This window comes from Hesperophylax consimilis, chromosome 17 (assembly GCF_061612785.1).
Source record: "Hesperophylax consimilis isolate HC1 chromosome 17, BYU_Hcon_1.0, whole genome shotgun sequence".
Taxonomy (NCBI): domain Eukaryota; kingdom Metazoa; phylum Arthropoda; class Insecta; order Trichoptera; family Limnephilidae; genus Hesperophylax; species Hesperophylax consimilis.
The window spans coordinates 13,397,591-13,469,679 of record NC_142852.1 but is presented as its reverse complement, the minus strand read 5'-3'; the positions used below and the strand labels follow the sequence as shown (position 1 = coordinate 13,469,679).

General features: G+C 35.7%; 1 protein-coding gene and 2 long non-coding RNA genes across 3 annotated transcripts; all 3 read right to left on the bottom strand.

Annotated features, from left to right (window-relative positions):
* Window positions 1–14,832: 14,832 nt before the first annotated feature.
* Window positions 14,833–16,837, bottom strand: LOC149416032 (uncharacterized). The gene is made up of 4 exons (XR_016303547.1): window positions 16,742–16,837; window positions 16,260–16,362; window positions 15,229–15,378; window positions 14,833–15,105 (listed from the first exon to the last, which is right to left on the bottom strand). It is a non-coding gene; the product is annotated as an uncharacterized LOC149416032 (long non-coding RNA).
* A 12,904-nt stretch (window positions 16,838–29,741) lies between these two features.
* On the bottom strand, window positions 29,742–30,205 carry LOC149416031 (uncharacterized). The gene is made up of 3 exons (XR_016303548.1): window positions 30,106–30,205; window positions 29,876–30,017; window positions 29,742–29,774 (listed from the first exon to the last, which is right to left on the bottom strand). It is a non-coding gene; the product is annotated as an uncharacterized LOC149416031 (long non-coding RNA).
* Window positions 30,206–53,019: 22,814 nt separating this feature from the next.
* Window positions 53,020–56,572, bottom strand: LOC149416030 (uncharacterized). The gene is made up of 6 exons (XM_089642034.1): window positions 56,306–56,572; window positions 55,607–55,723; window positions 55,363–55,524; window positions 54,877–55,145; window positions 54,229–54,297; window positions 53,020–53,646 (listed from the first exon to the last, which is right to left on the bottom strand). Exons 1-6 carry the CDS (start codon window positions 56,374–56,376, stop codon window positions 53,510–53,512), a joined length of 825 nt encoding a protein of 274 aa, XP_089498160.1. The 5' UTR covers window positions 56,377–56,572; the 3' UTR covers window positions 53,020–53,509.
* Window positions 56,573–72,089: the final 15,517 nt, after the last annotated feature.

Genomic DNA, 72,089 nt, shown 5'->3' with positions numbered 1-72,089 from the left:
TAAGTGACGTTTACGTATTATCTTTTTCGCGCCAATCCGTTATCACATAATGGCAGAGTGGAGTAACGATTCAATATTGTTGTTTTTGGAACTGTATGAAGCAGAACCAGTGCTATGGAACCCAAAGCATCGTCTGCAAAAAAATAAAGTTTCATTAAACGATGCTTGGTTGAAAATCGCGGCTACTATAAATAAGCAAGTGGGTGATTTAAAAAAAAAGAATCGTTAATGGCGGCATTCCGCAAACATGCCAAGAAGAAGAAAGACTCTTTGGCTTCAGGTGCTGGCATTAATGATGTGTATCAACCCTCGTGGTTTGCGTTCTCCTACATGGAACGATTTTTACATTCAGTTTACGAACCTGAAATCACAATTCACACAGAGGGAAATGAAGTAAGTAGAATCATTTGTTGTATGTTAATTTATTAATAGCTTCAAAGAGTTACTATAATATTACAATCATGTGTACCTTGCGTATACAAAAATACACAAAATAAATATAAGTATTGTCTACGTTTGCATATTGTTCCTTTGAGAAAAGTATTCAGCAAAAGCTAACCTAGTCTGTACTGCATTGTTGGGTGGTCGACGAGCCACAGCAGGAAGAGGTACAAATCCAGTACATCCTTCTGGATCACTCCGCCATGTCCCGGGGTGAACTATTACTCCATCAACTACTGTATCAAATGATCCCTGGGGAGTGTAACTATGGCGGGAAGTCGTACTATTTCTCAAGAAATTGTGAAGCCTAACGCAGGTCATTGTAATTAAAGAAGTCTTTTCAACATCAAGTGCTATTGGTTTCCTAAAAACTCTAAAAACAGCACTCATGATTCCAAAAACATTTTCCACTTTCACCCGTGCTCGCGAAAGTTCTTCATTAAATATACGCTGTGGGGTACCAAACTCTTGGTTTCCTGGGAATGGTTTCATTACGTGTGTAGTGAGAGGAAATGCCCCATCAGCTACAAACACGTAAGGCATTTCAATATTCCCTCCAGGTAGTGGATCAGGAGTTGGAAAATTTAACGTGTTCAAACACATCTTTTGCCACAGCGTACTTTGCCTGTAAACTCCACCATCAATTATACGACCCTGGCAGCCTACATCAGCATACATAAAAAAGTAATTGCTGTCTACCAATGCTTATAACACAACACAAAAAGGTTTTTTTATAGTTGAAATATTGAGAACCGCTATTAGCAGGACTTTGTATCACAATATGCTTCCCATCCATGGCTCCTAAAAAATGCGGAAAACCAAAATTGTTTTTTACCAGCCATTGCTCAGCAGTCGCAGGCATCTGCAACAAAAAAGTAAATTAATTAAGTTTATTTTTGATTTCAGGAAAATGAAACATTATACAGCATTGATGAAGAGTTTTTGGATGACAATCCTAGCAATGTAAACCACAGCACACCAAACCCACAATGGAGCCGTCTTCGGGAGTCACGACGTCGGCGCTCACAAAATCCGCCTGAACTGCAAGACGCCCAAGTCCACATGAACTCAGCCTTAACAACTCTTAATAATGTTTTAAGTAAGAGCGTAGAACAGGACGACTGTGATTTGTTTGCAAAATTTATTGCAAACAAATTAAGAAAAATACCTGAACAGGAGAGAGAGGACATTATGCATGAAATCCACGATCTAGTGCATAACAAGATACGCTCCCGCCGTTTGCATGGCGGAGTGGTTCGAAATCCATCAATATCTCCAATAGAAGCTAGTTTCTCAAGATCGGTTGACGCAACTCCCTCTCCACCATATATTGTACCCACTCCTCTTCAGGATATGAATTATACTATTCCATCGCCACAATCTTCACCACAGTCTCCATACGCACAAACTACGCAACAAATCTTGGTTGAGCCCGGACCTTCCGGAAGTCGCATTATTCCTTCCGTGGGCAAACCAAGAATTAATTTATCTCCAAATCCAAAGCGCATAAAAATCCAACAAAGAATTCCACGTTTACCTGTAAATCAAAACTTACCAAATAGTAAACGCATAAACATCATAAAGACTGAAAAAATTCCAGTACTTCGCTATAAAGCTATATCAGACACAGATTTGAATGATATTTTAAATATACCATGTTCACCCCAGTCTTCACAGGCCGTTCCAGCACGATTCTGTATCCAATCTCAAGAAGAATGTTTATCCGACGAGGAATTATAGATTCATATCAGTATAGTATGTACATATTATATTAAGCTTAATTTTGTGTGTACTCTTCAAATGATATTGTATATTGTAACTAACTAAGCATCCCGCTGCTTCTAAGCAGGCGTAGGCAGAGAGGACGGACTGCCAAACAACTCGGTCTTGGCACACACCCCTTGCCTCGTTTACATTCATACATGCTATTCTATTATTCTGACTCTTGACATAGTCCGACTCATGTATCTGATTCACTTGGTCGTGCCATGTCTTCCTCGGGCATCCCCGATTTCTTCTACCATTCACATTTGCGTCATCTATTCTTTTTACACTACTTTCTTCGTTCATTCACTCTACGTGATACATGATTTTACCACACTTACGCCACAGGGATCTCATTTATATTGTATCTATTGTACATAAACAAATTTTATTAATGTGAAAGTCTTCGTTGATCTTAAAAAGTTAAGTTTATAGTAAATAGTTTTTATTTCTTTTGAACAGATTGGGTATCTGATTGGGTATATGGGTATCTAATTGAATACTCGCTCCGCATCGAAGGAGTACAGTCGCGTAATTTTGTAACAAGTAAATCAAATAATATAGTTTACATTAATAACTCGCCCACCTGGGCGCTCCATTCCATCCAATATGGAAACTCAAGAAATTATTAAAAACATTAAAGATTTAATAAACAAGATCACTTCAGTGAAGGACTCAAAAATAAAATTAACACTGGAACAGAACATTATATCACTGGAAGAAAAAATTCAACATGAACTAATAAACCTACGAAAAAAGATTATAGAATTACAAGAAACTAATATTAAAAACAATCATCACTACGCACAGAAACTAGAAGAAATTCATAATAATAACAAAAGGACATATGCAAATGTATTAGGTGACAATAAAAACTTCGTGAATACAAGTGCACACATCCCAGAACAGAAGCACGCCATCATAATTACATCTAAAAACACCTTAAAAATAAAAATTCAAAAAAACATTAATTTAACTAAAATAAAAGTTGGAGTAAATGGAGTAAAAAAAATCGGAGGGCAAAAATTACTGATTTCATGTCAAAAAAAAGAAGATGCAGAAAAGTTGACCGTAGAAATTAATAAGGTAATTGGAAAAGAAATATTGGCCGAAGAAATTAAAAAAAAGAAACCGTTTTTAATGTTGAAAAGACTGCAATGCCAATTGACTGAAGAGGAAATAATAGATGGGATTGTACAAAAAAATGAAGGATTAACCCTGGAAGACAAAAACAACATCAAGCTTATCAAGGAATTAAAAAACAAATACAATGAAGGAAAAGAAAACGACACCACTAACTACATTATAGAAACAACCGGTAAATTAAGAAAAACGCTACTAGAAAAAAACAAAATAAACATCAAATTCCAAAGAGTATACATAGAAGACTGTAACCCGCTTACTCAATGCTACCACTGCCTTAAGTTCGGCCACACAGCGCAAAGATGTCTCGCCAGGACGCAGCCCCCCATTTGCCCTCATTGCACAAAGGAGCACATTCTGTCTAAATGTGAAAATAAAAAACAACCTCCAACATGCAACAATTGCTGTGTTCAAAACAAAAGATTTAATATGAATTATTCTACAGAACACTGAGTTGATAGCATGAAATGTCTCTATCGGCAAAAAATGCTTCAACTAGCTAGAGAGCGCATCGACTTTGAATAATACGGTAAATTTCATTTCTTTAAACTCTAATCTAAAACTTAAAAAATGAATGATTTTTTTATGTAACGCATTAGATAAAAAAATGTATATTGAAAAAAATTTATGTCAATCTATGAAAGATTTTAACTTAATTTGCACTGAAAAAGGATTTACCCTATTTCATATAAATATTAGAAGTTTAGAACGAAACATGGATGAATTAGTTATAACATTAAAAGAATTAAAATTTTTCCCGGGCCTGATTGTCTTAACAGAGACACACTCTGCAGGCGAAATCAATTACACTATTCCAGGCTACACATACCATGCGACAATAAACAAATAAACAAAAACTCAGGTATCGGATTATTTATTTCTAACCAGTATAATGTTCTCAATATTAAAGAAATAATTAATGTTAGTAATGTTAACATATTAAATATAGAATTTAAAGACGTAAATAAATATTACAACATTATTGCTATTTATCGTACGCATACATCGATAGTACCTCAATTTATAGATGAATTAAAAAATATTTTGTTAAATTTTAGAAATAAAAATACTATTATTGTTGGAGATATGAACTTAAATATCGCAAACGACTATTCTAGTAAAGATAAAGACACATATCTAAATATGTTATCAGAACTAAATTATTTATCGTGCATAAATTCTTATACTAGAAATGTTAAAGGTCAACGCCCCTCATGCTTAGATCACATTTTTACAAATATTCCTGATATCCAAAATATAAAATCAGCTGTCATTCATACATCTATCACTGATCATTATTCATGTATTTTTAACTATAAATTAAGCAATCCAACTTTGCCATTATTTAAACAAAATAATTACTCAAAAAAAGTACTTCATATGGATACATTAAAACACCAATTAGAATCAGAAAATTGGAATAAATTATTACAATGTAATGATGTCAATATATGTTGTAAAATGTTTGAAGAAAAAATATCTAAATGCATAAATGACTCGACAAATAATAATATAATAACCAAATCCAAAGTGTCGAACTTGAAACCTATAAAACCATGGATTACTCATGGTTTAGTAGTATCTGTACGACATAAGCAAGCTCTTTACAAATTAACTACTCAACAACCAAATAATAAAAATTTACTAAATCATTTTAAAGCATATAAAAACAAACTTTCATATATTATAAAAAACACAAAACAAAAGTATTATAAACAAAAGTTGAATCAGGCTGAGAATGATAGTAAAAGAGTGTGGACAGTTGTAAATGAAATAATTGACAAGAAAAAAACAAGAATAACGACATCGCTACTGTATTTCATGACAACATGAAAACATGTTGTAAAGAAAATCCATCAAAAGCTGCAAACATATTTAACACCTTCTTTGCGAATGTAGGGGAACATCTTGCCAATCTCATTCATACTGACCCAAATATAACATCTCCAGACTGTAGTATTGATACTGACAATAATATAGCAACATTCCAAGTCACCACAGAGAACGAAATAATATCAATTATAAACGGTATGCAAGGAGGTTCTGCCCCGGATTTGATGGAATAACAGTTAATATTTTAAAAAATATTAAAAATCAAATTTCTAAACCGTTAAAACACATAATAAATGTAAGTTTCCAAAGCGGAGTGTTTCCATCAATCTACAAACAAACTACCATTACTCCAATATTTAAATCTGGTAACCCAGAAGAAGTTAGCAATAAGGAAGTTGAGTCCATTTTTTTAATTTTTTTTTATCAATGTTCGCATTCAAACTTAAATACTGGTATTTTTTTTTTTTTTTTTAAAGTTTGTTTTCATAGTTAAATTAATTCTCAAAGTTTAAATTTTATTAAGCCCGCCAAAACGAGCGGAATCCGAGCGGTAACAGGCGGGGTGTAGTGTGACGTCATTAGAACTGTGAAAACCACGTCGCTTAAGCATTATGTATGGAAAAAAATTTAATTCTTCAACAAGGAATTCCAGTAATTTTTGTACCAATGTTAACCGTCTATTATAATTGATGTTATTAAAAAAAAAAGAAAATTGATTAAGATTTCATAGTTAAATTAATATTTTAAGTTAGAATATTTGCTTTTCACGCCCGATACGGTACTTGTACGGTATCGCCGTCGGTACTTGTTGACGTTCCCCGCGCGAATTCAGGACCACCGCGCAGAAAAGTAAAGACCAAAAGTAAAATAACGGTTTACAGCCCAGTTCACTGTGAGACTTTTCTGAGCGGCCGGCGGCCTGAAGTGTATCACATGCTTTGTGACATGTATAATAATAAAAACATCTAAGTTATGCAATAAACAACATATTATTATAAAGCACTATACGAATATGTATCTTTAGAAATCCATTTCATATAATAATAATAACAAATACGTACATATATTTGACAAACCCAAATAAACCTTTGGCCTATACACCTCTCTCATCTAAATCGACCATCTCTCATGTAATAGAAAGAGATGCACCATAGGTGTTCCGTTGTACGTACAAGTCACGACACATGTGACGACAGAATTCTTTCGACCAATCGTGGAGCGTATACAGTATATTGCTATTGAATGCTTTTTCAAGAACGTTTAACTAATTGTAAGAATAATAATATAGAAATATATTTATATATTTAGAATCGATATTTTTTGATCTACATGAACATATTTTTTATAAGTCAAAATATTTTTCACTCAACTTCCTTATTACCGACCCATATCAGTAATCTCGAACATAGCAAAAAATTTTGAAAAGTAAGTTAAAAAAAGGATAAACCAATTTGTAAAATGTAATAATTTAATTAATGAAAATCAGTTCGGTTTTATGGAAGGTAGAAGCACTCAGGATGCAATTGCAAAATTAACTAGTCTTGTTCGTAATTCATTAGATAAATCATTAAAATGCATTGGAATTTTCATAGATCTTAAAAAAGCTTTTGATAGCATATCACACGACAAACTTATAAGTAAATTAAGAAACATTGGATTAAGTGGTACAGCTATAGAATGGATAAAAATCTACCTTTTCAAACGCCCTCAAGTCGTAAAAATCAACGATGTACTTAGTCAACAAAAAACAAGTCACTTCGGCATACCTCAAGGTACAGTCCTGGGACCGTTACTATTTATCATTTATGTAAATGACATATTCAATCAAAGATTAAATGGAAAAATAATATCTTATGCTGATGACACTGTCATAATAATTGAAGGTACTGATTGGAATAATGTTAATAACTTAGCAAATACTGATATTAATATACTGAAAAATTGGTTCGATAAAAACCTCCTCTCATTAAATACTGAAAAAACAAAATGTATCCCATTCTCCATCAACAAATTTAAATCAATACCAGAATTAAAAATTATAATACATCAACTTAAATGTAACAGAATTAATTGCAATCAAGAATGTTCTATACTTAGGGCGAGTTGTTTCGGAAAAAATCACGTGTGAGAAAGTCATCACAACGTCAATCCACTCAATTTTCTATAAATTGGGTTGTTTCATCGTCCGTCAAGAGAAAATTCGACGAAATATTCATGAAAATGTGATCAGCCGAAATCGGCCGGTTAACGCGATCCGCCATTTTGAAAAAGATTGACGCATGCGCGAACGTCACAATTGCGGTCTGACATATCGTATGTGCCAATTACTGGTGATAACGACCCTCACTATTTTGGCAAATAACGCAAAGAAAACCCAACGATTAAAATTTATGAAGTTAAAGGTTTTGTGGGAAGAAGTTTAGATACCTTTTCTACATAAAATATTGTCGAAATTCGTTTTTATATCGTTGGTTTCCGTGATTTAAAATGATGAAAAAACTGGTAAAAATATTGAAAATCTACAAGTTTGTTTCTTTTGTCGACCAATATATCACAAATTATGACCAACATAGTAGCCAGGTGGCCTGGAGATACCCATCTTTTTAATAGTAGCAGCATCAAAGTAAGGTTGGAATGCGGTGAGTTTGGAGATGAAGTGATTTTTGGAGATGGTGGTTATGGAATAAAGCCATATTTACTAACACCCTTAAGGAATTCCGTTTCTCGAGAACAACATTTATATAAAGAAAGTCAGATCAGGACCAGAAATGTTGTTGAAAGAACTTTTGGAGTTGTTAAAAGATGGCTTCCAGTCCTTTCTTCATAAATTAAAATGCAGGTAGGTACAAGGGATCATTGTAACAAGATCAACCACCTGTATTCATAGACCCCTTGGACGAGGTTAACGATGTACTGGTGCAAGCACCAATCTTTAACAGGGGAGATGACCACGTTCGTCAAACCCTCATTAACTCATATTTTGCCAGATTGATGGACTAATAAATAGTAAAATACTACCCAGCACAAAAAGCCCTATCTTACCTCCTTCTGTACCACTAAGCCTGTCGTCCCACGTGTCGGTAAGGAAGCCACATAAGCCGAGTGCTGTAAAACCCTGCATTGCAAGAGAGGTTCCACAGTAGACCGCCTTATAAACTGTTTTCTTACTTTACTTCTCTGTGCAGAACTCGGTTTATATTGATTCTTTACCAACCCATGGGGCAACACTTTCTGTAACATCTTCCGCCTGGAGACTCGAACACATGTGTACAATCTCTTGGTACATGAGCGAAGATAATAAAAGTCTTTTGAATTTCAAAACAATAATGTCTTTATTCAAAAATAGCTGTACCCCGCCACGTGTTGCTGTGGCTCAGTCTCTTTTACCTGTAACAGGTGTCATCTAAATAATGTAGGTATATAAAAACACACGCATATTTGAATGCAACATTGTGTCTAAATTTCAAAGCAATCAATGAAGAACTTTCAGAGATTTTCAACAAACGACCATTTACATATATTCAGAGATAGATAGTTAACATGTACTAAATAATTAATGTAACGATAAATCTTCTGTTTATTTTATACTTTAATGTTTATAAACTTAGTAAATTACTTTGTTTAATAATAGAGAATACATACTAATAGAAATGTTTTGAACTATCTCACATATACATATATTATGTAATATGCATTGGATCGTTATTGAATGTGAATAACTTAAGTGTAACTGCATACTCCTACCTAATTTCATAAAATAAATAGAGTACCAAGATGTAGTATATTCTTTTATTTGTATTTTACATAAGTGAGGAACAAAATATATCAAAATAATATAACAAATTAAAATAAAAGAGAAAATAAGTAAGGCACCTACCTACACTGTAGAAATTGAAAAAAAAAGATAAATGGACAAATAGAAAAAAAATGAATAAATCGGAAGGTTGCGGGTTCAATTTCCATCAGCGGCATTTATTTTTTCTCAGAGTTTATTTATTTTTAAATATGTATGGGTGTTTCAGACTAATATTTATTGATTATAATAATTTGTTAATATAAATTCAGTTAAAAATAAGAAAATAAAGGTTTAAAACAATATTTATGGTATTTTCCAATTATGTTCTAAATCCTGTATTAACAATTGGTTAATGTTAATTAAGTATTAATCTTAAGTGTATCGTATCATATCGTCTACAGTACCATACTTATCTACCAGGTAACTATGGTACTGTATATTATCTCCATATATAGTTAGTAATAACATAGATCATTCTAGAAATGTATTACATAGTAAATCACATCAAGGTCGCTGTAGCGACTTGATTAGCGATTGTGATTATTTATTTTTTATTAATGCCCTGAAAAAAGTAAAATTATACCAGAATACTCTCTCGTAAGAAAGAATAATTTACAGCAAAAATACATACTTATACAATGGGAAAGAAACATTTAAGAACATAATATAATGGACTAGTTAATTGTGTGCGAATGCATTCATTCATCTTGTTCTAACAATAATTAACAATAATTGAAAAACATTAGAAAGAACACAAAAGATTATACGGCCCATAAAGTAAAGGTCACACAGCATTAAAAATATGCATAAATAAAATAAATAAATAAATAAAAAATAAAAACCTGGACATGCCGTGCATAATATTGCATAAAATGCATTTTTTTAAATTTTCAGTTTTAAAAGGAAAGAAAAGAAAAATGCGGTCTTACTGGAGTACCCCGTCGTAAGTACACGATGTACATTTGTTAGTATTATCATGTAATATAATGTAGGTAATTGTGAAGCCAGAAAATACTTCATAAGAATTGTGTACATAAAAAAGAGAAAAATTATTAAAATTAATATTAGTACATTAAAGAATTCACCCAGTAGATAGTGAACAGAGGGGAATAAACTGCTTTCATCTCAGTTTAGTTTTAGCATGACTCCGATATTACTCGTTCTTGTCTCAATAATCCAATTTTTTTTTAAACCGGAAATCGGTATGTATAATAATAATAGGGGGCGTTTCTGTCAAAAGGGTTGGATTTGGATGCTTCAACAACATGAGACTACATTAACTTATCAGATTATTATCTTAAATAAAGCAACGATAGTGAAATACAAATATTTTGTACTAAAATCTACTAATAGTTTGTTTGAAAACTTGTATTAAGTCAGTCAACAAATTCGTTTACATTTAAAGGAGATGAAATTGCTCTTAGGATTGAGGTTTCTGGGGCGCTGCTATCAAAACGGTTGGATTTGGATGCATTAACAACATAAGAATACATTAGTTAATCAGATTAATTTCTTAAATAAAGCAACGATAATGTAAAATAATTACTTTACACTACACTCTACTAACATCTTATATAAAATCATTCGACAAATTCGCTTACATTTAAAAGGAGAGGAAATAGGTTTTTAGATCGTTGGTTCTGGGGCGCTGCTGTCAAAGGGGTACGAGTTGGAAGCTTAAAAAAATGTGAAAATGCATTAATTAACCAGATTATCTTAAATGAAGAACTAATATAAAACTAGGAAACATTGTAGGAGTAGTTAGTAAACTGCAGTCAACACCATAATAAACCTCAGCTGTGGCGCTAACCAAACTCCCACCTTCTTCCACCACCAGCTAGCTCCTGCAGCACCAAAGTGCTGATGTCATCGTCAAACACGCTAGGGAGTCCGTCAATCGAAGTAACCACTATGCTCCGCATAAAATTTGTGTCCACCGCCAGTCCTCTCCTGAATTTCTCTGCTACCGTCCTTGAAGCATTATTAAAAGTCAATTAATAAACATATATACCTGCATGAATTAAACAAAGCATCAGGACAACCAATTACTAAATATAACAGTTCATTTAACAGCATTATGGCGTTAAGATTAATACCAATTAAGAAATATATTCCAACCTGCCTTGCCCGACGCTTCATATTTTCAAACCGAGCTCGGAGCTGTTTGACAGCATCCATCGCCATTGAAATCGGATACAAGAGTAAACCATGTCGCCTCTCGTTGTTTGAAGATGACTGCGTCGGTCTTTTTATTGTTGAGAATATGGCTATACTTCCTCACCAACATTGCATTGTTTCCTGAAAACACATTTCATATTTATAAGTAACAAGATCGTACAAGGAATTGCTGATATAAAATTAAATATGCACTTGAAATATTATATTTAATAGGTCAAAATACACAAATCCATCTTCACGTTTCTTACGGATACTTTTTTGAACGTTATTTATAATATTCCTCCATAACACATTATTAAAGTGTGGCGGAATGCAACATAATATATAAAAATAAACAAAAAATTTGCCGCCATAATTCATTCTATGGCGGAACAATCCAGAAGGGATAAAACGCGATGCTTTTAGAGAGTTCCACCTGTCTCATTCCACAGAAACACCGGGTTATATTACAAGCGATAATTATATAGAGGTATCGCAAATGTTTTCATTATGATCGTTTATGTTGTTTAGAAGACGAAACTCTACATAATATTATCAAGCTTTACATTGGGATTTAGGAAAACAAAATGCTTACTCACGTACCTATACGGTTACAAACATGTGTATTATTTATTCATAAAGTTCATATTTATTATGGAAAAAGGGTATAATTTACAATACTTACAGTAAGTTTGGATCCATTTTAATTTTTCAACAATTGAGACAATAAACAATCACAAAATACAGGCAGTCCAACAACGCGACGGCGGGAAAAAGTTTTGACAGATTGATAATAATACGAGGTGTTGCCAGCGTAAAAATAATTCGTGTCTCGCAAAAAAATTATTCTCTGCAATAATTGCCCGATTCGGCGGGGAACACTGAAACGGATTATTCAAATATAACGGAAGCTTTTTCGGAGTTGAAACAACCCAATTTGTATTTGAATAAAATCGACGTGAAGATTTTTTTACATTTGAATAGAACTCGGGAAACTGAATAATTGTTCAGCTTTTCCGAAACAACTCGCCCTTAGTGTGCAGGTGTTTTTTCAAATCTCTCTTTTGAAAACATTAACAATTGCAGCCAGAAAACGAAAAAGTTTTTTCTTAGCTGTAAGTAAGCAAGTTTCTCTTCAGGGTACACTGTTGATAACTTGTATAGTTGCACTCGGAACAAGAAAAAATGTTTTCCTCCTCTGTGGGTCAGCATGTGATCCATCAAATGTCAAATATTTCCAATAAGAGGTGATATTTTGAATAGCCCGCTATTTCAGTATATGTTACTTTTGAAGCTGTCATCTTTTAACATTTGACAAGTAGAAACTACGCCATTAATAAAAATGGAATGATACACGCTTCAACAACGGGTCCTTGAAATGCGTGAAAATGATCTGGAATTCCATCGAAAAATCATTATTTACTCTTTATAATAATATTCATTTATTAATTTCTTACACAATTACAAATTAGGGTTTAATGCATATACGAAATTAGGTTACATAATTTTTTTACAAATGATTGTTTTCAAGTATTTATACATAAAAGAAGAAATGTGGAAATTCCAAAAAAAATTCAGGGAGGGGTGAAAGATCTCGTCAATGTGGAGAGACTCTTTCAAGAAACAGAAGAATTTCCCTTCTGAATCTCTCCTCACTGACGCCAAATATATCAATCTCGGAGGAGATTTGGTTCAGGAGCAATATACTCCTCCCTACCGGGAGAACCATTGGCAGGTTAGTTCTGCAGGCAGGAATATAGAATAATCTATGATGACGTTGTCTAAGATAGTTATCTGGAACATAGAGACTCACGCGCTCCAAAATGGTTAAGTTATCAAAATAGCCTCGCAGCAGTCTGAATAAGTGGGTGTCATCTTGAGTTATGAGGCCCGATTCCACCTCGCTGGTTTCGTCAACAAGCAAAATTGTCGCATCTGGGGCTCGGAAAACTAAAGAGTTATTTTAAAAAAGCCTCTCTATCTCTATCCTCAACGTGTGACTGTTTGGTGCGGTTTATGGTCCGGTGGAGTCATTGGAACTTACCAACAATAAAATATCAACACATATTGGAAAACCCGTTATATCGTACATAGGGGTAAGATAAGCCTTTCCTAGAAACTGAATATGTGCACTTGGAAAATTAAAAAGGTGTGTCGCCACTGTGAGTCAGCGTGTGGCTTTTTGATGTGCTTTTTGAGAACATCCATAGACGAACAAGGAACAAGAAAAAGTTTTTCTCCGCAGTGAATCAACTTGCGCTTCAGATTGCCTTTTAAAACATTAACATGTGGACTTATGGAACATAAAACAGGTTTTTCGCCACTGTGAGTCAGCAAGTGGGCCTTTAGATGGGCTTTTTGAACATGAAAAATGTTTTCCTCCACTGTGAGTCAGCATGTGGCACTTCAGATAACATGTATTTTTAAACACGTAACATCGAAGAGGTATTTGATTTTTGGTTTTCATATGGCTCTTCAATCGACCATTTCGATAACATGCATAGGTGCACACGGAACATGAAAAGGGATTTCTCTACTATGAGTCAGCATGTGGATCTTAAGTTAGCCCTTTCGAATACACGCATAGTTGCACAGGGAACATGAAAAATATTTTTCTCCACTGTGAGTCTGCAAGTGCCTCTTCAGCTGACCCTTTTGACGATACGCATAGTTGCACACGGAACACGAGAAAGGTTTTTCTCTACAGTGAGTCAGCATGTGGCCCGTTAGGTCGCTCTTTCGATAACATGCATAGTTGCACACAGAACATGAAAAAGGTATTTCTCCACTGTGAGTGAGCACCTGGATCTTTAGTTGACCCTTTCGATAGCACGCATAGTTGCACAGGGAACATGAAAAATGTTTTTCTTCCCTGTGAGTCAGCATGTGTTCCAACAAATGTCCTTTATGTTTTTCTCCAATGTGAATCAGCATGTGTCTCTTTAGTTCATCCTGTTGATGACATGCATAGTCACACTCCAAACATGAAAGTACTTTTTCTCCACTGTGAGTCAGCACGTGCCTCTTCATCTGACCCTTTTGACGACACGCATAGTTGCACACGGAATATGAAAAAGGTTTTTCTTCACTGTAAGTCAACTTGTGGCTCGTTAGGTCGTACTTTTGATAACATGCATAGTTGCACACGGAACATGAAAAAGTTTTTCTCCACTGTTAATCAGCATGTGTCTATTTAGTTTATCCTGTTGATTACATGCGTAGTCACACTCCGAACATGAAAGTGCTTTTTCTTAACTGTGAGTCTGCATGTGTGTCTTCAGGTTACCGTGTTGATTACTTGCATAGTCCCACTCCGAACATGAAAATGCTTTTTCTCCACTGTGAGTCAGCATGTGCCTCTTCAGCTGACCCTTTAGACGAAATGCATAGTTGCACACGGGACATGAAAAAGGTTTTTCTCCACTGTGAGTCAGCATGTGTCTCGTTAGGTCGCTCTTTTGATAACATGCATAGTTGCACACGGAACATGAAAAAGGTTTTTCTCCACTGTGAGTGAGCATGTGGATCTTTAGTTGATCCTTTCCATAACACGCATAGTTGCACACCAAACATGAAAAAGGTTTTTCTCCACTGTGAGTGAGCATGTGGATCTTTAGATGACCCTTTCGATAACACGCATAGTTGCACAGGGAACATGAAAAAGGTTTTTTCTCCACTGTGAGTCAGCATGTGGCTCGTTAGGTTGCTTTTTCGATAACATGCGTAGTTGCACCCGGAACATGAAAAAGGTTTTTCTCCACTGTGAGTGAGCATGTGGATCTTTAGTTGATACTTTCGATAACACGCATAGCTGCACAGGAAACATGAAAAAGGTTTTTCTCCACTGTAAATCTGCATGTGTACGTTTGAATTTCGCTTTTGAAAACTCATGGCAAAATTTGTCTTAGGAGAGAGGGAGTAATTGTGGTTTAGAGGAGTGAATCATTTTTCCACAAAATGCGTCCGAAGATCTGTCAACAAATTTGAAAAATAACATGGATGATAATGATTCAGTTAAACTTAGAGTAAATAAGCGAAGTAAGTTCGTATATACGTTAAAAAAAATAGGAAATGACCAATTTTTCAAGTTTTACCTGCTTCCTTGGTAATTCTTCCAATACGTTCCAAGCATTCCTCTTTAACATCCGGCAGGTCTATGTCAATTTTCATATAAGTAAGCCCCGCTTCATCTTGTGGGGATCCAAGGTCCGCATTAATGGTAACTGTTTCCACATTAATGCTTCCTGGAATAAAAAAGGAGAATAAATAGAAAATATCTTTGAATGGCCAGGCCTGAACCAAACGGCGTCAGGCGCGAGTTTAATTTTGGCTGCCCTTACAGTCTTAATTAGTATACACCAAGGGTGGATATCAATGTTATCAATAAAATTATGATTTTTGGTTTTTTGTAGCACGGTATTTATAAAAAATAATATCAAGGGCGATGTGTTAAGTTGAGTATTCGACGCCCGAAGCGAACTGCTCCAATTGCGTCCACATATGGCCAGCCATGTATCTTCATACCATTGATGTAAAACGAAACATTTTTTAATTAAAAAAACTATAAACTATTTTTTAGCGAATAAAGAAACCATAAAAGCTGGAATTTGGATGAAAGTTTTAAGGGTCAATATCAGATAAAAATTACCACAGACGTCCACTTGAGGGACAGATTCAACAAGAAAGACAAACCTTGCTCTGGAGCACCTTAAGTAGGGAGTTTTAAGTCAATAGGATAGTGTTTTCTAAATCAATATTTATGAATTTTTAACGTTTAAAAAATATGTGTTATTGACATCATGTTCCAATAAAATTAGGGCAAAATAGAGGAACCGACAACATAATGTGAATAGTAAAACCATGTTTAAATAGTGCTGTATTTTGGTAGTTTCCAGAAAGGGCGCATTTTAGGGTAAATACCCAATACACCTTTTAAATTATAAGAGAGGATGAAACAAGTATGTGTCCTGTTTGCACGACATTTCAAAACAGACATGGATTCCGGACATCCGTATATAAAGTTCTATATTTTACACGTATACAATGCAACTACCCTCCGCATATTGCAAGAATTCCGTCGTTACAGCTGGGAGGTCGAAATCTAAATCGGAAAATGCAATTTCACCTCCACCTTCTTCCTGGAGCCCTGGTTCCGTCTTGATGGATATAGTATTTGGCTTCAGTAGATCCATGGTCTGCTTTGGTACGGTTTGGTAATTAGTTTAACCCTGAAACAGAGCAAAGTTGTAACGGAATTCAGTTTTTAAAATTTGGCTTCTCAAGTCGTAGCAAAAATACACATTAGAAAACCTTGAAGTTATAACAAAGGTTGAGAGAAACGTCGTTTATCTTGGGAAAACTCTTTATTTATTTACCGTCTATGTCTACCGCCATTCCGTTGTAATCCATCTGTAAGTATACAACTTCAATCCATGTATTTGTTATCATTTTAATAAATGCATTTGAAATACTAATCTTATAATACATTGATGCAGAATTTACAGTATAAAACATTCTGCTGTAACAAAACGCCTAATGATTCACTAACTGAACTAAGAACGGCCGCTACCAAAATGAATAGCAATGAATTTTAGTATTATTTCTTACCAATAACCCTCAAATGCATGGTATAATAAGTTTAACAGGGCGGGATAAACAGACTGTAGAAACAGGAAGAAAAATTGTCGGAGAAGAGAGCACTTGTCAAAAAATAAACAGGTTAAGCATAGACAAGAATGAAGTCATAGACAATAATTAAATTTTCATGAACCTAGCCTTTGAAGAACCAGATAATTTCTACTTTAATTTTTCTGGGTACGATAATAGTACGATAAAGTTACATCGATTCCATTCTTCTGCAGAACGATCTTGATTCTCTTGTCAAATGGTCGGAACTGAACAACTTACCCTTCAGTATTCAGAAATGCAGTGTCGTTACATTTACAAGGTCCAAAGATACATTCCTGTTCCCCTACCACATTAATAAACATGAATTAACACGTAAAAATGAGATTCGAGACCTTGGCGTAATTTTTGAAGCAAATCTCTCTTTCGAATCCCATATATCTGATATTGTCTCCCGTGCCAACAAAATGCTTGGATTTGTTCTTCGTAATTCAAGATCATTTATCAACGGAATCGCAATCCGAAGAACGTATAAAGCACTTGTTCGCAGTATCTTGGAATATAGCTCCATTATTTGGGCCCCTTCTGAGCAAAACCATATTCTCGAAATAGAAAAAGTGCAAAAGAAATTCATGCGTTACCTATATATGAGGGAATATAAGTACTACCCTTTCCTGTATCCATCCTTATTCTTAGCAGGAATGCTCGATCTTAATACATTAGAAGCCCGCCGAAAAATATTTTTAGGAAAACATTTTTTTAAGATAATCTCTGGAACTATACATAATCCACCTATTTTGAAAGAGATTAACTTATATGTCCCAGACAAGTATACTCGTGGAAGGTCCCATACCCTTTTTTATGCTCCAAAAGCGAGAACTTCTGTCTATCAGAACGCCCCAGTCAACAGAGCGACTGAACTGCTCAACGAGTCTGCATTGACCATCGACATTTTTAACGTAACCTACAGGCAGTTTAACAATTATCTTTTGACGTATGTCACAAAGTAGTGAAACTGACCTTTTTATGTGTTTTGCTATACTTTTTGCCTAATTTGTAATCTTCTCCATAATGTATTGGTGAATAACCGTTTTACGGAGAACATGAAAAATAAATAAATAAATTAATCTTTTTCTAACAAAAAAATGCATTAATAAAATTATATTTTGTGCAAAAAAAAAAGAATCGTGGCGCCCTTCTTATCAGGACTAGGAAATTCTTTTTTCTGATAGAGAATACATGTCCAATAATTATCTTTAATTTAATATCCTTATATATATATGTATAAATTAAACCCTTAAACGAAATAAAAAATACTGAGTGTTTCATTTTCCTGTAAAGCAGAGAAATGTCAAAATTCGATGCTGTCGAAAAGCTCATCTTCATATATCATATTAAGTAATTTAAAAACGGGTTGTTTCGGAGAATTTTCATAACTCTTCAAATTTTAAAGTTAATTTTCATGTTCTGTGCTAGATTTTTTCAATTTCTGTTACTATTTCAGTTTTGTCAAGCTACTAGCCCATAAATATATAAAAACAGAATTTGTATTAGACTTTCACAGAACCTTAAAATGAACCTTGAAATTTGATCAATTGTTCAAATTCTCTATCATAATCCTTCCCTATAATTGATTTCAAATATAATTCTTTATTGATTTCAAATTTCAAGTAATCTTAAATTATTTTTAAGACAGATTGATTGTTCATCTTGGAACAAGATTCTACCTAACTTGCGCTGTCCTGAGAAAATGAGAAGTAAAGAAGGATACTTAAAGCTCGTTTTTGCAGGACAGGACTATGTCATATACATTTTTCATATTGTGATGGAATATTTCGACAATTTAAACATTTTTTTTTAAAAATAATATTTTAGGATAATGAATGGGGTAGGCTGCGAATGAGAATTATATATATTTTTGTATATTTACAATAAGGAATGTATATACTACCCAATATAGAAGATACACTCCTACACTCTCCTTACCCATCTTTATCTCGCTATCCCCCCTCCTCCTGTACTTGATGCTCACTTTTGTACATTATTCTATCAATTTAATATCGTACATGTCATTCATAATACACTACTCTTCAGTTATACTCATATATTATAACCAAATTGTACCCAACTATTACTCTACTAAATTACAATGTTAAATATTATATACCAAAACTGTAGAGGATTACGAACTAAAACTGAGATTTTTCACAATAATATTCTTTTGAATGACGATTGCTTCATTTTCGGTATATCTGAGTCTTGGCTTATTGATTCTATTTTAGATCCGGAACTGGCACCAACTGAATTTTACAGTATTTTTAGACGGGATAGGACAAATAACATTACAATTAATAGCATTAGTACCCAATCAGATTCTCGTCGAGGCGGTGGAGTCATGATCATAACTCATAACAATCTTAACGCATACCCTCGCGAAGACTTGGTCTGTAATGCTGAATGCATCTGGGTAACCATTCCCCCGTCTAACTATACTTCAAAACGTACCATCCATGTTTCTTGTCTATACTTACCACAGGGACATGGATATGAAAATGCTCTCAGTTCATTCCTTTGTTTGCTTGCTAACGTCAAAGATCAAAACCCAGATGATATTATTCTCGTAATTGGAGACTTTAATATGCCCACCATAACATGGAAACCAAAAGATAGAAATTCACACTTAACACCTGAAAATTTAAATTCAATTACTTCCTTACTTACTGACACAATCCATTACTCTGAACTGAACCAATACAATTCCATCAAAAATGCCAATAAACGTATACTAGATTTAGTTATCTGTAATGAGGAATGCCTTGTATATCAAGCATACAACCCTCTTGTCAAAGAGGATTTACACCATCCATCGCTCAAAATCATACTACAATTAGACACACTTCCAACTATCAATGCTCCTCCAAAAGAAATTTATCGGTATGATAAAGCTGATTATGATTTAATAAACCAACACCCGTCTAAAACAGACTGGTCTTTCACTCACGATAATGCTGACGTTGACGAAGCAATTTATACTTTTTATGACATTTTAAATAACACCATTAACCAGTTTGTCCCTAAACGTTTCATCAAAAAGAAAAATTTTCCTAACTGGTACTCACCTCCCCTAATCAAAATCATAAATGAGAAACAAAGACTACACAAAAAATGGAAATCAAATAATAATCCAGTAGATTACATAGAGTTTTCTATCAAACGAATACAACAAAAACACTTACAGAAACATTGTTACACCCAATATATAAATTCAGTTGAGTCTAGTATTCCAACTAACAATAAAAATCTCTGGAATTACGCTAAGAACAAAAATAGGACAAATGGCATACCACAAATCATGAACCTAAAAGACGAGTCAGGCACCGGTGCTCATCAAGTATGCCAACTGTTCTGTAAAAACTTCCAATCTACTTACGTAAGCGATGAGGGCACGGATGATCCCAGTAATATAGATAATTCTACCTGCGTTAATATTGATAACCCGAACGGGGACGTACAAATAAACAACTCATTGGTCAATAAATACTTGAATGAATTGGATGTTACAAAGGGTGCGGGCAGTGATGGTATCTCGCCATATTTTATCTCAAAATGTGCCAAAAATCTTGCATTTCCTTTAACTAACTTATTTAACATGTCTTTAAAAAAATGAATATTTCCTACAAAATTCAAAGAAGCCATTATAATCCCCATCCATAAAACTGGTTCAAAAAGTAACATTGCAAACTATCGCCGAATCTCAATACTCACAGTACTTAGTAAACTCTTTGAGCGTATTGTGTACGATCAAATTTATATAACTATTTTTTTTATTTTTTTTTTTTTTATGTGACACCTCACAAGAGTGTCCCTGCCTGTGCAGTGCACAGACAGGGGAACTATGTCACCACCCGGTTGGGTGGCGTTGTGAGGCGGAGTAAGGTAGGGGCTGTAGGAAGGGATTTGTTAATGCGGGCCTTGAAGAGGCTCGGATTATAGGAGGGAGGAAAAACAGATGCCGGTAGCTCGTTCCACATACGAGCCGACTTACATAAAAACGAGTCGTAAAAACGGCCCGTTCTCATGAAGCCAACGTCAACCGTGAACAGGTGTTCAGTTCGTGTCCGTCGAGTTTCGCGCACGTGCACCGGTGCATCAGGAATCAATGCTGCTAGCTCCTTGGAGCAGGCTCCATTGAAATACCTGTAGAACAGACACAGCATGCCTACATTGCGTCTATGCATTAGAGAAGGCAATCGGTCTGTTAACAACGGATTGTCAATCAGACGGATCGCTCTCCTTTGCACAGACTCAAGCAGGTTTATCAAGTATTTTGGGGCACCAGCCCAAAGGTGGCTCCCAAATTCAATAGTTGGGCGGACTTGAGACTTGTACAGGGTCAGCAGCTGGTCACTGTTGAAGAATCTCCTAGCCCTGTACAAGACGCCCAACTTTTTGGAGGCCTGATTTACTCGGGCTTCTATGGATCCCCGATACTTGAGCTGGTCTGATATAGTAACTCCAAGCATTTCAATGGAGTCTTTATTGGGGAGAGTGCTCCCATCAAATTGCACCAGATAGTCATTGATCTCCCTCTTTGCCGAAATCAGACACGCTTGGGTTTTTGAGACGTTGAAACTGACCAAGTTGGCCTTACCCCAGGCACGAATCATCTCTAGATGGTGGTCAATTTTTCGCTTCAAAACTTCCCGAGCTGTTCGGACATCATAGGTGGAAGGGGGCCTGTCAAAAAGATAACCCTCGTGAACGGTGCTGTCATCAGCGTAGCAGTGAATTGGTGCACATTCAACGAGATCGTTGATGTGCAATAAAAACAGCGTCGGAGACAGCACAGATCCTTGTGGCACCCCCGCATTGATTTGGTGCGGTGAGGAAGAAGAGCCGTCAACCACGGTTTGAATTGTTCTTCCCCTCAGAAAGTCCGCAATCCAACTATGCAGGGTTGGGTGGATCCCATACGATGGTAGCTTCCCGATAAGCGCCCGGTGCCAGACTCTGTCAAAGGCTTTGGAGATATCCAACCCAACGGTTTGGGTTTCACCAAAACGTTCCATGTACCGCCCCCAAATATGCGTTACATATCCGAGTAGATCGCCACACGATCGGTTTCGACGAAATCCATATTGCCGATCGCGTAGGATATTGTTATTCTCGAGATATGTGAGCAATTTGTTGTTAACCACCCTTTCTAATACCTTCGAGAGTATGGAAGTGATGGCTATGGGGCGGTAGTTAGAAGGGTCGGAACGGTCCCCCTTTTTTGGGATTGGGTGGACGATTGCCTTTTTCCAAAGATCTGGCACCTTTCCACCTTTGAGAGAGAGCCTAAATAATTTCGCGAGCACTGGAGTCATTTCTGCAGAACACCTCTTGAGGACCAAGGCAGGTATTCCGTCCGGCCCACTGGCTTTGTCGACTTTCAGCTCGTTCAAGACTCGGAGAACCTCTCTGTTCCGGATCTTCGGTTCCTCCATTTGAAAACCGCAGTGCGGAATGGAAGGGGGAGTCTCTCCGTTATCTTGAAGAGTTGAGTTTTCCGCGAAAATTTTGCCTAATAATTCAGCCTTCTCGCGGGCCGAGTTAGCCAGCCGACCATCAGGCTTGGTCAGGGTGGGAAAGTGGTTCTGCAGAAATTTCTTCCGATCGAGCTAGCGAGTGACCAGAAAGCACGGCTACCAGTGGGGCAGTCAGCCAGCTTTTTCGCAATTCTCTGGTCGTGATTGCTCTTAGCTCTATTTAGAACTCTCTTACAATCCCTTGCCCGTTTTCGGTATTCCGAAAGGTTATTCATGGAGCTAATCTTCCGGAGTGCATTAAAAGCCGTATTTTTGAGTCTGACAGCTTCAGCACAGCGATGGTCAAACCATGGTTTTGTGCCCGCTCCAGAGGATTTGACGGAGAAGGGAATGTAGCAATCCATTGCTGATGTGATTACTTCTCCTACCTCGCGTGCACAAATTGATGGGTCCTCGGAGCTAAAGCATACAGTACTCCAAGGAAAGGCGCCGAAGAAAGACCGCATGCCATCCCATTTTGCCATATTGTATTGCCATACCTTCCTCTTTACATGTTTGTCGGGTTGACGGTTCATGGAGGATGGGACAGAGGTGGTAATCAGGCAGTGGTCAGAGGATCCTAAGGGCGCTGTCACCTCCACTCTGTACCCGAGTGGCTCACTAGTGAGAAACAAATCGAGTAGGTTGGCTCGATGTGATCGGATGTCTGGTATTCCGGTCGGAGATTCGACGAGTTGGCTTAGTCCATGGATAAGAGCAAAGGATTCCGCTGATCTACCGGCAGAGTTTGTTGGGCCCGAGAACTTCAGCCATTGTTCATTATGAACATTGAAGTCCCCCAGGATTACAAACTCGGCCGATGGGTAACGGGGCAAGAGAATATCTACAGTGTCACTCAAGTATTTAAAAAACTCAACAGTGTCTGATTCGGCAAGGTTTGGTGAGCGATATAGGCACGCATAAATTCTCATCATACCGGTGAGATCCACACGTACCCATTACTCTTCGTGTTTTGCGCTCTCGATATTTGCGAGACGAGCGCAGCTGATGTCAGCACGGCTGTAAAGGCAGACACCTCCTTTTGGCCTGAAAAGGCTTTCCAGATGATATCCTGGGCAGTTCAGATAGGAGGTATCTGGGGGCTCGGCAATCTGTGTTTCCGTAAGGAAGAGGAGATGGGGATTTTGTGAGAGAAGGTGGTGGTGGATGGGAGTTAGGTTGGTGTGCAGACCGCGAATGTTAGCGAAATTCACCTTCATCCTCGGTCCACACTGAGGACTCCTACTGTTCGCTGTCGCTGAGTTTATATTAATTTGTTGTTGTGAGTTCATAGTTGTTAAGTTTGTTTTATTTGTTTGTGGGATTTAGGATGGGTTGGGAAGGATTAGGTTATAAAGGTTGGGTGGGGAGTTGGAGAGTGAAGCAACTGGATACACCAAATGTAAGGTATGTTCTTCTGACTGCGGTTCTAGGCAATGGGCAGGAGAGTCCGGCTGTGGAGGTCGCCCAGTGCGCCCCAAACGCTGGATGCTGGGTCCTCTCCGGTCACGAACCGGCACAACATCAGCGGCAGGGTTTTTTCACTGGCTGATGGGGCAGCCCACCCTTGGTCGTGAGCCCAAGGGTCGGGCCCCTGTACTATCCAGCGGCCCGGACAGCGATAACCGGTTTACTGGATCTCCCTCAACCGGCCTCTCCCAGCCCGGCCCGCCCCGCAGTAAGTAGGCCGACCCATTCATCAGTGTGATCCAGAACGCACAACCCTCCATGAGCCCGGGCACCCCTGCTAAGTCACCAAACGTAGCGAACCACTTCAGGTGACCTGTGGCAGAGGTGTTGGTAACCCAGAGTATGGTTCCCGGGGCGGCGGTACCCATTGACCACCTCCCAAAATAAATATATTGTCCGCAGCATACAAAATCAACAACATGTTTTTTTACAAAAAAGGTCAGTAATAACAAACTTAGTCAACTTTACTGAATACTTAACAAGCAATATGGATAATGGACACCAAGTTGATGTTATCTACACAGATTACTCGAAAGCTTTCGATAAAGTTAACCACTCTATCCTCGTTAAAAAATTACACCAATTAGGAATCCATGGCAACTTACTTAGGTGGCTAACTTCATATCTGCAGAAAAGACTACAGTGCGTATCAGTTGAGGGAACTAAGTCTAGTTTCTTAACTGTGCCCTCTGGCGTACTGCAGGGTTCCCATCTGGGACCATTACTGTTTAATGTATATATATTTGATATTTATAAATGTTTTTTACATGCTAACTACCTTGCATATGCAGATGACAAAAAAATTTACTTAGTAGTCAAATCTATCAATGACTGCATAAAACTTCAAGAAGACCTAAATCGTCTTTTTGCATACTGTAAATTAAACAAATTAATCATAAACATTTCTAAGTGCAACAAATTATCTTTTACGCGCAACAAAAATAAAATTTATTTTAATTATAACTTTCATGATACACATATCAATGAAATAGAATCAATCCGTGACCTTGGGGTAGTACTGGATGTAAAACTAAATTTTATCAAACACATTAACGAAGTAATCAACAAAGCCAATAAAATGTTGGGATTTATAATTCGGATATCTAAACCTTTTCGCATTATTAAAACTATGTATTCCCTTTACACCACGTATATCCGCCCCCACTTAGAATACTGCACACTAATTTGGGCACCGTTCTACCAATGCCATCTTGAGAGAATCGAAAGTGTGCAAAACAAATTTTTTAAACACATAAATTATAAATTTAAATTACTCTTTGCAAATAACACCGAATCCTTAAAATTTCACAACTTTACTCCACTTCAAACACGTAGATTAATATCTGATCAAATGTTTTTATACAAAATTCTGAATAACGGCCTGGACTCTCCTGAACTCGTAAATTATTTAACAATTCACATACCTACAAGGCCAACCAGACAAAACTATTTTTTTCATTTGCCCACGTGCAGAACCAACCTTAGAAAAAATTCTCCAATCCCCCGTATATGCGCGCAATATAACACGCAATTTAACAATATCGATATTCTTAATAATACTCTTGTGAAATACCGAAACGAAGTCAAGCGTACGACCACAAATGTTAATTAAATCAATGCACAGTTATAGAAAAGGTATAACATGAGCGTCTCCTGTCCCCATCCCATCTTCCTCTGCCTCTTGCCCTTTCCTATTCCTTCTTCCTTATAATATATTTATATGATTCTTATTTTTTATTTTTTGTTAATTCCATTTTCAGGTAATGGTTATAACCAATTACAATTTTGTATTATATCACATTAACCAACATTAGCATAAGAAACTATTTTGGCTTACCTCATATTTAACCTCTTGTATAACTTATCCTGTATAAAATTGCTGTTTGCTTCTTACAATAAATAAATAAATAAATATTGTCTATGGTCGCGCCTTTTTTTAGTTTCCTTTATCCTCGTCGAGGGTGTGTGACGTATTTTTATTTGCGCGCAAATTTTTTTCTTCACATATTTATGGTTAAATAGAGGACCAATATGCTACGTACATAAAGCCCGAGGATGTCGATGATAGTTAGTGGTTTATTTATGGGTCTGGCCTTGAAACCGACACGCCCAACTCCGTTTTCTTTTAGAAATAAATAACAGATCTCATTGGCTTAGAGTTTCACATTTCGCTCGAGGCCACGCGACACGGTCTCCGAAATTAGTTAAATTATATCATTTCGTGTCTAAAATATTGCTTGTTAAAGTTCTTTGGGATAAAAATGTAAAGCCAGTGTAGTGTTAGCGAATTACAAATATGTATTCAACTTGATGTACTACCTACGTAAGTTCACATTTAAAGTTAATTAAAAATGTGTTTAAAATTTATTATTTTTCCAAATAAACCAAATTACATGTCTAATGGGGTAATTCTTGTTGTAATTTTAAATAAAATGCATTAGCTGTTCTGTATAATTATTAAAGCTAAAATGTGTTAGTGTAGTAATGTAATCAATCATTAATTTCTCAGGTAAATTACACATATACATCTACAAACTGTTGTTTTCCAAATAAAATATTGTTACGGTGATTTAATCAACAATATCATAAAATACAAATAGTGAATAAAGTACGCTTTATTAATTATCTTTTGATTCTTGCTAACGAAAAACATATTTCTGTGCATCTTTTATAAATGATAACAGACTTCATTCATCATTGATTTCAAAATCATTTCTTTATCTACGCAGGCGATATATTAAAAAAAATTGTTGAGCATTAGTGGCAGTATTGTTACAATAATATGAGTATAATATGATTCTAGTTGGTCTACTAGGAACATGATAATTTATCAGCGATACTATTTCAGGGGATTCAAATCAGTTACTGTTCATTTTTAATAAAAAAATTAATAATTTAGTATTCGTTTTAACGATAAGAGTCGCAATTTTTCGATAGTGTAAATGCGTCCTGCACATCACTAAAAAAGACCACACAATCTTCCTTCCCATCTACTCCCGTCCTACGTCTCTTTATCCTATACCTATATCCCCCATCCCTCCCACACCCCTCATCATATCTTGTAATAAACTGACATCACTTATATTGTCGCACTTTTATAAATAATATTAGCAGAATGTTAATACTTTGAAAAGGTTGTGTTGAATACATTATTAACCTTTAACTTTCTTATTTTTCAGTGTTGGCAATACTTAAAAGCCAAAACTAAAAATAAACAGGCCAAGTTAGTTCGGTTTGCGAGGGGCACAGGTGGAAGACCGTCTCTTGAAGAAGACCTCACGGAAGACGAAGCCAGAATCCTGTAGACAACTAACCCAGCATCGATACAGGGACACGTGGGTGTCTCCGAATCTATAGCGACGTTTAATATGGGGATAGATGATACAGATGTAGTCACAACACTACACAATTCCAATGATTTTAATGCAGTTGACAATACAGAGGTTTCCATAGATCATGTTAGAATTGTGAACAGTCCCATAGGTGATGATCAAAGTGATATTGAAGTAGATTGCATCTTGGGACAATCAACACCAAATTATTTAAAAAAAGAGTAAGGAGCATTATGGTAGCAAAAAAAAAATATTCTGAAGAGAACATGAAGATCAAAAGGGAGAAGCTTGAGATACAAAAGCAGCAATTAGTTGTGGCTAAAAAAAATAGATTAGTAAGGCAAACTAATCTATACTTGAAAAAAATTGTACAACTTATGGAAAATAGCAAAAAGTAATACCATTAACTTTTTGCTATTTTCCATAAGTTAAGTTAGGTCATATACCAAAAAAATTGATCATTTCCAACGGTAAAAGAAATGAAACACTTAAGTACACAAAAGAAACTGTATTAATAAAATAACTTTTTTTTATTTAGTTATTTTTTTAAATAATTAGGTACATTTTTGTATGGCACATGAAATAAAATATATATATAAAATTAAAACAGATCATTGAAGTCCTCCTCACTGGGAGATCCTGTGCTGAGGGGGACTATATATATGTTAGTATACGTTTTCAGCGACTAAGATGATGTTTTAAATATATTAGCTAGTTCTTCTTCCGATATTTCTTTAAGCCAAGATTTGATGTCCTTAATGTAGTTATTTTTCGTTTTCCTTTGTTTTATGTTGAGAGGGAGTTTATTATATAATTTTATTGCTAAACATTCAGAGTTTCTTTGTCCAAAGGTAGAATTACATTTAGGAATATTTAGCATGTCTATTTGCTTGGCTCTGGTTTTATGATCGTGAGAGGGGTTTGCCTCTGGTTTATTTTTTAAGTGATGAACTAGAATATTTTTAGCATAGATTTTTCCTAAACTTGGAACATCAAACAGATTAAAAATATTAGTAGTTGGCGTCCTTACGTCCTTATGTCCCTTTATTTAATACATTTCAATCGATTGCATACTGGGAACTAATAAAAATATTTTAACATATTATGTAGGTTCTATAAAAGTAAATACTATGACAAATACAATAAAATAGAATTGCGTTCTATAACGCTACTCTGGGACAGGCATAGCCTAGTAGAATAGCATAATCCACAAATTAAACAAAAATGCAATAAAATAGTATACCGATTACTCAACTTTTAAACTTAATATTGTATACTTTTATATTTTATTGTCAAAAATTGTTATAATTGTAAAAAGGATTTTGTAATAAATAAATAAAATATTTATTTTAATTATTACCAAATCTCCTGAGATATTTGATATCAATTATTGCATTGTAACACACACACACACATGCTTACTAAAATGCATCGTACCACATGTTATACAAATGAATGTACCACTATGTATGTTGGAATGAAAGTAAAGTAAGGTGATTAATAAAAAATAAAGGTACTACAAATTTTAATATATTTTATTCTCGGGCAACTTATAGGAACACTGTCAAATATTGTTTTTTTTACTATTTATTTAATAATATGTATACATACATATTTGTATTTATTTATTAATTTGAGGAAAATAAACAGTCTTAGCAATACAATATACATAAGACGATGACAAAAAAACAGACCAATCATTAATGTTCACAGATAGTTATTCAGAAACATAAAACTAATTTAATAAAAATAGAAGAAAAAAACAGAACGAAGCAGCAATTAAAAAAAATAATACGAATGTAAATTCAAAAAACAATAAACCTATGATGTGCCTATAATAAACAGCAATAAAATAAATCTTTAATAGTTTCTAAATCACCTTCTAAAATAATTATTTACAATTTGACGCTGAAGAGCCCTTCCAGCAAGCAAATCAACATTTGTTGAACTCCCTCCAACATTGTCGGTTGTACTGATATCACCGAAATCATAATCGATGTGCTCATCATGAATTCATTCTGGTTCATCATGGTTTATTATTATCAATGCACATATTGTGCAAGACGACACATGCATTAATTATTTGAGATGCCTTTTCAGGCTTATAATGCAGGCACCTATGCTTTAACAAGCACATTTTCAACACACCGTTGCACCTTTCGATCACTGAACGTACTTTTCTAAACACAGTATTATGGCGATCTTCGACTGAGTGAGGTTGCACATTTGCAATTGGGGTCGGCCGCAAATAGTATCCAGAGTCACCTAAAAATAGGAATATGAATAATGATATTGTTGTAAAAATACATATACATTCATAGGTGAAAAATTATCAATGCTCTTTATTTTAATATAACAGTGGAACATACATATCAGAAACTCATTAGACGTATAGGTACATATCTAATGATGAATGCTGGGGAAATATAACTTGTTTTGAAGACCTTAACTTTGTTCTATTTTCAAGTAAATGACGAAAGATGATTAGATAAAATATCACATAAAATCCTCGGTGGCCTCTTCTATATAACATCTCTAATAAAGGTTCAATGCTAGAATTCCTCCAAATGAGCGAGTCATGTGTGCTTCCAGCACTTCCAACACTGCATTAACATGTATGATTTTGAGCCGTGCATCACATATCTAAAAAAAGTACATTTTCGATGGTGTGAGATTTATTATATTCATTTGATATATCACTAATAATTATGTTTCTAGCAATTAAGGAAAACTCAATTACTTACCAACTGTACATTAATGGAATGATATTGTTTCCTATTCACATATGATCGTTCATCAGAGGATATGTTTGAAGGTGGAACTATTGCCACATGTGTACAATCCACACATCCTACAACTCCGGGATATCCATGTTCATTATAAAATCTGAAATAATAATGTTCAAACTATATACATACTTTGAAAAAAATGTACAGGACTTTAAAATTTCAATACGGTTCAAATAATAACTTACACATTCCTAATTGCTTCTAACTCAGCTAATGTAGATGGGAATCGCACCCATTTGTCAAAAATGGTAGGATGATTTAAAGCATTCACTACTTAACAAATAGATTTTGATACAGTAGATTGCGATACTGCCATATTTAAATTTGACCCAACAGGATAGGATGTTGGTAAGATCCTGTGCCAAAAAATTCAACGCAATTAAAATCTGAAAAAAAAACAACTGATTGAGTACAAAAAATGATTTGTTTGCATATAACGGGGATCATTAATCGTTTTTACCTTCGTTCATCTACAGACTTGATTTTATACGGTTCTTTCATCAAAGGCGACAATAGATCAATTAATTTGAGCACCAATTGTTTAGATAGTCGAAATTTTTTTATGAACAGTTCATTACTCAGACTAAATGCATCATTTCTTGAAAAAAGTTTTCTTGGTGGCCTTTCAGTTAAATATTCGGCATGTTCCATGTCTTCGATCGCTTGTATGTGCGTCAAATCTTCAAAACTCACCATTTTTACAATAATTAACAAAAATACGACACACGCAAACCCTACAAGTAACACTTTTTGACAGTTGAACTACTACTAAAACCAATAGTCCAATTATCTACTGCTTTGTAATAGATAATTATCTATTAGAAATTCCAAAATACGCTTTCTATCGAAAATTAGTTGATAATTACTCGACATAAATGAACCTACACCTAGATCGTCATCTTCGTGCTTTTAGTACTGAACATATTTCGTCCGACGGATTTTTTTGGAACTAAGATAAAAAGAAAGAGAAGGGTGGAGAAGGGCATGAGAAGGGAATAGTTGTCACGACGTCACAAACCATCGACCAAAGATAGAGGATAGTAAAAAAAAAAACGGTACTACCATAGACAATATAAATACGGTCCCAATTTATTAGCCTAAAATATTATTTAAAAATGAAAAACTCATAATTGCATGAATTATTTTATTACTCAAACACAGATAACACAAAAAAGGGACATACAAGCTTGTGTAAACACAAAACACATTTTAAATGACAATAAAATGTTAACACACCAAAACAGAATATTAGAATATTATTTCCTTTAGAGAAAAATAAAACAGTTGTATATAGAAGCGTATGAAGGTATACGCTTCTACGTCCATTTTGGCAGCAATGAGCCCGCTGCCGGGTTCAGGGAAGACATTAGCTTCTGAAATAAATAAACATCACATTACTCAAACAAAACATAGAATATTATATCTGTAATTCAGTTGCTGGCTTTGAAGAAATAATAATTCTATTGAATGAATATCTTTATCATAATAACGACTCAAATCAACGTCTATTATTTCATTCTATCTCTCTAATAATAAATAAAGTTAATGATAAGTTACATTAGAAACATTAAACAAACAGAGGGAGATTCGCACCTGCATTTTGGTTAACATCCCGGGTCCCTTGTGCACCAGGTAAATCCCGATATATTCCGATATCTGGAAGATTAAGGGTCGGCAAAGCATCTTTTTTCAACGAGCCACAAGTCGTTTTTAATTTTTTTGCAAAATGCGAACTACAAACATGTGCATAATTTGCCAAAATCGGGTAATAAATATAATCTATTCTGCCAATTCTCCACGCCCATTCCCGAAACAGACTCTCGTTATTGTCGTGTCGCACTGAAACAACATCCTCACAGCTTTCGACACTACAGCGAAATTAGCGAGGCATTTTAACAAATCTACTTTCACTTTTCACAAATATTTACGTCGGCGAAGAACCATGAACATAACCATAAACATGTGGTGTTTTGACTTTTGTTACCACAGATATCCCATTTTATACAACTCAGTTCTTCTATGGCGTTCAAAGTGTTCCTATTGGATATTGGCATTTTAAATATTGCTATGACGTCACATAAAGCGCCACCATTCTAGGACCAAAATTTAGGTCGGAGTCGACCCCCCCTGTTACTCGATGATAGAAAAACCATAGAAAACGTAGATAATTATCGCATGCGAGCAGGTTGTCTGCTGATGGAGCTATAATATTTACAATACGGAAGTAAAGGCCATGTTCATGAAAATTATATTAATTGTCTATGACTCCATTCTTGTCTATGCATAACCTATATATTTTTTGACATGTGCTTTCTTCTCCGACAGTCTTTCTTCCTGTTTCTAAACTCTGTTTATCCCGCCCTGTTAAACTTATTATCCCATGCATTTGATGCTTATTGGTAAGTAATAATATTAAAATTCATTGCTATTCATTTTGGAAGCGGCCGTTCTTCCAGTTTAGTTAGGGAATCATTGGACGTTTTGTCAGAGCAGAATGTTTAAACTGTCAATTTGACATGTACCTATTATTAGATTGGAATTTCAAATGCATTTTTAAAAATTACAACAAATATACGTATTACGGATGTTTTATTTCAGGTGGATTACAACGGAATGGCGGTAGACATAACAGTAAACAAATAAAGAATTTACCCACGATAAACGACGTCCCTCTCAACCTTTGTCAAAACAAGGTTTCAAGGTTTTCTAATTTGTATTTTTGCTACGACTTGAGAATCCAAATTTAAAAAAACTGATTTATTTTCGAAGTCCGTTAAAACTTTGTTCTGTTTCAGATATATTTGTTTGGGGTTAAACAAATTACCAAACTCTACCAAAGCAGACCATGGATCTACTGAAGCCAGATACTATATCCATCAAGACGGAACCAGGGCTCCAGGAAGAAGGTGGAGGTGAAATTGCATTTTCAGATTTAGATTTCGACCTTCCAGCTGTTACGAAGGAATGCTTGCAATATGTGGAGAGTACTCAAACAGCCAGTCAATTGCATTTCATACGTATAAAATATAGAACCTTAAATTCGGACGTCCGGAATCCATCTCTGAATTGAAACGTCGTGCAAACAGGACAAATACTTTTTCACAACATCCTGTCTTGTAATTCATGTGATGTATATAGTATTTACCTTAAAATGCGTCCTTGCCGGAAACCATCAAAATACAGCACTCTTTTAAATGTATGATATTATTTACAATAAGTTGTCGACTCCTCGATTTTCAGCTAATTTTATTTTGGACGGTAAGTAAAAGTAAATAACACGGATTTTTTATACGTTAAAAATTTGTGGTTAACTTGGTGCACTAAATAAACTCTCGATTTATTCAGTTGGAGCGTTTATTTAAAAGTGCACAAAAAGCAATTAATACACACAATAACGCGTTTATTTTACAGGATAAATACGAGGAGGCACTATATTATTTTTGGCGCGGAATGCGGGTGAATAATTAGATCAAGGTTACAAACGCGGCGTTATACGTTGGCTGACTGGGTTAATGTGACTGACTACTCGCTGCGTTGGGCCTACTTATATAGCCCAGCCGGCGGCGGTGGTAAATACACGAGACAGCTGGTAAACTACGGGTCCATCGCTTCAGCGAGATTCTTCTGGTAGTTTCTATGGCGCTAGATTTGTGCCTAGGCAATAGGCTAGAACCTTCTAGCGAATGCGCGCAATGTACATAGTCCAACTCGCAAAGTATTGTCGTAGGTAGCTCGCTTGGACGTCGCGAATAGGTAGCTCTTAGACAGGTAGCTGGTACCTATTTACATTACGCGATGAAATTTGTTGCATAAACTGTCTCGTACATTCTCAGTCCATGCGTTTTAAACCGGTCGGCTTTCTCGAATACTCTAGCAGTATCGATCGCTACAAATTCACAAATATTGATTGAGAAAACACTATCCCATTGACTTAAAACTCTCTACTTACGGTGTTCTAGAGCAGGGTTTTTAATTCTTGAAGAAGTTCCCTCAAGCAGACGTCTGAGGTCATTTGAATCTGATATTGACCTTTAAAACTTCCATCCAAACTCCCGTTTCTCCATTGTTGATCAATGGTATCTTTATTCGTAATTTGTTTTTTTCAAGATACGAAGATACAGGGCTACCCCATGTGGGTACGATTGGAGCAGTTTGCTCCGGGTGTCGAATATTTAACCTAACACATGGCCCTTTGTATTAATTTTGATAAATATCGCGTTAAAAAAAAACACAAATCATCATTTCATTGATTAGAGTGATATCTTGCTTTGGCGTGTACTAATTTAGACTGTTAGGGCAGCCACAATTAAACTCGCGCCAGGCGCCGTTTGGTTCGGGGCTGGCCATGCAAAGATACATTCTATTTATTGTCCTTTTTTATTCCAGGAAGCATAAATGTGGAGACAGTTACCATAAACGCGGATCTCGGACCCCGACAAGTTGAAGCGGGGCTTACTTATATGAAAATTGACATAGACCTGCCGAATGTTAAAGAGGAATGCTTAGAACGCTTTGGGAGAATTACCAAGGCAGCAGGTAAAACCAATTTTCATTGTAAACTTGAACAAATCGGCCACGCCTATATTTTAAAAGTTTCTACGAACTTACTTCGCTTATTTACTCTTAGTTTAGGAAATAAGTTTAACCGAGTCATTTTCATCCAAGTTATTTTTCAAATTTGTCGACAGATCTTCAGACGCATTTTGTGGAAAATGGATACACTCCTCCCCATCGCAACTACTCCTTCTCTCCTAAGTCAAATTTTGCAATGAACGTAAGCACCAATGTAAGAGAAAAACCTTTTTCTTGTTCCAAGTGCACCTATTCAAATGCTCAAAAGCGAAATTTAAAGAGGCACATGCTGACTCACAGTGGAGAAAGACCTTTTTCATGTTCCGTGTGCAGCTATGCGTGTTGTCAGAAGGGTCAGCTGAAGATGCACATGCTAACTCACAGTGGAGAAAAACCTTTTTCATGTTCAGTGTGCAACTATGAATGTTATCAAAAGACCCACCTAACGAGCCACATGCTGACTCACAGTGGAGAAAAACCTTTTTCATGTTCCGCTTGCAACTATGCGTGTAATCAGAAGAGTCAACTGAAGAGCCACATGCTGACTCACAGTGGAAAAAAACCTTTTACATGTTCCTTGTGCAACTATGCATGCAATCGAAAGGATCATCTGAAGAGTCACATGCTGACTCACAGTGGAGAAAGAACTTTTTCATGTTCCGTGTGCAGCTATTCGTGTTGTCGGAAGGGTCAGCTGAAGAGCCACATGCTGATTCACAGTGGAGAAAAACCTTTTTCATGTTCCGCTTGCAACTATGCGTGTAATCAGAAGAGTCAACTGAAGAGCCACATGCTGACTCACAGTGCAGAAAAACCTTTTTCATGTTCAGTGTGCAACTATGCATTTTATCGAAAGAGCAACCTAACGAGACACATGCTGACTCACAGTGGAGAAAAACCACTTTTATGTTCGGAGTGCGACTATGCAAGTAATCAACAGAGTAAACTAAATAGACACATGCTGACTCACAGTGGAGAAAAACCACTTTTATGTTTGGAGTGCGACTATGCAAGTAATCAACAGAGTAAACTAAATAGACACATGCTGACTCACAGTGGAGAAAAACCTTTTTCATGTTCCGTGTGCAACTATGCAAGTTATCGCAAGAGCAACCTAAAGATCCACATGCTGACTCACAGTGGAGAAAAACCTTTTAAATGTTCCTTGTGCAACTATGCATGCAATCGAAAGGATTATTTGAAGAGTCACATGCTGACTCACAGTGTAGAAAAACCTTTTTCATGTTCCGTGTGCAACTATGCATTTTATCGAAAGAGCCACCTAACGAGACACATGCTGGCTCACAGTGGAGAAAAACCTTTTTCATGTTCCGCTTGCAACTATGCGTGTAATCAGAAGAGTCAACTGAAGAGCCACATGCTGACTCACAGTGGAAAAAAACCTTTTAAATGTTCCTTGTGCAACTATGCATGCAATCGAAAGGATTATTTGAAGAGTCACATGCTGACTCACAGTGTAGAAAAACCTTTTTCATGTTCCGTGTGCAACTATGCGTGTTGTCGAAAGGGTCTCTTGAAGAGGCACATGTTGACTCACAGTGGAGAAAAACCTCTTCATGTTTGGAGTGCAAGTATGCATTTTATCAACAGAGCCAACTGAAGAGCCATATGCTGTCTTACATCGTAGGAAAACCTCATTAATGTTCCTTGTGCAACCATACATGTTATCTGAAGTGCTAATTCACGGTAAAGAAAAATATTTTTCATGTTCCGTTGGCTTCAGACCAGGCCGTTACTGCTGCGATCAGGTGTTAGCACTGACAACACACATTGAATCTGGTTTCCAGAAACGGCTGAAGACTGCGGCAGCGTTCATTGATCTCTCTGCGGCCTACGACACGGTGTGGCACAAAGGCCTCCTTGTTAAACTGTACGACACCATAGAGGATGGCAACACAGTACGACTCATTGAGCAACTGCTAACTGGCCGTACCTGCAGGGTTTTTCTAGGAGGGCGAAAAAGCAAAAAAATACCCCTCAATAATGGCCTTGCCCAGGGCTCAGTGCTGGCCCCATCGCTATTTAACATCTACACTCGAGACCTCCCTCACACTGAAGGCAGAAAATTTGCTTACGCAGATGACATCGCCGTCACAGCTCAAGCCAAAACCCTTAAAGCAGCAGAAGATATCCTCAATTCTGACCTAAAGGCTTTGGAAGAATATTTCCTCAATTGGCGACTAAAGCCAAATGGGTCGAAAACAGTTGCGACAGCTTTTCATCTTAGCAATTCACAAGCGGATGCCAAACTCTGTGTTCAGTTTGATGGAAAAAATATTTACCATGACCCCCACTCCCGCTATCTTGGAGTTACTTTGGACAGGAGCTTGAACTACCGGCAACACATGGAAACAGTGGGTAAAAAAACCAGGACAAGGCTTAACTTAGTTAATAAGCTAGCTGGAACTAGCTGGGGATGCGACGCCAACACGCTCAGAACAGCATCCATTGCCCTGGTTTTCTCAACGGCTGAATACTGTGCTCCAGTATGGGCTAGAAGCGCCCACACTTCCATGGTAGACGTTCAGCTTAATGCCACAATGCGAACCATCAGCGGGACTTTAAAATCTACTCCTCTCCCTTGGCTCCCCGTACTTGCAAACATAACCCCGCCAAACATCAGGCGAGAAATTGCAACACTGAGGGAATACAAGAAGGCGCTGCAAAAAAGCGCAATACCTCTACACGAAGATGTCGTCTCCCACCCGGCATGCCGCTTGCAGTCCCGAAAGCCCTTCTGGGCGGAAGGAGAGAGGCTCCTCCGACTACCTCTCACCCCAGAAGATAGGTGGAAACTTGAGTGGCAAACGGCCAACGTGGGAAATGCCCATCTCATACATGACCCCACCGAGAGACAGCCTGGGTTCTCACTGCCTCGCAAAACCTGGTCCGCCATCAATAGGTTAAGGTGCTCCCATAGCCGCTGTGCCCACATGATGCACAGATGGGGCCTTAAAGAGTCGGCGATGTGTGAATGTGGTGCGGTGCAGACTACCGAACATGTGGTCAACGAATGCCCGCTCCATTCATTCCCCGGCGGGATTGATGAGGTTCACATGGCGACGCCTGAGGCCCTAAAATGGCTCGCAGATCTAGATGTCCCCCTCTGACCCCCCACCATACGAAAGAAGATGTTCCGTGTGAAACATTTCATTTTATCAAAACGCCTACCTAAAGACCCACATGCTAACTCACAGTGACGAAAAACCTGTGTTATGTTCCAATTGCACATATAAATGTTATTATAAAAGCTATCTGAAGCACATGTTTACTCCCTAGAGAGAATTTTGTTTTGTTCCTTGATTATCTATGGATATTCTCAAAACGCACATTTAAAAAGCCACATGGTGAGTCACAGTGGCGACAAACCTTTTTTATTTTCCAAGTTCACATATTCAGTTTCTAGGAAAGGTCACCTTACCCCTCATATAGGACATTTGTTGAAACACATGCTGACTCACAGCGGAGAAAAAACCCTTTTTTTGTTCTGAGTGCAACTATGCAATTTACCAATAGTGTACCTTGAAGAGAAACTTGCTGACTTGCAGTTGAGAAAAAACTATTTCGTTTTCTGGCTGCAATTATTCATGTTCTCATAAGAGAGAAATGAAAAAACACGTCCGCACTAACCTAATTTTTTTATATGGAATTATGCATTTTCTTGAAAAAAGTCTTTGAATGGACACTTTTCTTGTTCCTTGCGTTAACATTCACCTTCACGAAAACTATTTACAGAATTAATTCTAGTAATAGAATAGAGATATGATATGTTTCACCAGAGGGTTTCCAGTATATAAAATTAGTATAATTTTATAATGATCAAAATATTTATAACCTTTCGATTTCTTTGAATTTGTTCGAAATCGCATTGCAAAAGATTTGATTTTTTTAATCTTAAATGAACGTGTAACTTAAATGTAAATGTATGTGTAAAAAGATAATTATGTCATGCTTCTATCACGAATATCAAAATATATGTGAATATGTGTACAGTTATATATTTAATTATTTTTTCAAATAATATTTTTACACTCCTACATTCACTGTCAAAACTGTAGAACTGTAGCAGCAGCTGCTAGTGCGTTCTAGAACATTTTATTAAGAATTTTAAAAAAAAATTTACTAATTGAAAATTGCTGTCGAAATGCTTCATGCAATCATACATTTCGTTACGTGCTTAATCTTGCTTGAGCAGATATAATGCCGTTAAAGCGTAATCAACAAATTCGTAAATTTTTACACTTTGACAATAGTTATTAAGATTATTCTGGTAAAATATATTGCCAATTGTAAAGAAAATTAGGAGGAACTGCGGCACGAGAGTGAAAATTAATTAACTATTGATCCTGTGTAGTGTAGTAAAGCAGGGAACAGAAAACAGTATTACATGAACTAAAAATCGGACAACTGGGGTTTGTAAAGGCTGCAATGCCAATTATTCTATGATTTTATTCGAAAAAACGAAAACTCTTTCATTTAAAACAAAGTTGAAATATTCTTGTTTTTGTAATTATTTGATTATTTGAGTATTTATTTATTTATTGGATGATTTGTATAACGCAGCTTTTCTGAGATATCACCTCAGGGGCGCTTTACAGTTAATGCAGATATAAAAAAAAATATAAATATTACAAATTGAAATTGAAATTAAGTTAAATAAAATGAAGTACAGAAACAGGTCACACGAAGATGGAGAATCTGCTGCAAGAATCCTAGGTGGTGAGGAAACTGGACCAGCTGCTGCAGCGAGAGAGTGCACCGCGTCCACCAACAGTGCCAGCACGAGGTTCGTCATCCGTCCAGGTATGTGTCTGCTGCTAATAGAGCGCTGATACTATGTCCTCTCATGGATTCCAGACCTTGGCAGCACCGCTGTGACATTCGGCGAAGATAGAGGATGGAGACTCTGTAAATAAGTAAATACAGATAACTACTTATTCGCTACAATTTTTCATTTATATCTTACTTAACTTTGTGTACCATAGTTAACATTTGAACTCTGTCATTACTGAAAATTTAAAAACATAATTTATTGTTACCTTTTTCAAGAACTCTTTTAGACCCAGAAACCTATTAACGCGGTTTAAATATTAAAATTTCATTTTTGATATCGTTGCGTACTTAAGGGTTAACGACTAATAGGATAGTAATGTGTTTGCCTTTAGTTTTCAAAGCGATTTTAAGCCTTATGTAACTGAGCCTTCCCAACAGCCAGCCTCGGAGAGGGGATCTGCCACTGCCTACTGAACCAGCTAGCGCCCCGCAGAGCCGTTACCGACTGAGCCTGGAGGGATACAAGAAGTTGCACCCGCAATAAAAACCAATCGTCTTTTTCAAGACGCTTTCAAAGATTAGCAAATTGCAAATGTCGAATATATCGTCTTTCTCAAGACGCATTCATTTATGCAAACATACAAGAGTCGATATTCCCTGGATCGAGGGAATTGAACGTTGCCGACTGAGCCAGCCCGCCTGCCAGCCAGTCCCGGAGAGCCGTCCATCCAGCGTGCGGTCCTGCTCACTGGCCCCGATGTCACAGAGCCGTTACTGACTGACCTTGGACGAATACAAGGAGTTTTACCCGCAATAAAAACCAACCGCTTTTATAAAGGCGTTCTTTTCAATATGCAAATTACAAATTTCGAATATATCGTCTTTCTCAAGACGCATTCGTTTATGCAAACATACTACAAGAGTCGATATTCCCTGCATTTTTATGATATTTTAAATAACTCTGTAATGGTTCAAATGAAATACCTCAAGTGCTTTATTTGAATCATTACAAAAGACAAAGGTAAATGTGTGCCGGTGCTTATATTTTACAGTTTTTTCTTGTGCAGACGACACGTGTCGTACACGTACATACGATATGGGTATCAAATTATGCGTCTTGACTTACAGAATCCGAAAGGCTCGGTGAAAAAATGATCAGTTAGCTCCTTGGCACTTTTTTTCTCAAAATATCCATTTCTTTCTAACCATACATATATTTTAATACATTTGTGGTCACACACTCATTGTTTCATTTATATGCAAACATACATATTACATTTTTAAAAGTTTTTAAATTTTGCGTGTTTTTGAGGTTAGGTTATATTAGAACATGGGAAAAGGTATTAGAATCAAATCACAAACCAGTCTATACAAACCTATTCTCGGTCCAACTTTAGAACAACCCGTGGACACGCATGTCTCCGCCCCTTCGCCCCACTCCTAAAAGGACGAGCGTTAACACATTTAGACCCACTTTTTTAACAAATTAATTATTTAATTTATTTTCCTACCGATAAATAAAATAAAAAATTAAAACATTTTAATACATTCAAATAATGATGATGATAGTATTACAATACATATTGTACTTTATTAGGCATCAGATTTATCAAATCGGCTAAGAAATCAATCCAAAGATGAAAATATCATCATTGCCATTAAAAAAAAAAAAAAATTTCCTCAGATGATTCATTTGAAATTTCAAAAGCTAACGAATTATCATTATTGTCCTCTAGTTCATCAACAATGTGATCGATATTCCGAATTTTTTTTCGATACATATTTACTATCATTGTCCGTTGAGGTTTGTGCACCAACTATAAACATAAAAAAAACCGATCAACACCAACATTCACAAATTTTATACATATATTACCTATCTATATCCTTGAATTATAAAAATGCATTGTTGTAAATCGAATAGTCATACAAATAACACATAAATAATGTTTACCTGTCCTTTTTTGTTTTTCGTAATTGGTGATAATGAATTCGGACATATCGGCTGAACATCCATTTTATAGCAGGGTCTGAATGGGTTAATTTCTCTAAGCGCAGGCACTAACGAATAACGAATTGTCAGCGAAGATTGCCGGAGATAGCCGAGCGATGGCGAAGGAAAGGAGCGGGGGGGTGGTATGCGCAGAACGAACCTAATTTGGTACTCCAACAGGTCGTTCTTATCGTGGACAGAGAATAGCGTAGCCCACAAACTACTTGAAAACTGGGATGTAACTCTAAAGGGGACGCGAGCAGGCGTTATTAAAGGGGCATTTTTTTGCTATAGAAAATCACAGTTAGATTAGGTTAGGTTATATATATTAACTCTTAAACCCTACCTGGGGTACTGGAGTACCCCCCTGGTGTTTAAAATATCAACAATTTTAACAATATTGCACTGTTGCAAAAATCGCTCTAGCTAATCTACTCTCGATAATTGGCGCGCAAGTACGTCAGAAAGCCGTGACCTCCCGGCAAGTGCAGTCGCGTCCACAGGTGTTCCGGGGTACCCCAGTACCCCGTGGTAGGAATAGTGTTACTTCTTCCTTCCAGTTATACTTGAATTACTGAAGTTGTTTTTCGACATCTCTCTGGTAAGTTTACACATTATTTATGATTTTCTTTATTTTGTGATAATGGTTAGATAACAGTGTTGATAGGGAGGGCCTGCGCCCAATAACGAGACATTCATGGAATAATAATGTGTTATGAATGTAATGACAGTGTATGCAGTGTAATGAGATATGACAATTAACAATTGGTTCACGTCTATACCCACAGCCAAGAAATTATTGGAAAAAGGGATAACATTAGTTGGAACTGTAATGAAAAATAAACGATGAATTCCTCCGGTTTTCTTGGACACTAAAAATCGAGAGAGATGCACATCAAGGTTTGCCTACGACGGACCTCTCACACTTTTGTCGTATTTTCCTATGAAGTCAGCTAAAAAGAAAGTTGTAATCATGCTGTCCACCATGCATGACATCCCTGACAAGGATAATGAAGTGTACCTTCCAGAAATAATACATTTCTATAATAAAACCAAATGCGGAGTGGATGTGTTCAACCAACTTTTTAAGAAGTACTCGACGTCCAGGAAGACCAAAAGGTAGCCCATGTATCTCTTCTACGGGTTGCTAAATGCTGTTGATGTCAACTCTTGGGTCTTATTCAAGCTGTCAACTAACATTGATAAAGAGAAAATCACCAAGCGGCGTGAATTTCTAAGAGTTTGACAATGGCACTCATAAAGCCTCATATGAGAGCAAAATTACAAAGGCCAAGTTTACCCCGGGATTTCAGAGAAACTATACGTGCAGTCTTGAATATTTATATTGAAGATCATAGGCCGGTCCCTGATAATCCCAAACCTGGTCGCTACTGTTTTTGTCCGCGCACATAGGACATAAAATCTTGATCTGTCTGTAACACTTGTCGCCGCCATATTTGTGCTGACCATCTTTACAAAATCAGTCCTTCATGTAAAGGCAAATATGTCTATTAGTTTTTATTAATAAATTTTATTGTATTTTCATATTACTTTGCCATAATAAAAATAATATTTAAAGAAATATCAAAAACTTCTATTTTATAAAATTTTTTTGCGCGGGGTACTTCAGTACCCCGTGGTAGGAATAAATACATTCCCAGAGTGGTAGGGTTTAAGAGTTAATTTAATATTTTCAAGATTTTATTTTCTTTAACTGAATTAGTTCGTAGGTAGGTACTGTACCTAACCCGCGCACTGGCTAGGTAAACGGTGCCACATACTAATTGACATATCGCGTAAGTGACTTAATAAACCAAATTATAATGAAAAGTGCGTATTTTTCCATCCCCCCTGACAAAATAAATCATGTTTTGAATGAATAAAGCTAAATCCATTTATTTGAAAGTGAAATATTGCGTTTTACCGTGAAGCGGAATTCGTAATCTTTACCACATTTTTTTATTTAAAAGTTTTAAAATTTTGCGTGTTAATTGAGCAATGCTTTTTCCAAATAAAACTCCCTGGGACTTTTCAAGAGTGTCGGTGACAAAAACCGTACATACGATATGGGTATGAAATTATGCGTCTGAACCTACACAACACGAACGGCTCGGTGAAAAAATGATCAGTAAGCTCCTTGGCACAATTTTTCTCCAAATATACATTTCTTTTTTAAAATTTTGTAATACCACACTCCTGGCTTCATTCACATTCAAACATTACACCACGCACCACATTTCTACGCATTACATCACATCTTAAATATAAAAATAGGCACACACCTCTCGCCCCACCTGCATTCAACGCCAAATCATACATTCAAAAGTATTTTTACCCATAAGTTGCCTGCAACGGGCAAAAAGCTAGTATATAATTAATTTGCACAATTGTATACCTACTATATCTATTTTTATTTTTTATTTTTTTGTGTTGATTTGATTTTTTATTGTTAATATTTTTTCATTGTTCATTATTATACCTAAATATGTATATATTATTATTATTATATTGGAGGCACTGCTGAAAACCAGCTGCATTCCCGGAGAGATCCGGAATGCATAGCTATGCTAAAGGTCAATGCTCAGCTGAGCAGTGACCTTTTTGTCAATAGAATTTATATTAAAAAATATGTAAAGTTTATCTATTGACAAATAAATGTTTTATTCTTACTATTATTTTGGCTACGTTATTTTTGCTTGATTTTCGAAGCGAATCAAATATTAAAAACCCGTTCAAATCTCAGGTTTCAGATATATTTGTTTTGGCTAATGTAGTATTGATAAATAAACAACTTATCTGGTTCAAACCCCCTAGCAACCAACCGGACTTTATATTCATTTGGAACTTTAATTTTGAATACCCATTTGCTACCAACAACCTTACTTGGATCCACTGGCTCATTGTACACTTCCCACGTATTGTTTTCTCTCAGTGTTTGCAGCTCTCTCTCAATGGCCTCCTGCCACTTGGAAGCATCAACCCTACTCACAGCGTCTTTGTACGTCATCGGATCAGGATCAACATTAATGTGTACATTGTTTCATTTATAGAAAGAAGTTTGTTTCCTTGTTCTTTTTGATCTCTCACAGTAGGGTGCTAGTGGATTATCTTCACATTTGAACTTAACTCATCAACACATGGTTCATTATCACTTTCCGATTTGGTTTCATATAGCATATCTTCTTCAGTAGAGATTTTCATACCACCTTCATCTTCCAATGTTCTAATTCCTTCATTTACCATTTTTTCAGTCTTTTGTGATGGTTTGTCTTCTAAAGATATTATCTCAATTGATTCCTGGAGTTTATTTTCATTTTCTAAGAAAATTACATCCCTTTTTGTTTCTATGGTATTCTTATGTGAAAAATATATCCTGTACCCTTTCACATCTTCGCTGTAACCAACCATTAGTCCTTTCTCACCCCTTTTGTCCCATTTTCTTAATCTTTCTTTAGGAATGTGCGCATATACAGGTGTACCAAACACTTTCAATTGACGGATGTCAAAGTGTCTGTTTGTCCATACTTCAAAGGGAGATTTTCCGTTTACTTTTTTTTTTCCAGTCCTATTAAGTACGAAAACTGCAGTATTTACAGCTTCTGCCCATAGTTTTTTGGTAAACTTTTTGCATATAGCATTGCAGCCTCCACTAGAGTCCTATTTTCTCTTTCAGCCTTTCCATTTTGCTCTGGAGTATATGAAACAGTCGTTTGATAGGTTATGCCACGCTTTGAGAACATTTCTTTCACTTCTTTGTTTATAAATTCCAGTCCATTGTCACTTCGAAAGATTTTAACCTTATTTCCAGTTATATTTTCAGTTTTATTTAGAAAATCTTCAATACAATTCTTGATGTCGTATTTATTTTGAACAAAATAAATATATCTAAAATTCGAGTAGTCATCTTTAAACAGAACAAAGTACTTCGACCCCCCTAATGACATTTCTTCCATTGGGCCACACGTATCCGCGTGAATTACTTCAAATGTCTTCTTGCTGGTGTAATTACTTTTTGCAAACGGCAATCGGTGAATTTTTCCTTGTAAACAACTTTCACATTCCGGAACTAATGTTTGTTGTGAATCGATGTTGTTTTTCTGTAAAACTTCCTTGACATACTCAAAATTTTGATGAGCTAATTTTTCGTGCCATAAACTAAAATCATTCAGTTCTGATTTTGTCACAATTGCAGTATTGCATTTAAAACGTAAATCCATATAATAACCGCTTCCGTCTCGTTTCGCTACGGCACAAATATCTCCATCCTTGTAAAATTTGCAAGACTTGTCATCTGTCATCATAACATAACCTTTTTAATAGCGCGATTGACAGAGAACAGATTAACTTTCAAATCTGGTACGAATAGCGCGTTGTCTATGGTAGTGTCAACCCATTCCGTGTTGTTTTGCACCTGTACCGCCATCTGGCCACAGCCCAACACACTAATTGACTCGCCATTACCGACTATCACTGATTTATTCAAAATGTCTGTTAAATTTGTAAATAAGGCTTTATCACAACACATATGTTCATCCGCACCGGTGTCTACGAGCCACTTAGAATCTTGATAATTGTCGTAAATTTTATTTAATAAGACAAACGCATTACTTTTCTTTGTGTTGTATTTACTTGAGTCTTTATTTTTATTAAACCAGCACTGGATTTATAATGTCCAAACTGGCCACAATAATAACACGTGTTATTTTTGTTTTCTTCATTGTTATTTTTATTTTTCCTACATTCGCTCTGGAAATGTCCGATTTCTCCACACTTAAAACACTTTCCATTTTTTTTATTTTTCATTACGAAAGCTGACGATGATGGGGTTTGTTGAAGTTCATCATTCTTACCAATAAATCTTTCTTCCTCCATCAACAACCTGGTCACTAAGTTTTCCAAGGTTTTTTTGTCATCAGGGGCAGATTCCCAAGCTGAAACAAAATGTTTATATTCTTCTGGCAGCGACATGAGTATTTTAGTTATAAGAAATTTCTGAGAAATTTCTTCTCCCAATTGTTTTAACTGGTTCTGTAATTCTTGTGTTTTTGTTAAAAATGCAGACATTTCTGTTCCTTTTTCATATTTGTACTGAAAAAATCGCTGTTGTACAATATGAATGCTTGTCTCCGTTTTTTGTTCATACACACTCTGCAACTTCTTCCACATTTCCGCTGAAGTAGAACATGATATAATGTGTAACATAACATTTGTCATCCTTGTGACTATTAAAGACTGAGCCTTTGCATACTTGTTTTCCCAAATAATTTTCTGTGCACTTTCTTCAGGTTTTGTACTCCGACCTTCCACTATATCCAGCCATCCTTGTCCACGTAACAATACTGCAGTCTGGAATTTCCACACATTCCAGTTTCTTGACCCCTCCAATTTTAACATGCTCTGATTGCCTTCAATAATAACAAGATGTTTTTCCTCTTTTCACATGTGCCTGGGCCCATAACCTGTAGTCTTGATAAATAATAGATGGTGATCTTTAATAACCAAAATAACTTTTATTGTAACAGAGCACACATTACAGCCATTACAGAGACTTATACTTTTGACACCTACTTCCTGTGCATGTAGTGTTAACAACTGAATGTTATTTCATTGCCATATTACAACAGCTAAAATCCAAGGTTCTTAGAAAATTTATTTAACAAGGTTAGCTCATCGTGACCTACATGGAAGCCCATTTTCCACTGGGAGATTTGAATGTACTGTAATAAAAGTTACAGAATCCATTTGCAATGATTTATTTATAATGCATTGGTAATATTATACTTATAATTATATATGTGTCAGGGTTTTGTAAGAAAATAGTCTTTCAGCGTTGGTCAGTTTATTTCTCTTACACACAGGGTCCACAGCTTATAGTAAAAAACAGAGCACAGGAAAGTTGTAGCACAAAGTAAAGTCATTTAGAGTTTAAACAATAATCACTAACGTTCTCACTAAACACTTAGCGTAATAATCTCAACAGAGGACCCGTGGTCTCTTAGTTGGGTTGAGGTTTTCCTGACAAGTAATATCCCCGAGGGAGCTGTTACTTGAATTCCCAAGGAGGACCCGGGGGTTCTCTCGACTTGGTACTGGGGAGGGTTTAACTGGGCAACGACCACTAGGATTCTGTTGCTTAGTTTAACCATGAGACTGGATACTCTGACTCTATATAGGCCTGCACGGCGTTATATACCCTTTTGGGCAGGGTAGTGCTGGCCGATGACGGAGGGGTGGGGGTAGCTCGGCCAATGGGTTGTCTTCCTGTACGAGTGGTGAGCTGAAAGTTGCCGAGCGAGACGTTGCTATGCGTGTGACGGAGAAAGTATTCGGATCCGTGCATCGGATCAAATACTGCGCGCTACATGTATATATGTATATAATGTATATATGTATATGTAAAATATATATACATGTATGTATGTGTATGTAAAATATATATATATATATAAAATAATATATATATATATTTTTTTATATTTAATTTTTATTTAATATTAAATTTACAATTACATGTTATTACATTACATTAAGTTTATTTTCTTTTTATTACAGTATATCGTGATACACCTTTTTTAGAGCAAATGCTCGTGTTAAAAAGACGGAGAAACGCGTGTAAATAGTAATTTAAAATATTTTTCAGAGAGTGTAAAGATAATGAAAAGAATTTTTATTTTTTAATATAACAAAATAAAAATTTTATATGTCACAAAATTTTATCAAATAGAAAAGAAAAAAGGATGTAAAAGAAGGAAAGAGATAAGAATAAGAAATAAGAGAAAAGGATTTCAATATAATAATAATTGAGAGATTATATTGTATTTTTAAGTATAAACGATTTTAATATGCTATTGATATAGTGTTTTTATTGAGCTTTTGAATTTTTTTATAATTCATTTCCAATCTTAAGTTAAGAGGTAATTGATTAAACCATTTGACACCAAAATATTTATAAAATTGTTGGGCTGTGGTGGTGTTACAGCGCGGGATAGTTATAGAGCCAAGAATACTTTGTCTATTGCTGTTAGAAAAAGTTATTAAGTTGTCAATGTTGAAACAATCTTTATGTATTTGAAAAAGAGTTATTTTTTTATAAATAATATGAAGAGAAGGGACTTTAAATTCTTGAAATAATCTAATTGTGGGGTAATCATACGGTTTTTTCAAAATTATTTTTACTAATATTATTTGGATGATTTCTAAAGGTAAGAGAGAAGTTTTGAATGCTCCACCCAACCAACAATTCCGTATTGTAATACTGATTGAATTAGTGAAAAATAGATGGTTCTTAATAATTTAAAATTTAGTATGTTTCGTATTCTAAGAAAAATGTACAATAATTTTCTTAACCTTTCTACTATTGCATTGATTTGTAATTTCCACTTTATGTTACTATCTATAATAAATTACACCTAGATATTTTACATTCGTTTTAACAGTAAGTACAGGGCAGTCAGGTTTACATAAATTTGAAATTCTATTACAATTACATGAGTGTATACTTATCTTTAAATTATCAGGGAATGAATTTTTATTAATGGTGAAAGGTATTATAAAAGTTTTTTCAGTATTAAGTGTTAACAAATATATAGCGAACCATTTTTTTAGTATGTTTATCTCTAACTCTGCTGTTCTTTGGGTTTCATTCCAAGTTAATCCCTCAGTTAAAATTGCTGTGTCGTCAGCGTATGAAATAAGTTTAGACATAATTGAGAGTTTAAAAATATCGTTGACATAAATGATGAAAAGAATTGGACCTAGTACAGTTCTCTGCGGGATGCCAAAATTTGTGGTCTGCGAATCACTCAGAGAGCCCTTTAACTTTACAAATTGCTCTCTATTAAATAGGTAATTTTCGATCCACGTTAAAGCATTGTTAGTTATACCAATTTTCGCTAGTTTCGAGATAAGATTAGAGTGTGATATACTATCAAATGCTTTTCTTAACGATAGCATCTTGAGTGCTCATATTTTCTCTAAAACCATATTGATGTGCATTTAAAATATTATTTTCTTTTACAAATTTAAATATTTGTTTTGGAAATGTTTGAGGTGAGAGAAATCGGCCTATAGTTACTACTTAGATTGGGGTCCCCAGATTTTAAAATTGGGGAAATAATAGTTTTTTTGTAGGTAAAGGGAAAGTTGCCATTTTCAAAACTTGTATTTATGATGTGAGCCAATGGTTTACAGAGTGAGTCAGAATTTTTTTAAAGTATTTGTACAGAAATATTGTCAAAACCAGGGGAAGAATAACCTTTTAATTCATTAACAATTTGTTTAATTTCATCAACATTAGTTCGTTGAAATTGACTCAAGTTGTTACAATTATTGGATGGTGACGGTAGATCTTTATTATCAGTGTTATTTATTTTAAGTGCTAATTTTTCATTATTATCAGTGTTTTTTTTATTTTGAGTGCTAATTTTTCACCAACTGACCCAAAATAACTGTTAAAAATATTTGCACATTCCGTTGGATCCGTGTTTACATCGTAAAGTTTATTATCAATGTCTGTGATTTTTTTTATGTTAGATTTTTTTGGTTTTTTATTGATAATTTCATTTATAGTTTGCCATATCTTTTTATTATTGTTGCCAGCAATATTGATTTTTTCTTTATAGAAATCTTCTTTGGTTTTCCGAATAATGTGGCATAGTTTATTTCTGATTTTTTTTAAATATTAGTATAGTTTATAGTTTTCTGGAAACTTTTTATGTTCTTTATAATTTTTTTCTTTATGTCTAATTGAAATTATGATTCCTTGAGTGATCCATGGTTTTAATTTTTTTAATTTAGTTTTGGGAGAGTATTTTATAATGGAAGAGGAAGATTTGATGTGTTATTCAAGATTGCTTCAAAATTTTGTGAACATAAGTCGGTGTTATTAGAGGATAGAACAGTTTCCCAATTTTCAATATTAAGGTTTTGTTGTAATTTTTCTTAATTAATAATAGTTTTTGGAAAATTATTGCGGGAGTAATTATTCACATCTATTTTGTCAGTTTTAAAAGCTACAATACACGTGTGATGATCAGTAATGTTATTTTTCCAAATAATTGTTGTTATTTTTTCAGTTTCATTAGAATTACACCAGATATGATCTATGCATGATGGCCTTTGTCCATGAAATTCTCTCGTATATTTTTATATACATGGTTTAAAATTTAGTTCCGTTAATGTGTTGATATATTCAGTTTTTTCACTATTTCTATTGTTTTCAAATTCATTAGACATATCAATATTAACATCGCCTACAACAAATGCATTTTGAGAACAATTAGTATTTATAATAGATTTCAGATTCTCGGTGAAATTACTAATGCTCGAGTTATGTGTTCTATATAATGCTATTATATCGTAAAACGTGTGTTTTATAATAATTCGAATATGAAGACAATTTACAAGATCGATATGAATTTCATTAACGGAAATATTCTCATGAATAGATTTTACAAAAACAATGATTCCGCTGTTTTGATTTATTTTGTAAGTTGTGACAAAGTATTTGTACATATTTATGTTTGTGTTTATTTTATAGAAAACTTTGGCAATTTTTGTGAGTTATTGAAAACATCTTTTTACTAATTTTCAAATTATATTTATAATTCTATCAAAATATGTTTACACTAGATTTTAATTCAAAGTAACCATTCCTCCATTGGGCACCATGAAACAGGTAGCTGCCTAGTATGGTGTTCTAATATATCTTCTCTAAATAAATGTATTAATCATGTAACATGTAATTATAAATAAATAAATAAAAATAAACTGTTTAAAATAAATGAACCTTAAAATGTTTCATTGTTTTCAAAAGAAAACCAAACATTCCCTGGTTATAAATAACTTCTCCTACTACCATAACAGTAAACGAAAAATATTGAGTGTTGTTGTTGATCCAAGATAAATAGGAGCTGACCCTGACGTAAACATCAGGCCGACCCACGGCACAAGGAACTACCCTGGATTCAATACCGACCAAGACATTTCCATCGACGAGTGGGCCACCGGAGTCTCCCTATAAATAAAAATATTTTATTTAGTAAAAACAAAGAGGATTTTTACATTCAAGGAATTAATAGTGATCGAAATAAGATGCCGGCATAAAAATTGGGAGTACCTACTCGTCTATTCAATTAATGTAATAATTGAACATTAACTATTTGATGAATATATGGAGCAGGTGGGTGAGTTTGTATGTTAAATAGAATTGAAATCGTATGGAAATTATGTTCACCAATTAGCCACTCGAACGATCGCGCGTCAGAAAACTTTTTTCTTCGATTGCTCGCGGTTTTTTGGCGACGAATTTGAATATTTTCCGCCAACATTAAAAAAATCAAACCTCCGAATTTTAATACGGAGACATAAAACTGATTGTAGTGCTATACAGCCAATGAATTCACCTATATTTTAATAATTATTCTATATTTTTAGAATTGATAGATAAATTATTAAAAAATCTTAAACTTTATAAATGCGCGAAATTAGCGTTTTTGTGATTTGAAATTGCCGCCAGTGGCAGTTTTAAATATCTTTATAGAATATTTTCTACGTTTTTATGTTCTCTATGGCCTGTTTGATAACCACAAATGCAAGAATGTAATAGAAAAATAATTTTTTGTACGTTATGCTCTCTTCAAAAGTTTGGTTAGAAAATAATTTTTTTAAATTTGAGTGCGTGACGTGTCAAAATTGAAATCACTGTATTATACTATATAATAAATTTACCACAAAAACTGGTATAACGTTAGGAAGATACATTAACTGTCTACAATTATTAATAAGCATAGTCGCCGTGTTGGCTTTATTTTATTCATTTGATGAATTATACAGAGAGCCTATTTCACGATGTCAAAATCATGGTGCTACTTTTTAAATAATTGTAAATTAGAACTGGAGATTTGTCACCATGTTTTTATATAACGTGCAAAACGAGGAAATAAGGCTTAAAATGAGATATATATCATAGATATAAACATTGCCAATATTTCAGGGGGATACTTTGAAAGTTGATGAAATTCACCAATATTTGACGAAAAATCACTTCTGACAGCTACCTTAGGGTCAATCTACATAGAGTAAATCGGAATATGTAAAATGATGATAAATTTGTATATATATCAAACCTTTGTATGACCGTAGAGTGCAAATAAAATCATAGTGATAATTTTATATCTAAACGCAAAGGTATCGAAAAAAAAGGGGTGAGGGGAAAATAATTGATGGAACCAATAATTGATTTATTTATTAAGCCCTAATATCCTTTTAAATCAATATTACAGTTGTATGGTTACAATGAAAGAGCAGTATATTGATTTAAACATTGTTTACACACTTTGTCATAATAAAAATGTATTCAGTTTATTGGTTTATTCATAATTTAAGAAAATCAATACATAATAATATCATTGTGCCTCGCTATAGAGTGAGATTCTGAGTATCGCTCTGGTGAGGGACCACCATTCAGAATTGAACATTGCTTGAATTGGCTTAGTTATGTTTAGTGACTAGATCTGGAAAAGCCTCTTTACAGAAAAAAACTCAAAAAGACTCACAAAGCTCGTAAGACTTTATACCCGCACTGGCCGCTTTGGTTTTGATCATCTGGACGAATCCCAAACGGCCTTTATAGCAGAGTAAGGATTCATCCAGAGAGATGTCTTGCTCGGGCAGGTATAAAGTCTCAAACTTATTTGAGAGGTGATCCAAGACAGGCTGAATCTTTTGTAACCTTCGCACAGATAATGGTGCATCAGAAGAAAGACTTTCATTGTTGGTGAAGTGAAGGAACTTTTTAATTAGAAGAAAACGATTATAATCCATGGCTCGGCTGAAATAAGGCATGGCGGTGAGTTTTTTTGAATAGAAGTAGTCTTTTTCAACAGGAAGGGGACTAATACCTTGATACATTAAAATTGCCAAGAATACATACATTTCCTCTTTATTCGTGGGAGCCCATTTATTGGTACGCGCATGACGCTTAAATTGTTTTTTCGCAATCCATTGATCTGCATACCTGTTGGTCTCTCTCGCGATCAGTTCAACGAAATCTGCATCAAAGATTTTAAGAAAGGTTTGCCCATTTCGTCGGTATTGAAAGTTGGTCTTGGCGTGCCTGTGAAAGTCTCCCTTATCCCGTAAGATATCATTAGACCAATCGAAAGAGTAACCTTCAGGCGGCAGAATCGAACGCATTGCCTCACTATCTACCTGGTCTTGTCTACTAAAGTCTATGGCCATAGCGGAGTTAGGTGAAACGTTGATAATATTATGATAAGGTATTGGTGGCATGTATCCTCATCGCTCTCTTCGTGGTCGACGTCGCTCGCTTCGTCATCCTCGTCGCTCGATCTGTCCATATCCATTTCTGAAACAACAGAAAACCCAAATTAATTTAATGTGTCTATATTACGATAACCCACTGCCTCTGGTACGGCTTATGACTCGCAATACGATGGTCGCGGGATCAAATCAAATAAATTATATTTGAATAATTAGTGTTATTTTCACACAAAATTCATAAAAAATAATATATATTATATTTGCGGCACGTTCCAGAGTGGAAGATACCCATAGTATCGCCCTGGTGTAAGACCCCATTCAGAATTGAAACGTTGCTTGAAATGGCTTTAGCCGTGTTTGGTGACCAGTTCTGAATAGCCACACCTCCTTCCCCTCCCCGCTACCTTCAGCCTCACAACATACCCCGATTGGGGATGCCATAGTCTCACTGGCTCCAGCTGAGGCTCTTGTGAGGTATTCATATAAAAAAATAAATAAAAAGTTAATCAAATACTTGAGGCGGGCAATGTCAGGAGTCAGAATAGCACAGTCAGGTAGGTATGGAATGAAGAAAAGAGTGTGTGTGCCAAGATCGAGTTGCATGGTGGTTCATCCTCTCTGCCTACCGAAATGGCGTGAAGGTAAGTTAGTTAGTTTTATAACTCACGGTTTCCAAGTACAGACTCTTCTAGTACAGCTGCCTCGTCCACGTTACTGTTTCTGCCCATGTCTGACTCTGAAATAAAATAAAACACAAATTTACAGTAGAATTTGGATATAATGACTTTGCATTTAACGGTCTACTGTTTTAAGTGACGATAATGTAAACTCTAGTAAGGTTTCATAGCTTTTAGTAGGAAAACGTATCCGTTTAAAGTGACCAACTACGTAAAGCGACCTATTTTAATGATAATTTGTCCGGTTACAAAACCCACCTACCAATACAGCCTCGCTTTTAACTAGGAAGCTCGACACAATGAGTCCCGTGAAGCGAAAGTGTTTTTTCAATTTAAGAAAAAAATGCTGTATTACACCGTTTAGAAGCCGGTGAATCAAATGTAATCCTCGCAAAGAAGTTCGGCATGTCTTATTTCTCACTCTGCAATACCCGTTACAGAAAAAAAAGATGTGTAATGATGCATCCACGTCATAACAACAATACATTTTGTATGTTTGTTATGTGGAATTTTTAAGTACTATGCTTATTTCCTGCCAATATACCAACAGTGAAACTGTGCTAGGGATATCAATATAAAATATAGATAATTGATTTTATATTGAGCCCCTGGTATGACATTTCAAAAAATAAACTCACCGTTCCCAAACGCCGACAATTCTTCGTAGAATGGCACGTCCACCCACAGCTCGCTATGATAGCCGGCCTCCGGAGAGAAGAGTTCCCCACTCCGCGATGTCCCAGGTAACGGCTCGGGAGATGCTGCACGGATAGGCATAATTGTTGCATTAGGAGCCGTTGATTGGGTCTGTGCGGGAGTGGACATCCACGGTGGTGGTACGGGTCGTGGCAACGGTGAAGGCGTCCCTTGTGAAAAGGGACACGTTGTTCTCTCCGGAGATGGAATTCTGAAAACATTTACATAAATCATATAAATTGTTCTCATTCACGTGTGAAACAGTATGTACAGTATGTAAATAAACAATAAAATTAGAACTCTGTAAAATATGCACTGAATGTGCCAAATGCACAGAGCGCTGATCTTACCAACTCTCACTGTAAGAGTGGAACGCTGTCAGGAAAAAACAATAATATTGTATCAAGCATCTAAATACGATTACTTACTTTTGTTTAGTTTTTCTTGGAGGTGCGGTAGGGAGCAAAATGCGCGCCGCCTGCTTCTTGAATTTTCGGCTTTCCAGCTCTAGCCGGAAGGAAGCAGGCAGGGCCCTAACAGCCTTTAGGGCCTTGACGCGATCCTCTCGCACCAGTAGCAAAGCAGGGTCGCTTTTTAAATAAATACAAATATATGATGAGTTCAACGGCCACAGCAAAGTACTTTCATAAAAAAACATTAAAAAATACTAACACTCCAGACGAGGCTGCAATTGCAGCTCTGCGTTGACGTCCACGTGCAGGTAGTCCGGCACCAGCTCGTACCCCACCTCTCCCTCTTCCTCTGCCTCCTCTTGCAGTCAGCACCACTCTATATATTTTAAATTGAAAACACTTAATGTAAGTAATGTAAAATGTAAAATGTTTAAATTTTGTTAAATATTGCACTAATATAAAATTTGAAAATAATTATTGGGTCGTGGAGTGATCCCTTTCCCTGGACGACAGCTGTTACTGCACAAATTTGGTAAAAGTAAACAAATTAATTAATTATACAACTAAATTACTAAATTTTTATTGTGTGACGAAGGCTTTACACCATTTTACATGTGAAAAAGAGTCAACTTTTTGACATATGACTTAAAATAATTGGTTAGCAAATATCTGTATTAATAATGAACCAATTCAAATAAAACTTATATATATATCTCTTTGTTTTGAATCACTGTGATGGAATATTTATATTTCAAATGCGCGAGTGCAGTATTTAAGACATTATTGTAAATCAAAAACAGATGACGTCTTCAGTTGACGTAATCTTACACAAAAACTTCAACCAAAACAATATAATACAAACAAACGAATTAAAAACGCATTTCAAAGATAGATAAGTCAATCATGATTACACAGATATATAATTATGCGTTAAAAACCCAATAAATTAATTACTTACGGCATTTTAGGAAGAGTCCAAAATTTCGTGAATGTTGAAAATTTATAATTATGTTTTTGACAGGACGCCATAAAAAAACCGCGAAAACTCGTTAAATAACACTTCAAAGACAACGGATAAGTTCATAGACAAAGAGAATATATTATCAGCTATTCGATAAAACAAGTAGCTGGCCATATAAACGTTTTAAATAATTACAATAAATATTTTACGAATGGTAGAAAAATCGGTCCATTTTTGGACCGATATCAATCGCAGAAAAATAAAAGTGGTCGATTTTTCGACCGAAATCGTTCCAGTGGTTAGAAGAGGTGGGATTGGGCTTGAAATTATAGCATATATGAAATTATATATTATTGATAGCACGGAAGATCTACGGTCTCTCGTGAGTAGGATGAACCAAGTATGTATGAAGAATGAGTTAAAATTATTGTATATAAGTCTTAAGTCATGGTGCTTGAAAGATAAAGAACGAAAACAGTGTACAATGTAGTTGTGAATGATGAATACTTGGAGAAGGTGGATGGATGAGTTCGTGTATTCGGGAATTATGTTTACGAGAGATGGAAACGCCGATTGGGATATTGAAAAATGGTAAACTCTAGTAATGGAGGATTGAACGCGGTTGGCGCTAAATGTAATGAGGCGTATATGTGGTGAAAATCGTAGTGAGTAAAATTAAGAAAACAATTCTTTCATCGTTTGGGCACGAGCAAATGAATGAAGAAACGAGTGTAAGGAGAATATATGACGCGAATGTGAAAAACAGTCCATTTTTAATTTCCATTCGGGCATCAAACAGTATGTATGAGACTATATCAAACAGTATGTATGAGACTATATCAAACAGTATGTATGAGACTATATCAAACAGTATGTATGAAACTATATCAAACAGTATGTATGAGACTATATCAAACAGTATGTATGAGACTATATCAAACAGTATGTATGAGACTATATTAAACAGTATGTATGAGACTATATCAAACAGTATGTATGAGACAGTATGTATGAGACTATATTAAACAGTATGTATGAGACTATATCAAACAGTATGTATGAGACTATATCAAACAGAATGTATGAGACTATATCAAACAGTATGTATGAGACTATATCAAACAGTATGTATGAGACTATATCAAACAGTATGTATGAAACTATATCAAACAGTATGTATGAGACTATATCAAACAGTATGTATGAGACTATATCAAACAGTATGTATGAAACTATATCAAACAGTATGTATGAGACTATATCAAACAGTATGTATGAGACTATATCAAACAGTATGTATGAGACTATATCAAACAGTATGTATGAGACTATATCAAACAGTATGTATGAGACTATATCAAACAGTATGTATGAGACTATATCAAACAGTATGTATGAGACTATATCAAACAGTATGTATGAGACTATATCAAACAGTATGTATGAAACTATATCAAACAGTATGTATGAGACTATATCAAACAGTATGTATGAGACTATATCAAACAGTATGTATGAGACTATATCAAACAGTATGTATGAGACTATATTAAACAGTATGTATGAGACTATATCAAACAGTATGTATGAGACTATATCAAACAGTATGTATGAGACTATATTAAACAGTATGTATGAGACTATATCAAACAGTATGTATGAGACTATATCAAACAGTATGTATGAGACTATATTAACCCATTACCTCCATGATTTTATTTTTATTTTTATAAACTTGAATCATCATTATAACCCGATAGTATAGACTTAAAGGAGAGCCCAAAATAAGTTTTAAAATTTTCCGCCCGCCCACCCTCTCACCGGAGCGTCTAGAAAATTGATGCCTAAACGCAACGCTTGGAGGTAACCCCCCTAAGCAAAATTTACGTCAACTATGGGTAAAATGCAGTAAACAGTATGATTTATATTAATAATTTAAAATAAATAATTGCCATTGTTTATAATTCACTGAAAATACAATTTATTAATGGAAAATACGCAAAATAACAAAAAAATCAATATTAGAAAAACCTTCTAGATTGAGGAAAACTAACCAAATCTAACCAAATTATTCTCTAAGTGATACCGTTCGAAGCAGTCAAAATGAAGGGCGCGGTTGCAGGCCTGGCATCGATAGACTGCTGGATTTTTTTTACATAGAGCACAACGAATTCGAGATTCGCCACGATATGTCAAATAAAATTATTGCATTTGACGCACACAATTCCCATCTTCTGCATCATGCCCTTCTTCCTTCACACAAGAATCTCCGAATTCGGCATTGACCTGATTTGGAAAAGACAATAAAAGAGTACGGGTAACCTCCACACGGAATGCCTTCTGGGAAGGTTTTCTCTGTCGCCTAGTCATCTGGTTTCCCATATCATGCTCGTACTTCCTAAAGACGCATAGCAACTTCCATCCATTTAAAAGAGTGCTGCTCAGGCAAGATGCAAATAAAGGCCAGTACCACTTCTTTGACCGAATGTTGACCCGATAATTTTGTATACCATTATCATGGAGGTCTACCCTACCCATTCCCAAATTATAATTTCGTGTTGGCACGCTGGGCAACCGATTTTTTTTGCATGCTTCCTTCAAAACTTTGCCTTTTTTGTCTTTCTTCAATTTCTGCCAACTCTGCACTTGACTTACTGGCTCCATTCGATCATAGTTCGTGGCCACCTACCACCTACCTTCTACCACCGCATCAAATTCACCTGCTAGGTAAATGTTCGCTATGCGCAAGGGAAATATAGAAGAAAATGTTACCTTTAGGCAATTACTTTCCTGTCTTCAACTTGCCTGAAGCTTCAAGGTTAGGAAAGCGAACTGGCTTACATATGCCAGTAGCGCACATTCTCTTATCCTTCAGGATACACATCAAATGGTGAGATGTGAAGAAATTGTCCATAAATAACTCATGGCGTGCGGGGAACTCTATATATTCCATCATAGACAGTACGAAGGATAATCTTTGACCTAATGGGGTCATATGTATCAGATGCTCAGAAATATGGCATTGCTTGGAAACAGGTAGCCTTCGGATGAAGCAAGACACCAAATCTCGTAGCCAACTTCGATTGGCTTATTCTTAAAGCACATTTAATTTAATATTACTGACAATATTTGAAAATCTCCTACTACAACCACAGTAAGTTGAAAATGTTGCTTGTGTTGTAATGGAGGACTTAGCCAGCCGAGGAATTGAACACACTACGCTCGAGTGGTACCCAAGCGCGATGTCGTCTCGGCCACCGACCGGTCAAACGGTCAAAACCGGTCATCTTGCAATAATGTCGACCGAAATATGGCACCATTTGATCGTCGATGGAAATTTTGTGTGCAAAAACATCAAATACAAATAAAGATGGAACGTTAGTCATTATCATACCTTAGCCATTCTGTCGGTTATATCTAGATTGTTGTTATCGCAAACATGTATCTAGCGCTTTATAAGCTCGAAATGTGGACGTTGGTTCCTTTTTTGATGACGCTTACACCCAAGGTCGGGTCAGACGAATAATAATCTGTGGTAGATGGCAATGTATTGTAGCCGGTCAACACAGAAACCAAGAAAACGCTTCAATTCGTACATATCTTACTGGAATTCGGTATTGGTTTTAAATCGAGCGTATTTGATCATCCTCTAAAGAGTAAACTGAATCACTTCGTCATCAAAGAATAATGAAAACACTTGAAAAGCATTATAAGACTTCAGTTTTTCGTACATATCTTTATGCACCACATTCAGCGGTTCAGGAACGCAACAGTTTACTGTAGTTTTAATTTTTTGGCTGGTGGTGCATATGAAATAGATATTCGCAAGGTATTACGACTCGCACCAGAGGATGTCGAAGGCTGATTCCAGTCAAGTCGTGATATGCCATCAAATCATCGTCAATCAGCTCTTCGTCCGTCTGTTCATCAACATTCTCTGTTTAAAAATATCCGAAAACTGCAGACTAACTATTAATTTTAATAAAAATCACCCATAAAAACACAACAAAACCGTATTATTTGAAGGCAAGCTAACCAAAAACATATGAAAACACTATCACAGCTAACCTCCAAACGTTGCGCGCAGGCATCACCTGATTTCAGTGACATCCAGCGGTCATCTTATGCAAATAATACTATGTTGAAACAGTGTTGTCGACTATTTCATCTTTTGATAAAAATATGTGATTCACACATGTTTTTGTTTTTTTTCCGTTTTAATTTTTTTTTTCAAACGGATCTATTTTCAGGGCTTTAGTAAAAAAAATATTAAAAATAGAATAATTAATAAAATTTATTAAATTATGTTAATTATTGAAAGCTAACATAACAATCTGTAAATGCTGCATAACAACTTAGTGGGATTTAGCTTTATTCACATTGAAAAAAAATCATACTTTTCATCTATTTTTTTAATGCCTATAGACATCGTCATGGAGGTAATGGGTTAAAATCCTAAAATTATAATATCCCGCGATTTGGGTTATGGGTGTGCGCTATTTAACATTACATTTATTGTTGTTAGTGGCGGGCCTAGTTGGTTTTATTGTAGTTCCTATATAAGAATATGTTTATTGTTTTTATGTGACTAAAAAAAACAAAAAATCAGAAACTTTTAATTGAATGAATTCAAAATTGAAATATTTGGACTTCGTTTTCATCAGCGATCTCAGCAGTGATAACGGACTAAATATGTGTCGTAGATGTCTTTCAATCAGACTATGAGGACAGTCGACTTTTTGCACATTTCCATTTCCTGGCTCTTTTTTTGTATTTCTTGAATAAAAATAAGTTTTAATGCACTAATATAATTTATTAATACTAATTTTAGGTAAAAGTCCTAAGTTTGTTAATAAATAATTGAATAAATAAACAATAAATGAAGCATTCTGTATATTTGCCTAGCAAATTCAAGAAGTATATTATATAAAATATGGTGAAAAAGCCTATAAATGACATAATTTTAAGACTTAACTTTCTACTTGAGCTACTGTTCTAAGGTTTATTGATTTTGGAGTCGGTGAAGTCATTTTTTAGTTCAATAACAGTATATATTAGCAATTAAACGTATTTTTAGTGGAACAATTTCGTTGTAAGAAAACAACTAAAAATCAACATGGCCGCACATTTTAACTAGCCGGCTCCTGATTGGTTGACAGTGGAGATTGAACATTCAAGACCTCAACCTTCTGCGGGATGTTGAACAAATATCTATGAACTAAAAAATATATTATATTCATAATTTTGAGTGTTTGAATGTTAAATATCCAGGAGATTGAACAAATAAGAACTGAAACATTGTTACGTGAGTGGATATTGGCACTCGAAAAATGCTTAAAATGTCACTTGAAAACCAAAAAATATGTTTTTTTTTAGCTTCATTAATGCGCAATAGGCTAATGTACATATTGGCATTCATAACTCAGTTTTGCAAAAAAGGTCTGTTGAACATACAATAACTAAGACAGCGTATAGTCAAAGATCCCTTTTGAGAACATGAGTAGTTGCAGTCGGAATATGAAAAAGGTTTTTCTCGACTGTGGGTCAGCATGCGTTTCTTCAAATCTCCATTTTGAAAAATAGTGGCAGTCGGGACACGAAAGAGGTTTTTCTCCAGTACCTATGAATGCGCAAGTGCGGTTTTAACCGTGACTTATAATCGCAAAAGAAGTCACAATGGGGAGGCAAATCGTTTTTTCGCAGGATGCTTCTCTTTCGATAAGTCTGAAAATGAATACGGATAAAGCAGATAATTTTGTAAAAACAATAAATGTTTATAAGATATCTACAATTATTAAATGAAACAATGTAATCGATATTACCTGCTGGCTGGGTAAATCCTTCCATTCGTTTTAAGTATTTATTTTTAACAGGGGGCTTACTCGGTAACTTTCGATTTCACAAACGAAAACGTTTCTGTTTTGCCAAATTTATCACATCGGACTTCTAAACAGTACCAAATAAACAGTACTCTGTAATGACATGGATTAAGTTTGGTTTATTTTACCGTCGTCTGGCGTTGGATACGTTTGCATCTCACATAACTCTATACAGAAATGCCAAAATTGTCTATTGGCATATTTATTAGCACGTTGAATTTTGACGTTTCCGCTGAATGTTAATTGTAATTTATATCACCCATTGACGCATTTTGACCAATTGATTCATTTATCACTCAATAAGCAAAAATGACCGTAAGTTGTACAATTATTTATAATTTCCATGTTTATTCTGTATTTTTTTACGTTGGTAAATGTATTTCGTAAGGTATCAAAACCTTTCCAAGAAGTAAAGGACTTTATAACCTCAAATTTGCTTTAAATGAACAATGTTTTATACGTACAAATGACATTTATTTGTAGATTTCTTTTCACCTAATGACACTACTCATTATGTTATTATATTATATTCACCAGGTTAGTGTGTATTTTTGCCTTTGTCAGTTTTTTAATAGTCACCTCATTTGCGTGATGTTCATTTACTTATTGTGCCAAACTGGAGGAGTAGTGAGCAGAGTACCACCTCTCACCCCACTCGAGGAGATAATTCTGGCCATTATTGGGCCAGACCTCATTGATGGAGTAGGTACCTGGAGAGGAGACTCCTTTCCACTTTGTACATTTACTTATTGTGCCAAACTGGAGGAGGAGTGAGCAGAGTACCACCTCTCACCCCACTCGAGGAGATAATTCTGGCCATTATTGGGCCAGAACTCATTGATGGAGTAGGTACCTGGAGAGGAGACTCCTTTCCACTTTGTACATTTACTTATTGTGCCAAACTGGAGGAGGAGTGAGCAGAGTACCACCTCTCACCCCACTCGAGGAGATAATTCTGGCCATTATTGGGCCAGAACTCATTGATGGAGTAGGTACCTGGAGAGGAGACTCCTTTCCACTTTGTACATTTACTTATTGTGCCAAACTGGAGGAGGAGTGAGCAGAGTAGCACCTCTCACCCCACTCGAGGAGATAGTTCTGGCCATTATTGGGCCAGAACTCATTGATGGAGTAGGTACCTGGAGAGGAGACTCCTTTCCACTTTGTACATTTACTTATTGTGCCAAACTGGAGGAGGAGTGAGCAGAGTACCACCTCTCACCCCACTCGAGGAGATAATTCTGGCCATTATTGGGCCAGAACTCATTGATGGAGTAGGTACCTAACTGGAGAGGAGACTCCTTTCCAGTTTGGACATTTCAGATCATATTCATGCACAGTTCAATTTTAATATGGATGGGAAAACTAAATAGGTAGTTTATTACTTTTTACAGATAGAAATTATTCCCAACATAGAAATGGCACTCCCCACGACGCCTGAGCCGGAGCCTGTGCCGGAGCCTGTGCCGGAGCCTGGGCCATCTGGCATCAGAAGAAAGGCCTCGCACGACATTTCAAAACGACCATCTAAGTACTTACACTAAAATATCTCGGGGTGTATAGGAATTATGCTATGAAAAAGAGTAAGAATCGTATGTAACAAATATATTTATAAAAAAATAACATATAAATATTTTCACTTTCAGTTAAAAAGAGAACAATGGAAGAATTCCTTCTGATCGAGCGGGAGAAAACAGAACACCTAAAACAAATAAAAGAGATGATGGCTCTTATACTCGCAGAGGTGATGAAACGGAAGTGTAAGATATGATTTATTGTATTTGTATTAGACATTATAATGGCCATATACTCGTACATATATTAATATTGTCATTTAAAAATAGATGAGACAAAAATTACAACATTCTGAGTCAGATTTCTCAATAATACACCTTATAATCTATTGTAGCAGTAATTAAACATAGTAGCAAAAGCAGGTACGGGATTTTTAAAGCAAGATAGCGCCATCTTCTATAACGTCTTGTGCTTCATTATACCCCAGTAATGGCAGTGAAGATAGTGAATGCATACGCTGTTTTTCACAATATTGCCATTAAAACTCAAATGCCAGAACCAGAGGATGTTATTATTGAAGATGATTTTAGAGAGCTGGTCAGAGATATTTAATTGTGGCGATTGAGAGTCTCAACAAGCTCACATTGAGTTAGCCGACCTTGCCTGAGGTTATTGTCGTGTCGATCGTTAATATCAAACACTTCTCTACAATCATTTTCAATAATAACATCCTCTGGTTCTGGCATTTGAGCTTCAATGGCAATATTGTGAAGAACAGCGCATGCATTCGTTATCTTCAATGCCATTACTGGGGTATAATGAAGCACACGATATTTTAGAAGACAGCGCCATCTTGCTTTTAAAATCCCAAAACAGCGTTCTATACAATTTCTAACCCTGCATTGCAATTTCGTGTAATGCTCTTCTGGTGATGCCGGTACCGCATTTAAGATGGGGGTCATCATGTATGGCCTAAGCGGAAATGCTGAATCTCCTGAAATATTATAATATTTGATATACACATTTAAACAAATATATTAAAAATAGCCCACTTTATTAAAAACATGAATGAAATTTACCTAAAAGCCAGAAAGCTTCTCGATTATTTGCTTCTCCCAAGTGTGGTTTTATTGACATCATTTCCCATACATGTGCATCATGTGATGCACCCCCATACCTCGCACATATAGCTTTTATTTTTAGGTTTGAGTCGCATATCTACAGGTGAAAAATAGCATGATATATTTTATATGATAGGTGTATCAGCTAGTTTGTACACATTAAAAAACATATATAAATATTTATTTACCATGAGAGCATTCATCGAATAGAAACCTTTTCGGTTAAAATATGCCTCTTCGTGGACTTTGGGTTTTATTATTGCTATATGGGTTCCGTCTATGCATCCAATTATACCCGGATATTGATATTTCTCATAAAACCTGAAACATATATAAGAGTTTTATGATTAAAATCGATATAGATACTGAACTATCAATACAGTTTTTATAATTTAGTTGTTTTTATGGTTTCAGGACAACATGCTGAGAGCTGTGCTTGCAGCAAGCACTACTATGTATTGGAGACGCGACAATGCGACGCCTTATTGAAATATGACTAATTAACAGCCGATTCTGGCACATGTACCATCACTTTTTACCATTTAGTACCCATTGTAGCAAAGGTACTTTTATAACTCTTACTTATTTCCTATCAACCTTTTCTAGTTGTACCAACTTATCGCTATTAGTTTTATGATCTACTTTTTTGATCTTGCATCTGAAAAAGTATGTTTCTGATTTTGTTTTATGTATTTAATAAATCAAAACCAATTTTTTTTCTGAAGTCATAAGATTTGTACTTAAATACTTCCCTACTTCATTGTAAACCATAAATTTAGTGTAACATTTTGTTTTATTTCAAATGACAAATTACACAATTTTTCCAAAGTAACGTCACTATTCATATTGAGTTATATTAAATGTTCAATATACCGTAGATGATATGAATAGAGTGTAGATACGTTACTGAGACAAACGTGCTTTGACTAAGTGGCAATACTTTAGAGGGCCGTTCACATAACTATTTCATTTGTACACACATTCTTTGAATGGCTTTACTTTTCGTAAGCGGTGCTACATTTTAGTAGGATTAGTATCAATATAATGATTCGTTTAGTTGGATTAGTATGTAATAATATACACATGTACTTACTGTATCATGCATTTGTTATTGCTACAACTTGTTTATCTAAATATGTTTTTACCATTTCTCATTTACTGTACGTGTTCTAAATGCATAATCTTTTCTGTAATACATTGGTAACTGTATGGAGGCTGTAAAAAGATGAATATCTGTTGATTTCTTATAAATCTACAAATATAAAATATTACACCACATATGTAATTTAGTTGTTTTTTGTATTTCTTATTGTTCCTTCCTTCAACCTCGATACAGACAACATGTTATAAAATTAATATTACTTTAATCGCTAAGGGACCGTTCTTTGCTTAAATTTCAAAAACAAACTGTTTCATCGTGAAATTCAAGTGAAAGAAAGATAGAGCATGTGCTAAATGGGTTAGAACCAAAAGGTACCAAGTCAGTGGCGATATTGGTTTCCATTCAAATCTACATGGATGGCATTTTTACAGTTCTTCTATTCTATGACGATAATGATATATTATTTATTTAAATTGGCCTTAGACTACGCTTGTATACCAATATAATATCCATGTTGATGCATTCATTCCTCATTAGTGGAGACGTTATAGTCTGTCATCTGAATATGCCACAATCCTCGGGTAAACAAGATAAGTAACAATAAAATACAATAGATCAAAACAAACCCTTGTTTGACGGAATTCCTTTCTTGTTGTGTTCCTGGGAATTTTATGTGCCGGTGCATTATTCTGTTTAATGCAGACACAATCTCGTTCAAGTGTCGGCTCACTGTTTGTTGCGACAGGCTTGAGTGAAAATCATTCCCCACAATTTTTTGGTATGACCCTGTCGCAAGAAATGAGAGTGTCGTTAGAACCTTAAAAATAAATAATGTATTATGAGTACGGCAAATACACGGCAATAGAAGATAAGATAGGCAGAAAGAAACAATACAAACTGTATAAATGAAAGAGTACCTAGGTACAGGTGATGGACTAAAGAGAATTATTTTTAATTTCTAATTGTAATTTCCACCGGAAAGTGCTGTTGGAGATTTGCAGATATTGTAAGAAAAAAATGATTAGTTAAATAATGTTGTATTCACCTTAAGTTCCAAGGGCACTCCGGTTGTTCGCCTACGTACATGGAGTATCGGCCTCAGTTCCTCACACAGAGTTGTGAAAATGTCCTGCGACAGCCGATAATTTGAAATGAATAATGTTGCAGGTATATTCAACGGATTCGAGAGATCCCTCAACTCACTTCTTCGGACTCTCTCTTCCCGGAGGTCTTCCGCGAGCAAAGCTCTATTTACAAATAGCAGGCGGAGATAACCTCCCATTGTAGCTAATGTAGGTACACAAAAAAACATAAATTATCAATAAGATTGAAACAGCCATGTACCTATTGGGTTATATAAGATAAAATATTCAGCTAACTACAAGAAACAACTATTTACATCGGTATATATCGTCGCATTAATTCGTAGAATGCGTAACTCCCAAATGTAAAATTTTACAGGAGGCACAAAAAACCTCGTTGTGAAAAAAAATGAAAGACGGCTTTTTCTTTTTATTTATGTTTCGAATATATAATATATTTGGAAATTTATTTTCAATCATTAAACTTTTGTATGTTAAGGTTTTCTATTTCAAATCGGAGTTAGGAAGTTTACGTAAAAACCGAGAATGGAGATACGCATTTTACAAAAGATACATACTTTTCTGCGAACAGTTTTATGAACAACCTAGCGGAAAATTTGGGAGATAGGAATTTTACATTTACAAAATAAAACACAACAATGTATGTGTATGTCGAGGCAGTCTATTTAGATGCATTTTAATGATTTTAATGATGCGGAAGGTTATCGTTAAAGGAGTGGTAATCCTTTTCTAATGTCTGTTTTAAGTCTTGTAAATGCTGGTACTTTTCCTTCCTTAAGGGATTAAATCTGACTCTCAAGTGAAATCTTCAAACTCTGGAGATCATTACAGATTCGGCGACGGTTTTGTGCTGGGTGAGATCTACACTGACCGGGAGTAGTCGTGTCAGAGATGATCGTTAAGTGACGCTTGGAGTTGATGATGGAGATTGTAGAAGAATTTGATCTGACATTGTCAATCACCCTTGTTGTCCTGTAGAAATAAAACTGATGTACTTACTAGGGTTTGCAAGACCCGGGCAAAGAGTAGCAATGACAGGAAACGTTGTAAAAGAGACTCTTTAGAGTGTGAAGATAGGTGGGAGAGACTTGAAAGTGGAACTGGTGAGCAAACATGTGCTTTAAGCGTAGAAACTCTTCATGCTCAGCATCACTTTGGAGTAAAGTGAACGCTTCATCTTGCCCGGCTGGTCGATCCCGAGGCGAGAAGAAAGGACGTCGATAGATGCGTGCGTTCCTGCGTACAATGCAGGACAATTGACCCTCCACCATCATCCCATGAAGCGGGTAATCTTAATGTTGTGACAACCTGGAGTCGCTTGGCAGTTGATGTTACTTATTTCGGTAGGAAATGTTTACTCACATTTATCGATTGCGGTCCAAGTAGATTTGCCGTGTGGCGGGAAATTGAGTCAGATAATGCAGCTTCGATTATCAGACATTTGGAAGAAGTGTTTCGGAAAAGAGGCCCGCCCAAAGTAGTTCTCATGGACAATGGTACTGCATTTTGTTCCTACAGTGTTACAGATAAGTGTTAGAGATGGAATGTTCGTCAAAGATTTTGCGCGGCATACCGACCAGCTGGAAACGGTATAGTTGAACGACATCATCAAACAATAAAGAGAACTGCAGCCAGAAGTGGAAGCGATCCCCTGCAGGCAGTGTTTCGGTACAATCTTTAGCTGCAAAAAGTCAGGATGATCGAGGTATTGCGCTGTCTAGTATAGTTCACACTTCACACTCGTGGAGACACCCTTCTGCGCAAGTGAATATAGAAGAGGAAGTATTGACTGAGCTCTAAGTGGGCGATCTTCTTGCGGTTAAACCAGTAGATGGGAGATGCACATCGTGCATGGAAGGGTGACAGGACTTACTTCAGTCAACAGCATCGAAGTAGATGGCATACCAAGACATGTGCTTGACCCGCGGAAGATGCCTGACAGAGAACGGACTGTGTCTGAGGAGAGACGAGATGGAATTGCCGCACGTTCCACCGTAAATATTTTGGGTTTGTTTGAAGAAGACAGTGAAGAACCGGATCCGGATATGCATCAGGAGGAGATCCACTTGCAAAGAGATGGTGACCTTGAAGAAGAGATAATCACAGAACAAGGACCTATTAGGTATTTACGAAACCGCAGAGGCACATAAAACAAGAGAGCTACGGCAGAGCGTCACACAGTGCAGAAGACGTCAGTTTAGACTACAGATACAAAACACTATTCGTGACTTCACAATTAAAATTAAGGTTATAAAATGTTCAAAATTGATTAATCAACTTATCTCAATTAATTTCACGGTAAAACTATTACACCGTAAATAAATTTCCTCAGTCAAAAACACAACAAGCGTGCACGGCTCACCGGCCAATACTGAATTAAGGAGTTACGAAGTATTCGCAAGTAAAAATGGCATCATAATTTTACGCAGTTTCCTAATTTGTGTTTATGTAAAAGGTTTTTTTTTTTTAATTTTCGAGTTTTACTAGTCGATGCGGGTCTAATTTTAACACCAGATGGCATTAAAAACGTATTTTCGAATAATTTGGAGTTACGCAGTCTACGAATTAATGCGAAGATATGGTAAAAGATGCATTAAAATTCTATTTTGTTCAACATCAAAATTTTCCTTATAAAACTATCCCTTTGCAGCGTTGGACGTTTGCGAAAGTTTCCTTCCAATCTAAATTACGCACAAATTACTTAAATAACCCAAATTAAGAACCTAATAATCTAATTTGTCTACGTAAATAGTTTTTTCTTGTAGTAATTGTTGAAACGAAGTGTAATTTCCATAATCTGTGCCTTAAAGTGCATCGGTTAGGTATATATTTATCAATTCGGTTGAGGTATTGTTTAATTCGAAATAAAACAAATTACTTACCTTTTAAAACTAGTAAATTCGATTTTATTAACTTCTAAAAATATGTCGTTGGGCGATATAAAGCTCTAAACGGTCCCAAACCAGAGGTAGTTCGACCTATTTTGATAAACCCGACAATCAAGCCTTTGGAGCTATAATGTTTCTAGCTTTCGGAGGTAGAGAGTACCAAAGTTAACAAGAACTGTTAAAATACAAGGAGCGGCGGCAGACGTCGATCTAAAGTGAAACGTTGAGCTGTCACTTTGAGTTTTCGATTAAATTCGGGTTTACGACTTGCTAAAGAGTACCAAAATCAGTGAAAACGGGTTTGTCAGTCGTAAACCCGCGGAACGGACGCTTGTGAGAGATAGAGAGTCAGCCCCCAGGTTCTTTCCGCGTTTACATCTCATTAAAATGTTCTTACGACAATGCTCCCAAAGGTTCGATTTTGGGGTCCTTTTGGAGAAGGTTTGGTGGAAGTTTAATATGTATATTTCAATTCTGATCATTGAAATATACATTTTGAAAAATGCATAGGTATTTTCGTTTTTCCCTGTATATTGTACACATTACTTGTTTTGTTTTTTATCTTTTTATATATGTTTTTTCAATGTTAGAGGTTTGCGAACTAAGACTCATGTATTTCTGTCCAGCGTTTTTAATGCCAATTATGACGTGATATGCTTGTCTGAGACTTGGCTTCTGCCAAGTATATTTGACTCGGAATTATTTGATAACCGTTATGTAGTGTATCGTTGTGATCGCGACTATGTGCGGTTGGGACAGTCGCTCGGCGGTGGATCACTGATTGCAGTGCGCCGCGAACTGCCGACGTGCCCCTCAACCTCTCTGCCTCCTGTCCAACGCGCAGAAATAGCGACAGCAACTCTTGCACTAGGCCCTAGTGGGCATGTTTCTAAACTACGTAGGTATATTTACAGTATAGGTACATTTTTCATTACCAACAAGTCTAGTGTTGACGTATTTCTATGTCTACATAAAATTATTAAAAATTACCTAACAAAACAATAGTAAACTAAGTTTAAAGTGCTCTTTTCTTCTAAATCGTAGACCGCGCGTTTAACCAGCTAATTCTTATTACGTGGAGTGGCTTGTTTTAGTGTTTTTTTTACCTACTTTCCAAAACTGCCACGAAGTGTCAAACTCTACCTACTGGAAAATAAAATCAACATTATTTTTCTCTTATTCCGCTTCACGTGACGCAATAGTGATTACCGATTACTATCTTGTCCACTTAAAAATAACTCTTTGTACGTAAAGCTCGCATAAAATAACATAATCATGAATACAAAGTGCATTGTATGCGAAAAAAACATTGACACTCCGTCAGATTTTATATGCTGTAGTGTCTGTGAAATGAACTACCATCTTGGCTGTGCGGATATTACTGAAACCACACGCCGTAGTGCAAGAAGTTTACAATGGAAATGCAAGAAATGTAATAGTAAAAATGCTAAAAATACCAAACCAAAACAGACTAATAACGACATATTATTGAACAACGAGCAAGAACCGCCATCTATCATCAAACAAACAAAACAGTCTACTCAACTGCCGAAATCTGCAAACCAACCAAACGACACGGACAACTTAACAACCACAAATATAGATGGCGCTAATGATCCTTTAACTTCTCAACTGTTTATTAAAGAGCTGACTGATTTCAAAACATCCATATTAAAATTCGTGGAAGACAAATTCGATTCATATGTACACAAATATGAAGCTCTCATCTCACAAAATAACGAAATAATAAAATCTATCCAATTTATGTCAGATCAGCAAGATGACCTAAGAAAACGTATAAATGTTATCGAAAAAACTCAAGAAATAGCCAATGAGGAATTAATTACACAAAAAAACCATAATAATATGCTACTAAGCACTATCTCTAAACAAGATGAAAAAATCGATAAATTGGAGTATTTAAGCCAAATCTGTAATATCGAGATAAGAGGTGTTCCGGAGTCCGACATTTAAAATAATGCAGAAGTACTCAAAAAAATTTCTAAAATTATCAACTACGAAAATACCAGCGTGCATTCTGTATTTACAAAAATCTACAGGCTGGGACCGAAGTTCTCCGACAAAAATCCAAGACCTATCATAGCGACGTTCAACACCACAACATCGCGGGATGACTTCCTATCCAAATTCAAAACTTACAAAAAATCCACAA

Bases quoted from the DNA above. Each gene is read 5' to 3' on its own strand.
- LOC149416030 (XM_089642034.1), bottom strand. From the start codon at position 56,376: ATGGCGTCCTGTCAAAAACATAATTATAAATTTTCAACATTCACGAAA. The intron at 55,724-56,305 runs GTAAGTAATTAA...TAAAATATATAG, and splicing joins TGGACTCTTCCTAAAATGCC to AGTGGTGCTGACTGCAAGAG. The intron at 55,146-55,362 runs GTAAGTAATCGT...AAATGTTTTCAG, and splicing joins CCAAGAAAAACTAAACAAAA to AATTCCATCTCCGGAGAGAA.